General features: G+C 39.1%; 2 protein-coding genes across 2 annotated transcripts; one reads left to right on the top strand and one right to left on the bottom strand.

Moving 5' to 3' along the window:
- Window positions 1–7,676: 7,676 nt before the first annotated feature.
- Window positions 7,677–25,781, top strand: Tdo2 (tryptophan 2,3-dioxygenase). Its single transcript, XM_021157492.2, has 12 exons — window positions 7,677–8,225; window positions 8,457–8,562; window positions 9,422–9,512; window positions 12,134–12,204; window positions 13,624–13,751; window positions 14,960–15,146; window positions 16,140–16,247; window positions 18,780–18,891; window positions 20,049–20,106; window positions 21,356–21,435; window positions 22,298–22,388; window positions 23,935–25,781. Exons 1-12 carry the CDS (start codon window positions 8,191–8,193, stop codon window positions 24,086–24,088), a joined length of 1,221 nt encoding a protein of 406 aa, XP_021013151.1. The 5' UTR covers window positions 7,677–8,190; the 3' UTR covers window positions 24,089–25,781.
- Window positions 25,782–27,497: 1,716 nt separating this feature from the next.
- On the bottom strand, window positions 27,498–52,197 carry Ctso (cathepsin O). Its single transcript, XM_021158022.1, has 8 exons — window positions 52,032–52,197; window positions 43,051–43,156; window positions 42,357–42,496; window positions 39,816–39,983; window positions 38,459–38,580; window positions 31,566–31,729; window positions 30,777–30,869; window positions 27,498–28,852 (listed from the first exon to the last, which is right to left on the bottom strand). Exons 1-8 carry the CDS (start codon window positions 52,137–52,139, stop codon window positions 28,818–28,820), a joined length of 936 nt encoding a protein of 311 aa, XP_021013681.1. The 5' UTR covers window positions 52,140–52,197; the 3' UTR covers window positions 27,498–28,817.
- Window positions 52,198–67,497: the final 15,300 nt, after the last annotated feature.

Below are 67,497 nucleotides of genomic sequence, written 5' to 3'. Positions count from 1 at the left end.
AGTGTCTGTCTTTTTCCCTGAGATGGGTTTCCTGTAAGCAGGAGAATGTTGGGTCCTGTTTGTGTAGCCAGTCTGTTAGTCTCTGTCTTTTTATTAGGGAATTGAGTCCATTGATATTAAGGAAAAGTCATTGTTGCTTCCTATTATTTTTGTTGTTAGAGTTGGCATTCTGTTCTTGTGGTTGTTCTCTTTTTTGTTTGCTGAAGGATTACTTTCTTGCTTTTTCTAGGGCGTGGTTTCCATCCTTGTATTGTTTTTTTTTTCCTGTTATTATCCTTTGAAGGGCGGGATTCGTGGAAAGATAATGTGTGAATTTGGTTTTGTCATGGAATACTTTGGTTTCTCCATCTATGGTAATTGAGGGTTTGGCTGGGTATAGTAGCCTGGGCTGGCATTTGTGTTCTCTTAGTGTCTGTATAACATCTGTCCAGGATCTTCTGGCTTTCATAGTTTCTGGTGAAAAGTCTGGTATAATTCTTATAGGCTTGCCTTTATATGTGACTTGACCTTTCTCACTTACTGCTTTTAATATTCACTCTTTATTTAGTGCATTTGTTGTTGTGATTATTATGTGTTGGGAGGAATTTCTTTTCTGGTCCAGTCTATTTGGAGTTCTGTAGGCTTCTTGTATGTTCATGGGCATCTCTTTCTTTAGATTTGGGAAGTTTTCTTCTATACTTTTGTTGAAGATATTTGCTGGCCCTTTAAGTTGAAAAATCTTCATTCTCATCTACTCCTATTATCTGTAGGTTTGGTTTTCTCATTGTGTCCTAGATTTCCTGGATGTTTTGAGTTAGGATCTTTTTGAATTTTGTATTTGTTGTGCTGATGTTCTTTATGGAATCTTCTGCACCTGAGATTCTCTCTTTCATCTCTTGTATCTGTTGCTGATGCTCGCATCTATGGTTCCAGATTTCTTTCCTAGGGTTTCTATCTCCAGCGTTGCCTCACTTTGGGTTTTCTTTATTGTGTCTCTTTCCGTTTTTAGTTCTTGGATGGTTTTATTCAATTCCATCACCTGTTTGGTCGTGTTTACCTGATTTAAGGGCTTTTTGTGCTTACTCTTTAAGGTCTTCTACTTGTTTAGCAGTGTTCTCCTGTATTTGTTTAAGTGAGTTATTAAAGTCCTTCTTGATGTCCTCTATCATCATCATGAGATATGCTTTTAAATCCGGGTTTAGCTTTTCGGGTGTGTTGGGGTGCCCAGGACTGGGTGGGGTGGGAGTGCTGTGTTCTGATGATGATGAGTGATCTTGGTTTCTGTTAGTAAGATTCTTATGTTTGCCTTTCGCCATGTGGTAATCTCTGGAGTAAGTTGTTATAGTTGTCTCTGGTTAGAGTTTGTTCCTCCAGGTGATTATGTTAGCCTCTATCAGCAGACATGGGAGACTAGCTCTCTCCTTAGTTTCAGTGGTCAGAGTACTCTCTGCAGGCAAACTCTCCTCTTGCAGGGAAGGTGCCCAGATATCTGGTGTTTGAACCTGCCTCCTGGCAGAAGTTGTGTTCCACTCACCAGAGGTCTTAATATCCTGTGGTGAGTCCTGTGGGGACTTGTGGATGTCCGCAAACTCCGCGCCCAAGGTACCCCGGTGCTGGCGTGGACTGGAAGGGACTTGTGCCCCTGATCAGGCCGGGTTTTCTGCTTCCCTAATTAATGCAGTCTCAGGTCCCATGGGATTGGATTGGACCAGAGGTCTTAATATCCCGTGGAGAGTCCTGTGGGGACCTTGCGGATGTCCGCAGACTCTGTACCCAAGGTACCTCCGTGGTGGCATGGACCGGAAGGGACTTGTGAAGTGTGTGAACTCTTAAGTTCCGTGTGGGTGCAGCACAGTTCATAAAGGCAGAGTCCAAACATCTTCTGTCTGAAGTTTGCACTTTCCACTGGAGTGCTTCACAAGTTTGCCTGACTCACAACTTCTTATTGTATGTCTAATGTTTAAGGTTTCATCATATTTCAATAGCAAAACCAAAAACCTTTGATATTACTGGCATTCAGTCAGTAAGTCCCACTGAACAACTGGGCTTGAAACTCAGTGTTTCAAACTGTGTATCACAGCAACAGCCACAGAGGTTTCCATCGTTCTGTTGTTTGTAATACAGCAAGTGATCATTGTGCTTCTTAGAGTATTCCAAGATTGTACACTGTGAATGAAATAAAATCTTTAAGGAAGTTTTTTTTATACAATGAATATTTTATCAATTTTAATATTTTCTCAATTCCATGTAATACATTATTTTTAAAATTCCACTGAACTGTATACCAAGGAATTAATTTTGACCAGTTTTATTATTTCAGTAATTATTTTCTTCATTCATTCATTCATTAATTCATTCACTCATTAAGTATGGAGACAAAGCCCAGAATCTGATATATAGTCTAGGCAAGCAATCTACCAATGAACAAAAATCTTAATGACTAATGTATCATCTCAATCTTAGGAAAACTTATTGTCAAATGTTAACTAGAATTTGGCCACAAATTACATCAGAAACAAAAAAAAGCAGGTTTCATAATAAGTTTGTGTCAAAATAACTGAACTTTTATTTCAAATCTTAAATGTAATTGTGCTTGTAAAAACACGTTTTAATAAACAGAGAAATACAGTAATAGTGGATTTCTAAGTATTTCTGCAGAAGCACCCTGTTCTCTGAAGAAGAGTCCCAGGGTCCTGGTTGCTTGGTCGCTGGTGTAGACCTTTGTTTTCTTATTTACAGGACTGGTAGAGAACATACAGCTGACCTCACCTTCCCAGCAGGCTTTGCTTTCTCCTTTGAAAAATAATAAAGAAAAAGTCCTTCAGTTACTCCTTGATAGTTCCTTTCCTGCTTTTTCTCCAAACTGACACAATTACCATTTAGCAAGCCTATTCTTTGGCTTAACAAAAGAGCTGTTGGAAAGCTGGGATTTGTCTGGTTAAGTTACAACCTAGTTAAAGCACACTTACTTTCTAGACTCCCATCATTTAAAAAAAAAACAAACACTATCGAGAGAAAGCTACTTCAATACAGTGATTCAACCTGTCAACTACATTGAATGACTGACACTTCTTTGCCTGGAAAATGATTAAAACTTAATAGCAAGCAATTATTTCATCTCTAAATGTATTAGACCTTGTGGTATAAGTATACAGGAGTTTGCCTTCTTCAAAATCATAGCCTCAGTAGACCTGGGGAGCTCTTTGACTGGTGCTTTTAGGTAAACATAGTGAAAGGGTATGGAGGTGCAGTCACTAAGCAAAGAGGGGAAATCAGAATAAGTACTTGGTGGGGGAGGGGGACGCTGGAGAAATGGCTTACTGTTCTTCAAAAAGGCCTGAGTTAAGTTCCCAGCACTAACATAGCTGTTCAAAAGAGCCTGTTCCATGGATTCTGGTGCCCTCTTCTTCCTTTGTTGTGTGCTGGGAATTGGTGTGGTACACATACATACATGCATGCAAAAATCTATACATATAACAAAAGGAATAAGCAGTTAGGCAGACATTTCTGTAATCCCAGCACTCTGGAGGCTGGTGTATTTGTTTCTCCATTCTTAGACATCTTAGATTATATAATCAGACCCTTCCTCAGACAGTCAGTGAGTCAGACTGATAAAATAAATCAACCAATCAATGACTCAATCAGTCAAAAGACCATACCAAAGATCTAGGCAGCAATGGAGCATTGACTCATGGTAGTACCCCTACGAGATCAGTGGGTTCATGCCTCCTGCAGTATGGAGATGTTACATTTTAAAAAGTGAACAATTGGCTTGGAAGGTGGGAGCAGTCAATGGAAGACAAGGACTCATGTACATTAGAGCAGATGGGCTGTTTGTTGAAGGAACACTATCATGTCTGGAAACGTTGCATTTAGCAGTATTTAGTGTCTCATTGTGGCCCAACAGAATTCCCTGCATATCCTTTTCCTGGCTCTACTCTCACAGGATGGTGTCTGCTCGCTAGAAATCTAGAAAATATAGAGATAAACAAGCTGACAGAGACTGAAGCAGCAAGCCCTGGGCTGGCACAGGTCTGGACCAGGTCACTGTGTATACATTAAGGATTCCAGTTGGATGTTTTTGTGGGATTCCTGAGTGTGGGCTTCTGTTTCCATGCCTCTTTTCTTGAGCTCTTTTCGTTCTGTTTGTCTCATGTAAATCCGAAGTGTTAGTTTTTGTTTTATTACATTGTCTTTTATTATATTGTATTTTATTATTATCCTTTAGAAAACTTTTTGTTTGTTTATTTGTTTGTTTTCCAATATGAGGCAGAAGGGAATGGATCCAATTGGGAGGGGAGGTAGAAAGGTACTAGGGTACACCATAATGAAGGTATGTGAGAAAAAATATCTATTTTCAACAACAACAACAACAACTTATCCCTTCTTCACATTTCAAACCAGGATAAAATAATGTTTTGCCTCGAAGATTTCCAGTAGATGGTTTTGGGGGACCATTTTTGCCTGATAATTAGTTATAATTTGAATCTTTCAATTGGGGGCCTCGGTAAGTTTTCCCTCCAGGACAGTTCCTTGGATATCCATGTATATATAATTACATGCATTTGAAATATGAGTTCAGAATATTACTAGAGGACATTGCCTGTGCCCATGTATTCTTTGGATCTTCCATAATGCCTAAATTAGATCTGCTACTTTGAATTAGAGTGTATTTTCTCAAGAGCTGTGGGAAATTCCCAGTATAAGAGTGGAGGCATAGCTTGGGGCAGAGAACTTGCATAGCAGGCATGAGCCCCTTGCTTCCATCCCTGGTGCTGAAAAGTGAACGGAGGAGAGATGAGAAAGGAAGGGATGGAGAAATACAGAGGGCGATGGGGAGACCATAAGATTTATTGGGTACCACGTATGGATAGTTGTAAAACTTTGCAATACAGTACTGAGGAGGGCTGGGCATGTAGCTCAGTAACAGAGAGTTTGCCTAACATGCTCGAGGTACTGCATTCTTACCCCCATATGGAAACGAACACACAGAAACCAAAAAATAAAAATAAAAAACAAAGGAGAAATAATTTACCAGTCTGAAACAAACTTCAAATCAAAAATTTTTCCATGAAGAAAAATAATTGCATATTGGCCAGACTCTAACTACTTACAAATTTTATTTGGTTGTTATAGCAAATACTATCAAGAGTGAATGTATTTAGGCTCTGCAACAGCAGTTGCTCACCCTGAGTGGAGGAGGCAAATTACTTTCCATAAGTTTAACCCATCCTCTGATGCGTCAGCTTTAAATATTTGGATGATTTGTCTGGAATTGGGAAAAGAAGCCACTAAGTAGAGACTTCTTAGGAGATTCACGCAGAATGCAATGTTACAAAAGGGAAATTATTTTGTTCTTAAAATATCTACTTCTCTATCAAAAGATGGCCTAGTCGGCCATCACTGGAAAGAGAGGCCCATTGGACTTGCAAACTTTTTATGCCCCAGTACAGGGGAATGCCAGGGCCAAAAAATGGGAGTGGGTGGGTAGGGGAGTGTGGGGGTGGAGAATGTAGGGGACTTTTGGGATAGCATTGGAAATGTAAATGAGGAAAGTATCTAATAAAAAATATTTTAAAAAATCTACTTCTCTAATTGATAGAGAAAAAGTCCCTTTCTTTCCCTTTGTATTAGTATAATAATCCATAAATAAAGAGCACTTTGCAGCACAAAAGCCTTAAAGAAAGTCAAATAAGTCATTTCCCTCTCTCCTGTAAGTACCTACCTAGCTGAAAATACAAGTCAATAAATGGAGTCAATCAAGTGTTCTCTGACCCAGACCCTCTGGGCCAGGTCATCAGGAAATGGAGCAGTGAGCATAGCCCTTCCCTAGTTAATGCTCGGTCTCATAAATAAGTAACGACCAGGCCATTGCCAGAACACAGATTGTGAGGCTGATATGCCAGAGGAGTTTGGTGATTTCCAAGTTCTCCAGGAACACAGCATTTCATTATCTTATACTATTTATCGATTAAACATTTAAATTTATTAAGCTGTAATAGCATAAAGAATTAAATGTGCATTGGATTCTACCAAATTACAAAAATTAAAGGCTTAGTTTCTTTGGGAAGTTACTATAATTTTTTTGTTTTTGTTTTTGTTTTTGTTTTTGGAGACAGGGTTTCTCTGTATAGCCCTAGCTGTCCTGAAACTCACTTTGTAAACCAGGCTGGCCTTGAACTCAGAAATCCACCTGCCTCTGCCTCCCAAGTGCTGGGATTAAAGGCATGCGCCACCACCGTCCGGCTACTATAAAATTTAAATCAGTTTTTTTTTTCATATTACCCAATTACAGTTAGAGCAAAGCCTAGAAGCAGATTCTGGCTTCTGATTACTCTGAGAAACTTGAGGCTGAAGTATCTCTTTTAGAGTGGAATAAGTGGGCAACACTGTCTGTGTCAATTTCCTAATAGCAGTGCAAATTGTCTATGGGCAGGGTGATGGAACTTCTGTCTTGGCTCAACAGAACTCAAAGCCATTATTTATGAGAGCAGGAAGTTTATAGAAAGGCCATTGTATTGCTACTATCTTTCAGAACTGTAGACAAGTGATAATTGCTTGTTTTTTTGCACCAGGCACGGGCGTGGATGGGTCACTCCTTGTCACTGGCATTCCTCAGCTGAGTATAATTCTTAAGGTTGGTACAGTGTGCTACTGTTGATTATGAGAAAAGAGCTAAGCCAGATGAGCTAATATGGACTGGATGTGGCTTTAAGCAGCAACAGCTTGTTCTAGAGAATCTCATTTGCCAAGGACTTTCCAATTCTTTTTACATTCCAAATGTTAACCCTCTTCCCAGTTTCCCACACACACAAGTCCCCTATCCCCTCCTCCCTTCCCCTGCCTCTATGAGGGTGCTCCCCCACCTGCCCACCCACTCCTGCATCAATGCCCTAGTGTTCCCCTATCCTGGATCATCAAGCCTCCTCAAGACCAAGGGGCTCCCCTCCCAGTGATGCCAGATAAGGCAATCCTCTGCTACATATCTAGCTGGAGCCATGGTACCTCCATGTGTACTCTTTAGTTGGTGGTTTAGTCCCTGGGAGCTTTAGGGGGTCTGGTTGGTTGATATTGGTGGTCTTCCTATGAAGTTGCAAACCCCTTCAGCTCCTACAGTCCTTACCCTAACTTCTCCATTGGGGTCCCGACACTCAGTCCAATGTTTGAATCTGTACATCTGCATCTGTATTGGTCTGGCTCTGGCAGAGCCTCTCAGGGGACAGCTATACTAGGCTCCTGTCAGCAAGCACTTCTTGGCATCAGCAGTAGTGTCTGGGTTTGATGTCAGCAGGTGAGTTGGATTCCTAGGTGGGGCAGTCTTTTGATGACCTTTCTTTCAGTTTCTGCTCCACTTTTTCTCTCTGCATTTCTTTTTGAGAGGAGGAATTCTGGATTAATATTTTTGAGGTGGGTGGGTGGCCCTATCCCTTAACTAGGGGCCATGCCTATCCATTGGATATGGGCTCTACAGGTTCTATCTCCCCTTTGTTGGGCATTTGAGTTAATGTTCTCCCTCTTGGGTCCTGGGAACCTCTTGGGTCCCTGACATCTGGGACTTCCTAGTGGCTACTCCCAATTCCCCTTCCCCCACTGCTACATAGCTACTTTCAAACTCCTGACCCTCTGTACTTCTCCCCCATCTCCTCCCATATCTGAACTGCCCTCCCTTTTCCCTACCCCTCCTCTCTCCCTCCTAGATCTCTCTCTCCCTCTACTTCCCAGAGATTATTCTTTTCCCACTACAGAGTAGGGCTGACATTTCAATGCTTGTTTCTCAGAAGTTGGGAGACTACCCTACTGGGAGAAGTTAAACTTTTGCCTATAATGCCATTCTCTTTAAGGATTCTTATGCTAATAGAAAAGCTTTATTGGAATTAAGTAGTTAAGTGTAAATGTCTATGGACTTGGCCTCTATTGATTTATTTGATGTCTTCTATGTTGGATATAAAAGCTCAACTTGGCAAGTTAGAGGGTTCGATTTGGCACGCCCTGCTAGCAAACAAGCTGTGCCCCAACAAAAATCCACCCTCAAGTTACAGAGGCTCAGTTCTGAACCAGTAAGAATGAGATCCTGGCTAAGAGTGTAAGCTGGATGCTGATTGGCTGTGTCTGGTAATCAGGATACATAAAAGGCAAGCACTAAAGTATCTGGGAAGGTTGATACTATTCCTGACCTAGCAAACCTGTGTGGTCCTGAGACACTTCAGTACTATGAGTGGGTGCCCGTTTGCAGGAAACAGTGTAGGGTGAGTGTTTATCTCTGTTTAAATGGAAGGGAACTTTCCAGCCTTAGCCTATAAACAGTCAAATTCCTGGACTTCAAAGTTAATTCCTTGCTTCTTATTAGTTTCTTCATTTATTAATAAACCAGACAGAATTAGTAACAGAATTGTACTTTCTTATTTTATGGTCACTCTGCTTTTGGTTTTTTGTTTGTTTGTTTTAATTTTTTTGTGTGTCATTCACTCAAAATGCAGATACACTTTGAAAAACTTATCCTTGGAAGACAATGAAGAAGACAGAGCTCAAACTGGTGTAAACAGAGCCAGCAAAGGAGGACTTATCTATGGCAATTACTTGCAGGTAGGTGCTGGCAACCCCTTGCTGGCGTTCGCTGCTGTCATCAGCCACTAAATTGTCTCTAAGTGGCCTTTCACTTGACTGTATTTTTTTCAATCCCTAGTAGTTTTCTGTGCCTATTCAATTCTGCTATAGCAAGTTGAGCAGTGAAATGTACCTTCCTAGAAGAGGTTCCGCAAGAGCAGAAAGTTTTGTATCTGGACAGGAGATTGTGAAAGATAAAGCATAGGGCAGATAGCAGACGGGCTCTGCTCAGCACATGTAAAAACATGGGGGCAGAACCCCAAGTCCCCATAGGAAATCTGCAAATTCCACATTACAATGTAGAAACGTTAAAGGTACACAGAACCTTCTCAAAACCATTAGGAAACAAAAGACAGCTTGCCATCGGGAATTGGGAGGTGATTTTGGTTAGCTTTCAGATTAAAAATTTAAGGTGGGAAATAGTTAAAGTTCTCTTACTTCTTTGGTAGTTTTGTAAGGATGAAGTGATAATGAATGTAAAACCTGCCAGAAGCCTTTGAGTAGGAGGAAAGAAAAGTATTGCAGACTTGAAGCAAATGGTTGGCTTCCCACCATACTGTCCTGGGAACACTGGCATTTGAGAGGACAGTGCTCTCACTGAGTATTTTGGAGAAGAATGGCAACTACAATTATTCTTAAAATCGCAAATTTAACCTACTTTTTTGTTGTTGATGAGGGAACTCATTTACTATTTGTTTTTAAAAGACAGATCACAGTTTGAGAGTACTGGACTTAGGGGTACTTTTCCCAGAATTGTAGTCTGCTTCTTGTAAATGTCTGTGTGCACAACCCAAGAGCTGAAATCTTAAGATCCATCTTCTCGTTTTCTTATTTAAAGTTGGAAAAGATTTTGAATGCACAAGAACTTCAGAGTGAAGTAAAAGGGAATAAAATCCATGACGAGCACCTATTCATCATAACTCATCAAGGTGAGCTTTAAGGCTGAGCAACGAGCAGTGAGTGTTGCAATTATCCGTCACCAAGAGTGCAAATGTGTCTTTATCTGTAAGGTCATAAAAGACTGAGAAATTGTCCATAGATACTCATGAGGATATTTTGTGTCACATAAAATCTCCCAGAAGCCTCTCTGAACTTTGGTCCTTATCTTTGTGGTCCTTTCAGTGGACAAAAGATTATACTTGTCTCCTAGCTTTGTCCTTAATTCAAGAGAGACCTTTCAGCTCTCAAAATTTCACAAAGGATTTGCAAGGTAAAATGCCACTTTTTTTCACGGAGTACTGAAAACCCTGCATTATAGAATTATTTTTTTAATTTTTTTTTACAAATTCATATAATTTTATAAAAATGGGATATTAAGCAAAAAATGTATAGTTTTTATATTTGGTAATATTTTTCAGATTCCTTGTTTTTGGATAATGGTATTCAGGCAAGCAGTCTGTGTTTTCAGAAGGGCCTTGTTCTCCAAGATATCATGAACAGTTTCACACACGTTAAGAGTGCTTGCTGTGTGGTTGTCAAGTTCCATGTGGCTCTGTGTATTTGTCCAGGAGCTCTCCTCTATTCTACACACTCAGATTCTTTTTCCTTTTGATGAGTTCTTGTCCTTTGTCCAAATGAGTTCGTACTTCCCTCAGTTACATCAGAAACCCTTTTAGTGAAGAAAGGAATGATTGGAAAGAGTAAGCACATTGTATTATGTCTGTCTTTCATTTGTTTCTTTGTGTTTTCATTTTTGTTGGGTTGTACTAAAGCAAAATCAGTAAGAGAGGAATCCTGGACAATCAGCATAAATGGAGCTCAAAGCAAAATTTGAATCGCATCTCTACTGTGGCAAATTACACAATCTTCGTCAGATTACTTAGACTTACAACCTCTACACCAAATGACCAGTTACTCTTTATTCATACTTGTTTCCATACCAAGGAGATGAAATAATTCCCAGTAAACACTGAGAGTTTAACACACAGTAAGCTTCTAACAGACTGTAGTCACCATGATTTAATTGTCTTCTGCACTTTAGTTACAGTATGCTGAGAGTGGCTCATAGAACTACCCACACGAAGTTAGCCCTGGAAAGAGACATGCAAAATAATTAGCAAGCATTTGATTTGTTCATTACCTAAATATAAAAAATTAAATCTCCTCCAAATATTAACCATAATTGAAAAATTATAGTTGAGCTTACTTTCCTGATTATCACAGATACAGGCTTTATCTATTGAATGGAACCACATGTAGTACACCAGGGATAGCCCTTATGCTCATCTACTTATTACACTGATGACTTTATTTGCTAATTCATTATGTGTACAGTCAGTGCCAAGCATTGTGCTGGTTACTGAAGGAAAACATAGGCAACTAAGATGAAATTTCTTCTTTTGTTGGGTTTATACACTTCAGTGAAGGACAAACTAGTGGAAAAGAATCATTTCACTTTCCATGAGCAGTCTGGAAACACAGTGAATCAAACTGTCTTCCCATGGCTGTCATGTTCTTACTATAAATCTTAATAGTGTGAAACAAGCTCCCACTTACAGAAAGATAACCCTTTGGTCACTGTACAGAGGGATTAGATAACTGACACTGAAGTACATTCAGTTCTTTATCCCAAAAGATATTTTCATTAATCTGATATTATGGCCTTCACTATGCACTTTCTCCTTTGCTGAGTTGTAGGAATTTTCAGTACCAGTTGTATTGTTTTGTGGCCCCGTGGAAGTCAAAAGTAAACTCTCAGGAACAAATCCCCCTTATGTTCTTCAGAGAAAATGCTCTCACAGAATTCAGGCTTAAGGGGGGCCTTGGGCTGAAGCAGGAATTCTCAGACTGGTTGACTCACTTAGAAGACAGGGAGGGGCCTTTGAACTCATAATGTGACTAGCATGAGACTTCAGAGAGCTGTCTGCTCTCTCTTCTGGTTTGAGACTACAGGCCCCTAGAATTGTTTAAATAAAGCTGGAGAGATAGCTCAGCAGTTAAGAGCACTGACTGCTCTTCCAGAGGTCCTGAGTTCAATTCCCAGCAGCCACATGGTGGCTCACAACCAACTGTTACAGTATCTGATGCCCTCCCTCTTCTGATGTGTCTGAAAACAGCTACAGTGTACACACACATACACACACATACACACACTATATATATATATATATATATATATATATATATATATATATATATATATGCCAAACTCAACAAATCCCAAGCAAGCAAGCAAGCAAACAACAGCAGCAACAAAACACTACTTTAGACCTTACAATTTTCATCTAGGTGGGAAATTGTTCATCTCTGTGGAGGGGTAACACTAAGGAGTATGTATCTGTGCAAGAAGTGAGAATGGGCTATCCTAAAAGATCCAAAGAAATATGTTCCTAAGGAGGGAACACTGTAATAGTAATGTATATACCAGTTAAAGTTAAATATACAGTATATTAGAAATTTAAAAATTAGAGATGATTAAAATACTAATTTCTAACATAAATGAGTTCATGCTCACATTTATTATTTTTAAAGTTAATTTTTTTATTTGTTATATGTATCTGTCCTTTACAGTCAAAGGGGTACTTTCTAACTGGCTTTTTAAATTTTACAGCTTATGAACTTTGGTTTAAACAAATCCTCTGGGAACTAGATTCTGTTCGTGAAATATTCCAAAATGGCCATGTAAGTTTCAATGTCATTGAACTGATTGATTTTGTATAACTTCTAAAAGCATTTAGAAAGTATGAAGTCAGCATTTCAATTTCTATTTAGCTAAATACCAAAACAACTCAAGAGTTTTGGAGATTTTTTTCTCAGAACTTTCAACATATTTCACATCTACAAATCGCTTTAAAAGACACATTGGTGGTCTCTTTAAGTTGCTATAAATGGGGTAGATTGCAAGCCCAAATAGTGAAGATCCTATAACAGGTAAGAGAACACTATCTCTACTTAGTATTACCTATGGCAAGATAGGTGGAGGAAGGCAAGATAGACTAGATGAGGGAAATGAAAGAGTAAGGAAAGAGGGGAAAAGGGCAGGAAGACAAAAGAGGAGAGAAGACAGAAGAGCACCCAGGGACTAGAAGCAGCTGCTTCCTTCTCCTTCCTTCCCTGAGCTCAAAATACCATCATAAGTCCCATCTGTGAGTCTCTGCTCCAAGAGCAGCAGTTCAAATTCTCCCCCCCTCTCTCTCTGTCTCTGTCTCTCCCTCTCCCTCTTTTCTACTCTCTCCTCCCCTCTCATGTGAATACAAGATCTTGACTTCTCAGTGGCAACCTAGGCTTTCAGTGAGGAATAGATGAAGAGATTTATCTACGTATCTCATCCTTTCCTAGAATGGTTTTCCTTCAGCTTTCTTCTCTGAAACAAAAATAAAACAGAAACATGCTTTGAAATCAGTGAAAGCTGTTCTCTTGGATAGCTCCTTGTTGCATGTAGTGTGGCCACTCTGTACGAGATCTCACATAGTTGGTAACCTTTCCATCAAAAGTATGGTGAACTCTTCTCTCCTCTCCTTGCATCTGTCTGTTTGCCTCCAGGGACCTGGAAGTTCCACCTATACTTTCTACCTAGCAATAGGCCCATGGCTTCCTTACTAACAGATTAAGAACCAATTGAGGAACTGGACCATAGCATCTGCACCACCCCTACACCTTCTACCTTGTATCTATGTAATTTTTAACTTTTTAAATTTTTATTATTTTTTTTTGTTTTTGTTTTTTGTTTGTTTGTTAGTTTGTTTTTCCAGACAGGGTTTCTGTGTAGCCCTGGCTGTCCTGGAACTCACTTTGTAGACCAGGCTGGCCTCAAACTCAGAAATCCGCCTGACTCTGCCTCCCAAGTGCTAGGACTAAAGGCATATGCCACCACCACCAGGCCTATTTTTATTTTTTAAAAATCCAGTTTGTATTAATCTCTTTCATGCAACTCAAAATTGTTCTTATCTTAAAATATTTATGGCAAAATTCTGTTCCAAATTTCTCTGTTAATGTTAACACAAGACTGATAGCAGTACATTGTCACTCCCAATCTATTCTGCATCTTCTCTAAATCCAATTGGCCACTCAGCATTTTATCCCCCAACATTCCAACATCAGGTCAGGGATGAGAGGAACATGCTCAAGGTGATAGCTCGGATGCATCGTGTGGTGGTCATCTTCAAGCTCCTGGTACAGCAATTCTCGGTTCTGGAAACAATGACTGCTTTGGACTTCAATGACTTCAGGTGAGTACTTCCCAATTTAGAGTGCAATGAGGCTCACAATCTCATCCTGGTTCTCTAAAAGAAGAACAGGTGTGGGATGAAAGGAGAAGCCTGTCCCATTAGGGCTTAGAGGATACTGGGCCCATTGATTACAAGTACTTCAGAAGTGGTTAAAAACATCCCATGACACACTTTTAGATTCAGAACTAAGAGGATCAACTAATTTCAGTCTCTGTGTCCTGTTTTTCACAACAAAGGTTATTATATGTGAATCAGCTTAAGTAAACTTATGATATAAATATATGAGAAATAGCATGAGTATATAAATAAATATGACAACTAAAATGTCAGTGTTCACTATATACTGTCAATTTTGGCTCCAACCTCCTAAACACACAAAGCCATCTGTATATGTCTGTATGTTTATATCTGCATCTGAATATAGACTTACATCTTTAAAAAGTATACATGCAAGCATTTTTTTTCTAAAACTAGATAAAATTTCTCAAGAAATTGAAAAGGAACCCATCATATTGTATAATAGGCAAAATTTCAAATAAATTTCAAAGTAAAAGAAAATGGAGTTGAATTATTTTTGGTTGTGGCTAAGAAATTAAAGTCTCAGCATCACTTGGGGATTTAGAAGATATAAGAGTTTTGATGGTTTAGTAGCATTGCTGGTCATCTTTGAATGAACCAGGCAGCATTTCATTGTTTAGTGCTATTTTACCTCACTGATAGCTGTCTAGGTAGGAGGATGAATAATAATATCCATGATTAGAATTGGTAGGTAGGATTAAATAATATTTGTATACAATCTTTGCCACTGTAGAAAAACAAAATTTCCTAATATTCACCTGTCTTTTTCTTAGGAAGGAAAAGTGTTACACAAATGCACAGTTAGTGATGTGTATATTTAATCAACTTTTCCTAGTTGGAAATTTATATATTATTTCTATATATTACTATATACTAAAGTATATATTATATATATTAAAATATCTGACATTTCATAACTATCAAAAGTTCTAACTAACTTCAAATTGGTCCACAGTGACAATGATGTTTAAGTACCTCATATTTCTTATTTATATAAGGAACTTCTTATGTAGAATCCAGGTGCCTTTCTGCCCCTGATAGCTATTCTGACAAAATATCTTTTTAGAAGAAAACATTACAAGGATAAAAAAAATCTCATCTTTTCCTTGTTTTTTTCCTTCCCTTCTCAGAGAATACCTATCTCCAGCATCAGGCTTCCAGAGTCTACAGTTCCGGCTGCTAGAAAATAAGATTGGTGTTCTTCAGAGCTTGAGAGTCCCTTACAACAGGAAACACTATCGTGATAACTTTGGAGGAGACTACAATGAGCTGTTGCTGAAATCAGAGCAGGAGCAGACACTGTTGCAGCTCGTGGAGGTAAGAGCACCTGAGCAGCCCCTCAAGTAGTGCTCCAACCTACTTGTATCATAGTGTCTGTTGTATCAGAATTCTAACACTCTTATCAAAATGGTGTTACTTTAACGATAAACAAAGACAGGAACAAAGCAACTAAACTTGTAAATGAGCTTGCTGCAATATTTAAAATATTAAGATCTGACTGATAAATTCAACAAGATTTATATAATTGTATGTCAATGTCTAAGAACATGATCATCTCATTAAATTATTCTATCAAATATTCCTACTGAGAAATATGCAATTAACTGATTTCTTGCCTTGATTGTGCTTGATTATTCAATCAACTTTGGTTCTCTGAAAAAAATTGCATAATTGAAAAATTGTACTGAGAATTTTTACTAATTAAATAACTATAAATGTTCTCTTCATAAAAAAATCCCTTATTCAAATTTTCTTGGAATTTATAAACACTGTTTATGGATGGTTAATTTGATTTTTATGATAGCATAATACAAGACTTGTCTTGATTTTTATCACTAAGCTTTGCTCTTAGAAATTAAAATTTTTCTCTAATGAATTGGTTCTTTACTCTCCTGGGTATTGTAAGTGTGGTTTGGATTATTATTGCCTACATACTATTAAAGAACTTATTAAGATGGAGAAAAATGAATAAAAAGGTGATTCCAAAACTAAATGCATGTTAAGTAAGAAATAATAGGTTTTTATAAAGTCAGTTTGATTTCCAGGTTTCCAGGTCATTTGTAATCTTAGAACGATTACAGGAGGAGGTACAAAGATAGCTCAGAGGTAAAAGGACTTAACGTCTTCCCAGGGTTAGTAATTTAGTAAAACAGTAAAATAGTAGACAAAATATACTGGTATTAATTCCTAAATTAACAGAATGAAGGAAAAGGCAAAGTTTTACAAGTCAGCTAACATGTTTCTCAAAATGATGAAGATGTTAAAAGTTTAAGTTTACCAGGTATTAACCTAAATAATTCTTTCCCTAAGGCATGGCTGGAAAGAACACCTGGTTTAGAGCCACATGGATTTAATTTCTGGGGAAAGTTTGAAAAAAATATCTTGAAAGGCCTGGAAGAAGAATTTCTAAGGATTCAGGTAATTATGAATTGATGCCATAAACTTACTGAGAAAGAATTAGAAATTTAACCCAAAAAATTGTCTGTTATTCTCATAATTTTCTTTTAAATTTTCCTTTTATAAATGTATCTTCTTGGACTATATATTACATGACTGAATTACCTTTCTCCATAGGTATAAAAATTATGCCAAAATAAGACCTTCATTATAAAGAAAGATTTTTACTTGTTGTAATCACATATTGTTTACACGGGATTGATAAATTTTTGTTCTAATTGAAAATTGTATATGTTGATCAATTCAAGACCCAAGTGGCACAGAAGAAAGAAACTAGGAAAATATATTTAACCACATATGTTTTCCTTTGCTATTATTTTTGCTAGGTCCTCTCCATTGGCTACAGACAATACCCATTTGATCCTTACTTTTTAAATGAAATTGTCTCCAAATATTCTTCGGAATACAGGTCTTGCACCTTGTCTTCATGGTTTAACTTCTTTAGCCATTCAACCTTGCCACATTGAGAATGGGTTCTTAAACCATGTACTAAAAAATCATGTGATATAGGTTCCACTTTCATTTAAATGGTAGACCTCTGTCACAATAAATATTACTTCCTGCATAATTTTTCTTTAAGGGCAAATGTAAAGTAAGGATGTCTATTCCAAAGGATTATGATTGTGTATTCATGTTTTAAAGCATTTTGATAGTTACGTTACTTGTAGCTTTGTCTCCCACGAAACTCTCATCACCCTGCCTTCGTACTTTCTCATTTTCAATTGACATTCATATGCATTAATCCAACAACCTGTCTCAATGTTATTAACCACTCAGGAACAGGCATTATTCCCACAACAAATTCTCTAACTGTTCTCTCCCCAGCTCTTTACTGCTTACTTCAACTTCTGCTTCAACTCTAGGTATTCACCAGTGATTCTCAAACATTTATACCCAGCTTGGATGTCCCCTTAGATTGCAGATCATGTATTTTTACATTCTACTTGTATCCTCTCCTGATTCTCTTAAAATAAGAAAAGAAAATTGAGTAGAAGAATTTCCTCCCAGGAGTCCTCACCTTGACCCAGTCTTGTCAGAGTTAAGTATGTTTTCCTCCCAAGAGCCTTCAACTGTCAAATAAGTCACCTAGGAATGGTCCTTGTTCCTACTCCTTTTCAACCATGATTTTTTAAAAAAGATTTATTTACTTTAATTTTATACCTATGAGTATTTTGTCTGCATATATGTGTGTGCCCCAGATGGTGTCCACAAAGGTCAAATGAGAGTGTTGGATCTCTGGGCCTTAAGTTACAGAGAACTGTGAGTGAACATGTGGGTGTTAAAACTGAATCATGGGTAGCAACAAGTATTCCTAACCACTGAGCAATCTCTCATCTCTCCAGTCCCTCAACAATATTTCTTAGAGATGGCTATATCAGCTTTGTATCTTACAATAGTTCTTACACGTCTTTTTTTTTACACCTACCACCAAAACTAAAACTAAAGTCTCTTGACTGTCCTATCCCTTCCCTACCGTAGGCTTTCCAGTTTATTCTCTGTGCTGCAGTAATAGTTGTCTTTCCAAAATGAAAACCTGATAGTCTCTGCCTTTTGCTTAAAACCTCTCGTGTTCCATTGCTGTTTTTAATAAATAGATAGATATCTCTAACACAAACCCTAAAGCTTTCCCATATCACATGGGCCAACCTCACTGTGCTGTTCCCACTAGCTGAGTTAGCTCAGTGTTCTGAATTCTCTCAGTTTAAAATGTTTGTCAGCAGGCAGAACATTCATTCTATCTTTGCCAACCTTCTGGCTGCTGTCACCCCCTATGGTGATTTTTCTATTTTTGTATAGTGCTGTTCATGGTTTTAATGCTGTGCATGGGTGACTAAATGTATCCCATCTTATTCCTATAAGAGAACGTTTTTGAGGTGAGGTGATTTAGTTTTTGCTCACATTTTTTATGTCTGTTACTTTCCTGTGAGCATTTCCTTAATAAATGAGTAATCCTTAGCAATAATATTGCACCCAGGCTCTCCCTGCTGCTGTACTTGCTCTGACACATTGAGGCTAACTGGGCTGGCTGCTTTGCCACCATCCAGATAACCAATTGAAAGTGGAGCTGGAGTGTAGGCAGATAAAACAAGTTTCTTTAACCAATCAAAGAATTTTAATGAATTTAAATAGCATTAGTACTGGTTCTGATTAAGAAGTAACATTCGTTAAGACCGACATCTCTATGTTAAATGATTATTATTTAAGATCAGTACCTATCACTTATTATTCATTTTGGTCCATCTCTAAGGAGTTCCCTCAAGAGTATTCGGCATTATTAAATTTTTTAAACATAAAGAAAATGAGAGACCAGCAAGTGTATGAACTTTTCCTACTTGGAAGACGTATCTTCCGTATTGTAGTATTGGGTACTAAGATCAATACTTGAAATACACACTTGTTATACGCTGAGAATCTATTTCTTCTGAAAAAAGTAAATGTTAAGCAGCAGTCTGCTCTCTGCTGGGGAAGATTAAAGCAATATTTTCCCATAAGGCTAAAAACGACTCTGAAGAAAAAGAGGAACAGATGGCAGAGTTCCGGAAGCAGAAGGAGGTGCTGCTCTGCTTGTTTGATGAGAAGCGTCATGACTACCTTCTGAGTAAAGGTACATGTGCTGTCCGGGGGTCTTAGACCTCAAGGGTATATGCATGAAGATAGAGATATGCCATAAGCTGGTCTATCAGGACAAACTTGGGGGCAGTCAGGCTAAACTGTTTGCCTACTCAGCGAAGTAAGAAATGGGTTACTACTGTGTCTGACAGCCCTACATTGACCATTTTGATTGTTCAGTGTAGTTACAAGACACTAGCAAACATCTCCATACTATGTGCTACACACAAGGGTACCAAGGTAAACTGTGATTGTAAAGTACTTCGGTATAAGCTTTTAGGAATATGCAAAACAGACTTATTTTTTTTCATCATACAATACAGAGTGTAGCAGTGGAATGAGGTGAGCATCAGTTGCTAGCCTCCATTATCTATAATTATCAGTGAACCATAGCTAATCTTTACTTCTCACCATGATGGGCAGAACATTTTCTTAACTTATATGCCACACTCTAGAAAACGAATTTTACATAAATTAGAACAAACAAACAAACAAATACAAAACCAAAACTACAATTTTCAGATAGGATCTTAGTATGTACCCCAGGTTGGCTTTAAATCCGTAGTCCTCCTGCTTCAGTTTTTGAGTATTGGGATTACAGATGTTCACCACCACATCCAAAACAAACAAATCAAACATAGACAAACTGCAAATCACTTTCAAATAGGGAATGAAGTGAATCTTGCTTAGTTTTTGAAGTAACTGAAAAATACATGTATCACAGGAGTTACTTATTCTTTATATCAGACTTTTCTAATATAGCACTTAACATTTGAGAATATAAGATAATATATATGCACTAAAATTATACTAAAAACACAGATAATACTAAAAATATAGATTAGTATATTGATATTAAAAATATAGATAATATATTAATTTGACCTTTAAAACTATAGATTACTAAGTACAAGCTTAGGAATAAAAATCTAAACTAAATGTTGGCTCTTTTCTCTGAAAACACATAGTACATTTAACTCAGATGATAATTCAAATTAATATGATTGTCTTAAATTTCCTATTGAGTTGAGACTTGCTGTGAACTCCAGATCAGTGCTAAAACTCCTTGGCTCAGGCATGCTAGGGCCTTGGATTCCATCACTAGCACCAAGAAGAAATATTAATGTTGAAAATTTCCTGCATATCCTACAGGTGAACGACGACTGTCATACCGTGCACTCCAGGGAGCACTGATGATATATTTTTACAGGTAAAAAGAAAATTATAACAAAATCTGGAAGTAAAATTGAAGAGTGGATATGGAGATGACAAGGATATGGTCTATAAGTTGCAATCAAAATTTAATTTAGTTTTTGGGAAAAACACTGAAAATTATTACTTTAAATAACAAGTCTGTCTTTACTCATGCCGTGGGCTGTTTATACACATGTACAGACAAACAAACACACATTGTATTTTACTTATTGAAAGCACTGTGTGTCAGTCATTAAGTGACCCAAAAGATCAAAGCAAATCTTTGCTTAGAAACCCAATTGTGAAATTATTATTTTATTAGAAAATAGTTTCAGAGATTTCTCTATTTTAAAAAATGGAAATTAGAAGTCAGTTAGATCGGTGGGTGGGGAAGGGCACTTGCTACCAATCTGGACAACCTGAGTTTGATTCCCAGAAACTACAGGGTAGGACAGAGCTCATTTCCTCCAGTTGTCTCCTGTCCAAAGGTTCTCGAGTCATTGCATGTACATGGCCTGCATAAAGAAAATATAATGAAAACTAAAATTAAAAAGTATGTCAAGGAAAATATCTTATAAACAGTTGTCTCCTTGGTCAGTGGTTTTATATAAAATCACCTTTAGTTTTTAAAATGTTTGCAGATCCTGCTGAGTGTTTACGCTTTCCTTGGGTCCCATGAATGTGTGTTCAGGCAGTGAGGATTCCCGTGGCAAACAAGCTTCAAGGGGGAGTTTGTAGAATATTTTATATGTATAGTCTAATTTTGCAAATTCTATTGGACCTATTTCTTCAGCAACAAAAGAAACAAAATCTTTTAGCATTTTCTTTCTCCTCTCAAAATAAATAGATACCCTAAGTACAATATGTATCAAGAATGTTTATGGCTTCAATGGAAAAAGAAATCCCAGCACACCAGGGGACATAGAAATTGTCTTTGTTTGCACAGTTTAGAATCTGCTTCGAACAATTTGATAGCTGTTAGAATTTTATATAAGATACTCTAGCATATCTCCCTCTCAATAAGTCCATATTAGGCATGACTCTTTGGATGGTTACCTCATATATATTACGTATAAATTACATGGAACTGTCTACACATCACACAAATACTGGGCTCTGACTAGTGACTGAGAAGACAATCTTGAGGTAGTATAGCTCTTAAGTACCAAGTTGATCAGGGCCAACACACACACAGACACTCTGGCCTGTCTCGATGCACTGGATTTTCTTAATCAGAGAGGACTTCCTCCTATTGTTTCCTGTAGGGAGGAGCCTCGATTCCAGGTCCCTTTCCAGCTGCTGACCTCACTTATGGACATTGACACGCTCATGACCAAATGGAGATGTAAGTCCTCCTCCATCAAGCTCCCTCACCCGCATCCTGTGCCTTTACCACAAAGACATTTCAGGGGGAAACAAAGTATTCTAGAATGAAAAGAAAATGAATGTTCTGTCAGTTTTAATACATAATATCTCAATCCCCATCCCAATTCCTTTTAAAGTGACATTATTTGCTTTATTTTGTCTCATGACATTAGCCTTTAGTTAGTTCTTGGCTGGTAGTTAAAATAATGGGTTTCATTGTGTCATTTACATACCCAGCCATCATTGTACCTTATGTTCTCCTGCCAACACCCTCTCTTTCATTCCATCTCTATCTGATGCCTTCTTCGTTGCTCATGGCCCCCATTGTATGTTCACATGTATGTTATTAAAACATGGCCCAAATGAGAAAAAACCTGCAGTATTTTCTATCTTACTCCTCAGGACTCCCTCATTCCCTAGTTTCTCCATCTGTCCTGGGTCATGGCTTGTATAAGTTAACATGATGAACTTCCAATGCATAACTTTTACTGTTTTTTTTTTTTTGGTTTTGCTTTAATTTTTATTTTTCCTGGAAGAGGGATCCCGCAGAGTAGCTAATGGGAAGGGTTCATGAAAGCCACATTGTGGCCCTTCCTCTCAGTTACTGGGCTCACAGGCCAAAAGCAATGAAGAATGAATTAAGATGTGTATAGCCTAAGCCACAGGGATGCTAGGCAACCTGATGGTCTCATCTGGTGCTCATATTTGACCTTTCCATCTGGCTAAGAGATAAGGTGTCAGCCTTTGCTGAAGCAATTATCATTACCAACCCTTTGGTTTCAGAACTCTGTAAAGCTAATGGCAGAGAAATATTCATGCAGTAAATTTGTATGTTTGCCTAGATAATCATGTGTGCATGGTGCACAGGATGCTGGGCACCAAGGCTGGCACTGGGGGATCCTCAGGCTATCATTACCTGCGTTCTACTGTGAGGTAAGTTGGGCTTCTCACCAAGGTCTGTAAATCTTGGCATCTCTAAGCCTATGCATATCATTTCTTGCTTCTGTCTGAGTTGTTAACAGCACATTCTAGTTAGATGCCAATAATCCTGTGGAAACTGAAGGTAATAATATAAAATCCTCAGTCAAAGAACTTCATCATTTTCAGCCTGTGTGGAAGAGTGGTCTGGGATGAATGGCTTCTGAGTCAGCAATGGAATAGAGCGGTGATTCTCATCCTGTGGGTCACCACCCAATGACCCTTTCACAGGGGTCACCTAAGGCCATACAGGAAAAGTTAGGTATTTACATCTGCAAATTCATAACAGTAGCAAAATTACAGATATGAAGTAGCAACAAAAAAACATGGTTGGAGGTCACCAAAACATGAGGAACTGTACTAAAAGATAACAGCCTTAGGAAGGTTGAGAACAGTGGCATAGAGGAATCAGCAGGCATGCCATCCAGGAAGAAAAGTCTTCAATTAAATCCAGCTCAAGTTTTTGCTTGTTCTGTTTGTTTTTTAAACAAATTTATTATTTGCATTTTCATACATGTATTCTGATGATTCTCATCTTATTGCATCTTTATCTCATTAATCCTCACACCATGCTGGCCAGAGGAAGGATATAGGCTTACTTTAGAGTTCCACTCTTTAGCTTCATATTCATGGCCCCATCTGATGTGTACAAGTGACCGGAGCAGGATTCCAAGCCAGATTTAGTTGACTTCAAATGCAAAGGGTCTTCCTCGATAAAAGTTTACCAGGGTGCGCTACTTTAAAACTATTCATTCAAATAGCTGCCTAACAAACAGAAAAGCATTTTTCATATGAAAAGCAGTCTATAAATATTTGCAATGAAGCCAAGATGATCTTTAAATTTATAAATACTTCGTAGAAGTTATCTGATAGCTATTTTGCAGTTAGAAAATATTTTCCAGTGAGTAACTAAGAACTCTGTACTTTAAATGTATAACTTTAAATACCACCCTTTTACAATGAAAAAAAAAAAAAAAAAGAAGGACCTAGTGCCATATCTTGGCAGTTAGAAATATTTACTGTTCCTCTAGAGTTTGATTCCTAACCCTCATGTAAGTCAGTTTACAACTGCATGTAATTTCAGGTTCAGGGTAACCTGACACCTGACACCTCTGTCCTCACCAATACCTATAAACACATGCACATACTTGCATCCAGACATACACATAAATATATTTTTAATTATAAAATTAAATCTTTAAACAAATAGGAAATAAGGACACAACCTCACCTATATGAGTATAATAACATAATAATTAATCTATATCACTCTGGTCTGAATCAAACACATTACTGTCTATAAACATTAATCTGGGAAGTGATTAACATTTACATAATATTAATACTGATGCTATGTAGAAACTAACCTATACACAATATATATGACATGTAAAATATAATGTTCAATATTAGCTATTTGTGTGAAATATTTTTGAAGAAATATGAAGTAAAACAGCTTTCATATCCACCATCTAACATGTCTGCATGTATATCTTTCCAGCGACAGGTACAAGGTTTTTGTGGATTTATTTAACCTCTCAACATACCTGGTTCCCAGACACTGGGTGCCAAAGATGAATCCGATCATTCACAAATTCCTTTACACAGCTGAGTACAGTGACAGCTCTTACTTCAGCAGCGATGAATCGGATTGAGTTCTTCTGAACATCAGTGAAAACTACAGGATTCTCAGTCAGCTTTTTATAAATTTTTATGAATACATGATTGGTGTAGTCTATTTATATGTGTAGTTCAGTGTTATGATGTTTTGGTCCAATCCTGGAAAAAAGTTTATGATCTTGCATATCATGATGATGAGCGATTAAGAGGATTAAGCATTATGATACATGATTTAGTAAAATGTTAGCATCATCATACATATGATAAATTCTTGTTACAACTCAATTTACCCTGACATTTACCTCTGTAGAACCATTTCATATAATTACTACCTTATTGCTTTATACCTTATAAAGCTTGTTGAGCAGTTACTTTGTATTATAGATACAATAAATACTACCCTTCTGTACAAAATTTATTCAAACAAATCTTTGTGTAATAAATTTAGTTGTTGGATGTTCATTGCTTGTAAAAACTCTGGAATCTTATTTTTTATGGGCATCTTGATGAGCAGTGGCAGAAATATATCTGAGGCTTAGCCTGAGGGATACTATAATATTATTTCACCTGCTCCCAGAATTCAAAGGCACTTAAGAAATATATCACAGGAACCCAGTTCAGCTCCCAGAATATTTTAACCCTGATACATTTTGAAGATGCTCTTCTTTCTTCTGTGTCAGTGGTGGCTGTCGTAAAGCATTTTGTTCCTTACACTGTGGACTCTGACACTTTTTCCTGCTCAAATGCTGAAGACGTGGTCAGTGCTAACACAGAAATGCTTCAGAAATAAGTACCGCTTCTATTGGAAAGAAAAAGATCTTCCCAACCCACTAAACAGGTCAACTGATTAAACAGAAATCATGTCCATTTGTAACAAGAACATGATGCCTACAGTTTATATCAGATTTGAGACTTAGTCTTTGTTGTCTAGCTTGTTTTGGCTATTGACAGCATTTAGCTGAGTTGCTGATATGGGAAAGCCTACAAAATACTGGTAAATTTTCTAAAGATTCAAAATTAGAATTAAGAAGTTATTTTGAAGAAACAGGAAGTTCTTGAAAGAAGCACACTATAAATCAGTCTCAACTAAACACCATAAGTATCATTCTTCGATGCTCTGTAATATGCATGTAAAGTGGGACCATCTGTTCACTAGGTTCCACATTGTGGATCTATTGGCTTTCCAATTTTTAATATGTAAAGGAAGAAATACAGTATTTTTGCAGACTTTTTGTCAGTATTCTCTACATAATAATAGCATGCACTGTGTTATTTTATCACAGCTAACCTAGAAATGACTTAAGAGTATAAAGATGCCTAGATTATATCAAAATAAATGACACTTCACATGTAAGAATTGAGCATCCATGGACTTTTGGACCTTTGGTGCTCCTGGAACTGGTATTACAGGGTTATAGAAGGAAAATGACTATGGATTTCAACTACACCACTTGTGTGTATGTAAGGTGTGCATATGTGCACACTCACATATGTACTTACATAACACACAGTGAGGGTTAAACAGATATAAATACAGAGGAAAATACCATGGGCTAACAGCAAAATCTCAGAAATCAGTAGGCTAAAGAGTAAATGCTGAAATGGTCCTTTGTAACTATCTGTGTGGTACACTTCTAAGGAAACACCAGTTCCTGTTTAAATGGGGAATACTTATTTTGTAAGCTTCATTTTCTCTCATCATATAATTAAAAAAGTCTTGTAAATAGATGTTTTATGACTTGAATGCCTTAGAATCCTGGAGTAAGTGCTACCTGTCAATGTTTGGCTTTCTCCAATAGACTCAGTATTGGAGTTCTTTGTATCTATATTTCTTGATGACTAAACTATATAAACCATTACAGCAATTCCCCCTCCCAAAGGATCCTACAATTTTTTAGTGTAAATATCACAGCGCTGACTGCACTTTATATTTACAGTACATAATGCAATGTCATATTTGTACTGATGACTCTTCCACTGGACCGTGTTCCCCTTTGCTCTGGGGACTGAGAAAAGGGGGTACTTTAAATGATAATTCTTCTTTTTTGTGTGTGGTTTTTCGAGACAGAGTTTCTCTGTAGCCCTGGCTGTCCTGGGACTCACTCTGTAGACCAGGCTGGCCTTGAACTCAGAAATTCACCTGCCTCTGCCTCCCAAGTGATGGGATATTTCAAAGTCACTGCAAAGTTGACCCATTTAACAGTTGCAATGGGGACCTTGTCATATCACTTTCAGGACCTGTTGGTGATCTTCAGTATGAAGGCTGTGTAGTAAGGAATACATTTGGCTGCTCTGTCTCTGGTTTTCTGGGGCAGGAGCATCCATGAGCTGGTGTATATGTATCATCACTTATTTACAGGGGATACAAAGGTAGAGAGAGACCTCTCCATAATGCTTATTTGAAAAAAATTGCATGTTATCTTACAGATTCCCAGTGGTGTAAAACTTGTGAGTAAAATGATAACATCATTTTAGAAATATAAATCTGGGAAATATAATAGACACATTATAATAGCATCTTTCAAAGCCATCTGTTCTGCTCTGGAGATTACTGTTCAGGACCTACTGTGTTAAAGGTCATATAGTTTAGTTACTAATAAAGGTTGTCAAAATCATAGGGAGTTACTTATACCAGGCACTAATAAGAAAACAAAAGGAAAAAAGCTAACAAGTCACTGAAAGGGGGTATTTCATATAATTGATACATAACAAAAACTATCACAAAAAGTGTTTGAAGTGCATCACATCAAAACTCATCATAACTCTATACAAAAATAAAAGACAAAACCAAACAAACAAACAAAAAAACCCTAAGCTTTCATGAAGATATCTCCCGGGTGACTACCTAGTTAAGCTTGAGTGTAGATCTCTGAGGCTCTGGGTAGTCATTTTGTAACAGAACACCTCAATGATCTTTGTTTTACCAGTAAAATCCCGTCTCCCTTTACCTCTTAGACACACTCATATACATCTCTAGCTGGGTTCACTGTGGAACAATAAACTCATTATCACCACATAATCTGCCTTAGCCTTTTATTTTAGGTTGGCTGGAAACAACTGAAGAGTGTAGATAGGAGATAATAAAAAGTGTACCTCCCAGAAAGGATGCGTGAAAGAGAGGATGGAGACAGATGTAGGAATGGGTTCTAAGGAGGAGTCAACTTGATTGAGTGTCTAGAATTCCTTTTGACTCTCTGGCCTGCTTATACAATAGCAATGCTGCTGACAGAAAGAAAAGGTAAGGAGAAGAGGACCACTGGGCATTGACAACAGATATGGGAGGATGATGAGAGGAATCTTGGACATGGTGGAATTAAAATCATCTATGGAGAAAACCACATTGGATCTAAGGGTTCAAATCCAAGAAAATGTAAATATAAAGCTTATCAATACTAATAAATATCTATTAGTGCTCATAAATAATAATAAATCACAGACTACATATTTAAGAATAAGTTATTTTTAATTCAAAGTCAAATGTAGGTTGTATTATTATAAATGTTATCAATCCAGAATACTTAAAGAGTAACAGTGATTTTGAAAATTTCAAGTTTATCTGCATTTGAAAGTGGGTATTAGAAATATTGCTGATAACATAATGAAAGTCATTAAGAAACACTATAGCTGAACTAAATTCCTTCCTGGATTCCTTCGATAATTAGACTACTTTATTCAAAACATTAAGAAATGTCTTCTGCTGTAAACCTTTACACTCCATGATCTGCACATTCGAGATTGCTTCTCACTGGTGCAGACAAAAGAGTAAGGAGCTTTGTTCTTGATGCTGGTATTCTAATGAAGGACATAAACAAGGAGCAATGTGAGCCTGTGTCAGAGATTTTTTTTTTTTAAGTAAGAGATTGGGTAACAGAAATGGAATACAGCCAACGGTACTGAGTTACTTTGGACTGGAAGGTAAACCACGAGGAAACCATAGGACTTGTACCATAGAGGACAAGAGAGGGAATAAATGTGGACAATACTTCATTCTCTACCTCAGAGGGAAGAAGGCGAGAAGCTAAACATTTTGGATGTTTAACAGTGAAGCTTTACAGACATTATGACTCCCTGGAAGTGGCAGAGTGTACTCCTTATCACACTGTTGTCACGTGTTTATCTAACTCCAGTTGGAATATCTCTCTGAAGATGGGATTCTCTTTGTGCCTCGTTGTTTCATCTTGGTGCACATTTGTTCTACTGTCTAGAGTAAGTGCCATTTGCTGAAATAAAACAACTGATATTCCAAATCTGTCCACATGGAACAGAAGGCCATTCTAATTGTGAGGTACCCATTGCATCAGGTTGAGAGTTCGTGTAGATGAGGTAATCTAAGACTGGTGATTATAAGTCACAAAGGAAAACAAAGGCTCATCATATCTTCAATTCACCCTGATCAAAATACTTCATTAAAGTAGACAGCCAGAAAGACAACAAGCAAGCAAAAGTCCCAACTGCTTCCAGATGGAGAATACTATGTGACTTCTGATCCCACCAAACTCTCAGAGGTGCACACTATCCCACAGAGTCCGTTGATCAGTCAACATCCTGGGGATTTCCTATGAAGTTTGGCTGTCCATCTCTTTGCAAAAACTAGAATGTTCTAGGTTGCTTTACAAAATGCCAGTTTGCTCTTAGAACCTCTCTGTAGACAAATTGTTGGAACTTGGAGGTGCATAATGCTTAGAGTTGAGTATTATGTTGGATCACACTATGAAGTGCATCATTTTAGTAGTTGTCTCATGGTGACTCCAAGACATTTCATGATCACACAAAGACAGCAGCGACAGAGTCTGCAATGCCTAGTACAAAAGATAAAAAAGGATAAAATTTTAAGAGAAATGTCCTCTGCACAATTTGCTTGACAATTTGAATTTTCACTTATGTTGAAATATGTTAGTATCCACTACCAAATTAGTAGTTATGCTTAGCTGCCAGTATAAGAAAGGCAACACTAAATGCAAACACTAGAAGAACACTTAAGATTTTTGTTCTAAAAATCAAGCCATAATACACGAACATATATTAGATCTACGCTTCCATGATATGTATTTCCTAAGGGATATTTATACTTAAAATATCTTATGGAATTTATTTTAAAATGTTTAAAAATGTAAGCTCTTAGATTTGAAGTTCACTACAATTTAATACCACATAAGTGTTTATAAGCTTTCTTAGTGCATCAGCATATAGAACTAGCCATCACAGTAAGAGCGTTAAGAGCCCATTTGAAACTGAATTTCATTTTAATGACCAATATTTTTTTAATTTGCTTGGATTATGGAATAGTCTCTGCCTTTTGTTCCTGTTCATTGTAATACTGTGGGCAGCACTGGGTATACAATGTTCAGGAAATAAGCTTGGGAGGCATTTGGATCCCAGGGCAATCAGTAACCAGGAGGCCTCTGGAGACACAGACCGTGGAAGCAGGTAGAGGGAAGAAGACATCTGGGAGGTGAGAAAAAGCAGAGCCGTGAAGGCAGTTGTGAACCACATATTCACTGTGTGCACTGGACTCACCAGACTCACAGTCCTGGCAGAGCTTTGAACACAGTCAACTTTTAGAGCAAACTAGACACAGCTCCCTGCTGCGTTAAGAAGCTATGTGAATCAGCAGCAGAGGCTCCTGGGCAGCTGACTCTCAGCTGTGAGTTCCAAGGGCACAAAAGAAGCCATGAGGATGATGGAGCAGCAGGGGCCTCTGCTCTGAGAAGTTGGCTATTTCCAATATGGAATCCATTTGGCTGTCTAATAGGACAGGTTAATTACTAATTTTCATCGCTTCTATGCCCTGGGGTAAGTGAACATTGATCACTAGATTGCAGCAAAAACACCTACTCTCAAATTTTGCTGTAACTTTTACCTGTCTCAGAGGGATAAAGGGCCTGCAAGTTGTGAAGATTTGTGTGCCCCATTGTTAGAACTCATTAAAATGAGAAACGAGTGTTTCTCCATGCAATTCAGTTTAACTCAAGGATTTAGAAAATATGCTGATTTTCCAGACCCAATCTTACACTACAGTTCTGAATACAGGTTTCAGCATCAGTGGTAGAACCCTGAACCACCTCTTTCCATTTGCCTTTTTGTTAGGTTTGTTATACACTATAAAGGCATCTGCCTATTTGGTAAGTCTTACGGTTTCTATGGGCATTTTGTAAGCCTTTTCCAGGTGACAAGGTCCAAATTAAGTAAAAATAAGTGTGCTGTACAGATTTTCGACTTTAACACAAAGAAAACTTGATTCCTGATTTTTTTTTTCTTTTCATGCTTCCCTTGCTTTTGCAACATCAAAGATCAACTCCAGGGCCTTGAGCATGCTACTCAAATGGCCTCACACCGACCCATAGCCTCAGCTACTCTTAACCATCTTGAACAATTAGGGCAAGTCATACATTGTAAAAAGTCAATCCGGAGCAGGGGCATGTTCTGGGGACGTTTAATAACCTAGATGGAGTAGATAATCTGTTTTTTTAAGTAGTTGTTTTGTTAAATTATTGTTTTATTTTGTGTTTTAACACATACGCACATATAATATATTTTTCATTTTGTATGTGTGTTTAATAGTGTATTATGAAAAACTTCATTTCTCATTAACAGGATAAGCAATGAGCTTAACACCACAAAAGGGCACTGAGCCCATAGGAAGCACTCATGTCTGTCATGATAATATATTCAAAAAGCCCTTCATATTTAACCTGGAGTTTTCAACACAAATGTACGACTTACCACAAACATTACCTCCCATTTTCACGTGGGCATAGCCTTCTACTCCCCAGGAGGATCCCCAGGAGTTTCGTACCATCCAATATGGAGTATTTCCTACAAAGATTAAGATGCTAAGATGCACTGATAAACCCATATTGATTAGGAGCAAATACTTTCCATATTTAAATTGAGTATGCCATCAATGTAATTGCTGCAAGAGAAGCATACTATAAATATACAGTGATAAAGTGCATTGACTTTCTGCAAATTATTTTCTGCAGGCAGCTCCATAAACTTGAACTGTTTATTCTGTCATCCTATACGGCAGACTCTGTTATTACAGAAGCAAATAGGCCAAGGCAAATGCGTTCCCATGGAATTAGCAGGTGGAGTGTTAAATACATTTGAGAAACTATCAGGTTTCTCACTCCTGCCAACACTTACCCTAAATATCACAGATAAAACATTCACTTTATGTGAATAAAATTATCATTCACAGACTAGGCTGTGGCTCAGCGCTGGTCCTGTATATGAAAACCACAGGATTGAATGCCTAGCACCACGTGTACACACACACACACACACACACACACACACACACACACACACACACACACACTCAGGAAGGGGGAGAAGGGGATGGGGAGAGAGGGAGCTGTCAAAACGTGATTGATCTGTCGAGACAACTCCATGAGGGCAATCAGAGACAAGCAACTTGTGAGGCACAGCAGAACACCTCAGCGGCGTCCAGTTCAGGTAGCCTTAGTTATGAGCCCCATCTGGAGAGAAATTCGGGGAGCTAGTACTTACCTGTTCTATCAAAGCCTGTGATGAGAACGGCATGGTTGGCCTCCCCACTGGAGCAGTGATGCTGGATTATGCCCCCCAGATAATCCTGCCAGCTTATCGCATCAACTATCACAACCAAAGGGCCGAAGGACAGAAGTGCTCTGGCCATTTCATCCTCTTGGCCACTATTGAAAGAAGATATAGACACAGGTCAAGAATTTAGCTTTTTAAGGCAAAAGTAAAACACGACATTTTAAATCTGTGTTGTATCAGTATATGTTTAAAAGCAATCACAAAAGACTACACACAGATATTAAATGCAAGAGAGTTTGACAGTTCAGGACTGTACCGGACTCAAGGACGTTAGGAGCTCACCCTCTTTCCATATCTTTTGCTATGAAATATATCTATTTTACAGTCTTGTCAGGGACCAAGGTTTTTGGCCTTCCAGATATTTAGCACATATTCCAATCAGCATGAAACACAAAAAGAGAAATTCTGTATCCCTGTTGAGAAGATTTCCAGGAAATAACACTTTTGGGTGTATGAATCTCATTGGCCAGAACTCAGTTATAGAACCAGCTCAGGCTTATAAGGAGATATGGACAAAAGTTTGTATTTGGTAAACAAAGCATTCCTTTAAACTGCAGGGTTCAGTTTAATAAAAGAAAGAAAGTGTAAAGTTTTGATATTTGTACATACTTCGACACCTCGAGAGATGAATATCTGAAAACAACAGTACCCACTTTTGTCAGCGAACATTAATGCCCGTATTACAAAGGAGCTTCCCGCAGAGGAACACAACCAAAGAGGAGTCCAAAAATAAGAAAACTTCAAGATGCTCGGAGAACTGGGTGCTAGGTTACCAAGATTGCAAAGCAAACAGTTGTTACTTTTACAATTACTGGTTTATAGCAAAATCTAAGCTTACCCAACATTTGGCTTTCGTCCATCCTAAATGTGTATGATCAAAGCACTATTTACATCTTTCAAAGGCCAGCCTGTGGGTGAAGGATACTGAAACCATGGCACTGGTAGTTAAGGCCGTAAAGATAGCATGTGGTGGTTTATTGCTACCACAAGCTATGAAGGATTAGGGGTTTTCGGAGTAAATGCTTCCTTACTGTGCCTGCTGCGGCCCGTTTCCAGCAAGGGGACAGTCTGCAAATGAAGGTCTTCCGACAGCCTGTCAGTGCAACTGACTACAACAGAAATGGTGACCTCGCTGTACACAAGGGGTCTTCCCAACTATTACCTGATAGTCAGCTTTTACACTTGGGATTTTTGCTCTATTAACATCCTACACAGAAGCATCACAAAAAATATGGGGAGGGAAAGGAATATAAAATTTTAAAAGGTTCCATACCCAAAGGCTGGCTTCAGATTTCTCAAATGCTGGGTTCACATCCCACCTGTATACTATAGTTATACCATCTTAACATCCATACACTACACAAGTATAAAATTATAGAATTGAATAGACGGTATGTTGTGTGGCATGTCTAGCACGAGTTATCATCTTATATAATAAATCTATAATAAATCTTATATGGTTTACTCAAATCTTATAATCTTTCTCTGCTTTCTCAGTTACCCAAGAACAAATTCAGTTCAGCATAAGTTGTAATATACAGCACAACCATTTTGTTTTAAAATTCTTTGAATATTTTGCAATTCATATATATATTCTCTATATTTACCCGAATACAATAGTGCCCATCTGTGTTAGAGAACAAAAGACATATAATAAGTTCCTCTCATCAACAATCCACTTTCAAGGACACAAGGCAGAGAAGCTTCAGAATGTACCCATTCTTCAGTGCCAAGTACGAGTCATTGCAATAATTTAGTACCAATCTCCACCTAGAGCCAACCGAGGGAACATGGAGAAGGTGCTAGCTAGATATTAGGTAGCCCATGGTCATGACCCTCAGATAGCTGCTCCATTTGATCTTTGATATCTGAACAAGTGACAGTGCCATCATTTCTTCTGCAGAGAGCATGGCTTCCTCCAAGTTAAACCCTATGGCCTGCGCTATCTGTGTCCCCTCAGTCAGTCCCAGATGAACTACATTGCTGATTTCCATGTGGTTACATTTTATTCCACAAATCAACAACTTATAAAATCTATAGTCCTCAAAGAACATCCTGATTTTTTTTGTCACAGGGTTCATTGTTTAAGGTCAATACTTTCTGTTACTGACATCTGGATATTATGTCCTCTTCCCGAGAGCTTGGTGTGATAATATGCCCTGTCCTGTGTCTGGATCCCTGCAGGGCACAGTCACTTCCTTCCCTTTGGTTATCAGTTTGAGTAGTTTAAGCCCCACATCTGAGGAACAAAACTTCGTGGAAGACAGCTAGCTTGATAGTGTTTTGCCTTAAGTCTAGGTGATGTTTGTATTTCAACTCTACCCTCTTTGTTGATCTTTTCTGTTTCTGCACAGTGTTTTGTGGAGGATCGGCTGACTCACTCTGCCTTGAATGATAGGATTTGAAAATTAGACCATGAAAACTAGAGTCCATGATCTCAGAACTAGAGAGTGCTATGAACAGGCTCAGAAGTGAAGAGGCACGTTTTTCATCCCAGCCTTATAGTCCGTAACCCAGTGATCCCAAGTCGTAGGCTAAAATCTGGTGCAAGGAATGATACAGACATGCTGGAGATCTGGACTCTAATCAGTGAAGCAGATAGCAAGGAAGACCCTCCAGCCCCAGCTCCCAGCACAGTAGTCCACACCACTACTTCCCAGAATAGGGGTGACCTTCTAATAAACCCAGGAATCATGAGAGCATGGCCACCTCTACCTCAGACGCACCCTCATCTCTTACAAGGGTCTTACAATGTGATTGATAGTATTTTTAATGAGGCTTAGAAGTGTGCATCTCTGAGGAACCGCCAAACTGATTTCCAGAGTGGTTGCACCAGCTTGCAATCCCACCAACAATGAAGGAGTGTTCCTCTTTCTCCACATCCTCGCCAGCATCTGCTGTCACCTGAATTTTTGATCTTAGCCATTCTGACTGGTGTGAGGTGGAATCTCAGGGTTGTTTTGAGTTGCATTTCCCTGATGATTAAGGATGTTGAACATTTTTTCAGGTGCTTCTCTGCCATTCAGTATTCCTCAGGTGAGAATTCTTTGTTCAGTTCTGAGCCCCATTTTTTAACGGGGTTATTTGATTTTCTGGAGTCCACCTTCTTGAGTTCCTTATATATATTGGATATTAGTCCCCTATCTGATTTAGGATAGGTAAAGATCCTTTCCCAATCTGTTGGTGGTCTTTTTGTCTTATTGACGGTGTCTTTTGCCTTGCAGAAGCTTTGCAACTTTATGAGGTCCCATTTATCGATTCTCGATCTTTACAGCACAAGCCTTTGCTGTTCTATTCAGGAATTTTTCCCCTGTACCCATATCTTCGAGGCTTTTTCCTACTTTCTCCTCTATAAGTTTCAGTGTCTCTGGTTTTATGTGGAGTTCCTTAATCCACTTAGATTTGACTTTGGTACAAGGAGATAGGAATGGATCAATTCGCATTCTTCTACATGATAACCGCCAGTTGTGCCAGCACCATTTGTTGAAAATGCTGTCTTTTTTCCACTGGATGGTTTTTGCTCCCTTGTCAAAGATCAAGTGACCATAGGTATGTGGGCTGATCTCAGGGTCTTCAATTCTGTTCCATTGGTCTACTTGTCTGTCGTTATACCAGTACCATGCAGTTTTTATCACAATTGCTCTGTAGTACAGCTTTAGGTCAGGCATGGTGATTCCACCAGAGGTTCTTTTATCCTTGAGAAGAGTTTTTGCTATCCTAGGTTTTTTGTTGTTCCAGATGAATTTGCAGATTGCCCTTTCTAATTCGTTGAAGAATTGAGTTGGAATTTTGATGGGGATTGCATTGAATCTGTAGATTGCTTTTGGTAAGATAGTCATTTTTACAATGTTGATCCTGCCAATCCATCAGCATGGGAGGTTTTTCCATCTTCTGAGATCTTCTTTAATTTCTTTCTTCAGGGACTTGAAGTTCTTGTCATACAGATCTTTCACTTCCTTAGTTAGAGTCATGCCAAGGTATTTTATATTGTTTGTGACTATTGAGAAGGGTGTTGTTTCCCGAATTTCCTTCTCTGCCTGTTTATCCTTTGTGTACAGAAAGGCCATTGACTTGCTTGAGTTAATTTTATATCCAGCTACTTCACCGAAGCTATTTATCAGGCTTAGGAGTTCTCTGGTGGAATTTTTAGGGTCACTTATGTATACTATCATATCATCTGCAAAAAGCGATATTTTGACTTCTTCTTTTCTGATTTGTATCCCCTTGATCTCCTTTTGTTGTCTAATTGCTCTGGCTAGGACTTCAAGTACAATGTTGAATAGGTAGGGAGAGAGTGGGCAGCCTTGTCTAGTCCCTGATTTTAGTGGGATTGCTTCCAGCTTCTCACCATTTACTTTGATGTTGGCTACTGGTTTGCTGTATATTGCTTTTATCATGGTTAGGTATGGGCCTTGAATTCCTGATCTTTCCAAGACTTTTATCATGAATGGGTGTTGGATTTTGTCAAATGCTTTTTCAGCATCTAACGAGATGATCATGTGGTTTTTGTCTTTGAGTTTGTTTATATAATTGATTACATTGATGGGGGGGTGTATTGGGGACTTTTTGGATAGCATTGGAAATGTAATTGAGGAGAATACCTAATTAAAAAAAAAAAAAGAAGTGTGCATCTCACCTCTGAGTCCAGAGTTCCTCAGTCATTGGCCTCAAGTCATAAGTAAGATTCTGGCTGAAGAACAGAACACTTTGCTCTGTTGTGTCCTTCCTCTCCCTTGCTGGGGTGTCTCGTGGTCACTGCCCACATCTCTCAACTGTGCTGATAGTTCCTTGCCACTCTCCTCTTGCCTGAGACCCCTTTGCCCCATTCTGCTAATTCAAGTGTTTCAATTTTTCAGTCTGAAAAGCCTAGACTTTCCCATCAAGAAGTGTGCAGTACCAGGCCCTCATGAGAAGCATGAACTCTGATTCTCACCTCCGTATTCTTCTAGTCCCCTGGCAGGTCCTCATATGCTGGCCTTGATCTTTTGTTCTACCGGAGACACATTGGTCTCCTTCTCGCTCTGCAAGCTTTCTAGGCAGGCCTCTGTCTCGGGACCTCTGCACTCCTTTCCTCTGGTTGGAGCAAGGATTCTTCCTTCATGAGCTCATTAGCTCCAACTCCTTTCTCAGGAAGGCTCCTCTAGGCAGCCCTTTCTTGGAGGCATACTCTCCTTTCCCTGAGAGGATGCTTCTTTCAAATCTTTTACTTTGTTCTTTTTAGAAGCTCATTCACCAAACACACCGTGTTTCTCTTTGTGTTATTTGTCTGTCTCCATCACCACAGCATGAGCCTCCTCAAGGACAGGACTTTGTCTATGCTCCTTGTTGTCCAATCCCCAACAATAAACACTGGCCAGTAGTCATCAGAATAAAGGAATGAATACATAAATTCATGGTCTTTCTGAAGCTTCATTCTTACAGTTTGAGGTTACTAGGACATGGTTTTTTTTTTTTAAATACAGAAAATGGCTGCAGGGATTATATAGTACTGGAGTGTTCTCTTTCTCTATCCTCATTCATCACAAGCCTCCCCACCCCCACTCATCCAGGTGAAACTATTCTTCTGTCTCTTCCCTATTATCCACTAACGATCATGTTCCCTGGTAACAGTTATCCCTTGATTCCAATTACTTACATGTGGAAGGCTGGGTTCTTCTGTGAATAGCTTTACTTTACCCTCCAGGAAGGGGATTACTTTCACTCCCTAAGGAGACAGTGGCCAAGGTCCTTATAGCCAGAACCCTGTGCAGCCAGCCATGGAGGAAAGTTCTACTGCTGTTCTTAGGGCCCTTTTCATGTCCTTTGCAGCAGGAGCTGTGTTGACAATCATTAGTGCTCTGGGCACTTATATGTCTATTTAAAGGGCCATATTTTGTTCAAAGATCTAATTTCACCCCTGATTGCAATTATGTCCCATGTAGATGGCACTGGGTCCAAGCAACAGTAGCCATAAGATAGTCTATGCCCTTGTCTGAATTAAATGATTTTATTCCTGATGATGTTTTAACAATGGCACAATAACCCAAAAAGCATTTAACAATAGATTCCAGAGTTGCTCCCTTCTGTTGTCTGACTTCTTATTCTAACGGTGCATTTTACTCATTTGTGGGACTAAATGGCCCAAAGAATTCTCTGGCCAGCTTTGACTTTTTTCATGTGACTTTAAAGGTATTTAAATGATTGTTTACACTTGAACTCACCCGGAGTCGCCCTGCTTTTCAATGTCCAGCATTCTTTCTTCCCTTTTGACACCTTTACTCATCCTGCATCGCCCTCACACTCACACTACAAGCATGCTATCTATTTTATCTTCAGTACTACAGTCTTAGCTCTAAGTTTTAATACATTTGTCTTGAGTTTTTGCAATAGTTGCTTACTTGAAAACTACAAGAAATATTATGGGTTTCTTGGGTACGTAATCTGGGAGTGATTATCCAAATCATTTGTATTCCACATTCAATCCAAATCCATTATATTCTATACAATGTGAATTTGGACAGACTCAAATATTAAGACTGCAAAAAGGGCTCATGGTTTTAGCATCTGAATTTTGTGAGTGGTGGTAGATATAAGTTGCAGCTTTAAACTCAGTTAAAAGCTATTCATTTTAAATTTATTTATAGTGTGACTGTATATAGAAGAACACGTAGATTAACTTTAATAGGCTTCTTTGACACACCACTGTGACCATCAGTTGAACTCTTTAGTAGGAAGTTGGTTCTAAACCGAGAGTATGGAAGGGTACCTTTATCAAAGTCATTAATTCTGAAAACAGATCGTGCAGAAATACACACACACACACACACACACACGTCAGTTACCTGAAGTCATATGCAGAAAAATCCTTGACTGAAACTCCAGCTTGTGATTGAGGAAAGTAGTGACACAGGCCATTTTCTGCCTTGAATGGGTACTGTGAATCTGCCACCAACTTCAACTGTGTCTAGAGGGAACATTGACAAAGTGTTCACTGCCAGTTGTTGGAAAGGTGAAGTAGAGCTTGCTTCTTCAATGCAGCTGAAGAAGTCAGGCCTCACCAAAGCTGCTCATAGGCAGTTTGATCTTAAAATTCTAACTGATAGCACAAGGAGGTACTTGTACTAAACATCCAAGAAAATTGGAATCCTTAACTTTTCATTTTTTTATGCCTTCCCTCTCTACAATCTATCTGTCTGTCTATCTGTCTATCTATCTATCTATCTATCTATCTATCTATCTATCTATCTATCTATCTATGTATCTATCTATCTATCTTAATAAGGTCTTGTCATCCTTTTTCCTGAGTGCATGCTAGGGGAACACACTTTTCTTCCAGGGCTCCTAAGATCAAGGCAGCAATGCTCTGTGGCCCGACAGTGGCCAAATATTCTTCCTTGATATTATCAAAATATCTCTTGTTGTGCTGCATTTCTTGTGGTTGTCTGTACAGGTCCACGGGCTGAGCTTCTTAAAAGGGAGGAGGCTCAATTACTGTTATCTATAATGTGTCTACAGCAGTCACTGGCCTATAAAGTGAATTTGGAATGGGAGGACACTTGGGTTTGGACAACACTGATTTGATGACTTTTACAATGGCCTCTTGTTTTCTCATTTCATGCCACAGGTGCTGGATGTGGAAGAGTCAGAGAGAAAAATGACAAAACTAGACTGTGACAAAGGGCTGAAGTGGGAGGCTGGGGGCTTGGTGACAAGATTCCAACTTCCAGTGCACATTTCTTCATCTATAGTTATGAAACTAGCTGACCTGTGGTGTCCCACCTAATGTAATTCAGGACAGCCATGGAAACTAGTAACTGCATATCCTCATCTCCCTGAGAAATGATCTGAGTGGTTTCCATGTGAAAATTACCTACTAAGAAAAGTGAGGAAATCTTTCCAATACCTTTCTGCAAATGTGTTTAAGATGTCTTCAACCCTTGATAGATTGATAGTTAATTTACCTGGAAGCCATTACTTCTAGTATCTTCAGGGCATGTGATGTAACACACTTGAACTCTGGCCTAACACACGCCTGGCTTTGGCTTGATTCCCTACAGTATATCTTCTTCCTGATTAAGTCATTCAAGCTTTGTCTACTTCCCTTTCTGAACATTGAACTTTGCTTAATATAGGAGTGATTGGATTCTGTGAACACAGTACGTAAGAGGAAATCTGGGAATAGAAAGCAGAGATGATTACCTCATTTAGCCAGTGCAAGGCACAGAGAGGAGAGCCACCGTGGCAGCCATCATTACTAAAGGAGCAGTCGATGACCTGCTGCACGCTCAGGTAATCCAGAGATTTCCCTTGGATTGCACAAGCTGACTCTATTGCACTCACCACGCTGAAGGCCCAGCATCCTCCACACTGCTCAGAAGACAGGATTACTGAATGCTAGCACACAGTATCTAAGTCAAATTTATCAGTATCTATAGATACAGCCATATAAAGAAAATAATAATAATAAACAGAAAGTTTCCAGAAAGCAGAAACCTATAAAATAACTCTTCATTCAAAATGAAATTAAAATTCTCTCTCGAGCATGGGCACCTTGTTAATTTTTTTAATTTTTAATTTTATTATATTTTACTTAAGTATTTTCTTCATTTACATTTCCAATGCTATCCCAAAAGTCCCCCATACCCCCCCACTCCCCTACCCACCCACTCCCCTACCCACCCACTCCCACTTCTTGGCACTGGTGTTCCCCTGTACTGGGGCATATAAAGTTTGCAAGACCAATGGGCCTCTCTTTCCACTGATGGCCGACTAGGCCATCTTCTGATACATTTGCAGCTAGTGACACGAGCTCGGGGGAGGGGGATACTGGTTAGTTCATATTGTTGTTCCACCTATAGGGTTACAGATTGGGGGCCCTGTGATCCATCCAATAGCTGACTGTGAGCATCCACTTCTGTGTTTGCTAGGCCCCAGCATAGCCTCACAAGAGACAGCTCTATCTGGGTCCTTTCAGCAAAATCTTGCTTGTGTGTGCAGTGGTGTCAGGGTTTGGAGGCTGATTATGGGATGGATCCCCGGGTATAGCAGTCTCTAGATGGTCCATCCTTTCATCTCAGCTCCAAACTTTGTCTCTGTAACTCCTTCCATGGGTGCGCCTTGTTGTTTTTTAAGACTAAGTCAGTAATGTCACTACTACAAACTAAGCAGGCCAGGCTAATGAATTAGGGGAGGTCAAGAGAACACTTAGAGGGATGAGTGTTTTATGATTAGCTCATAACTTCTGCTTGTGAACCACTGCTTCTCGGAAAACAGAGAAGGGGTTCTAAGGAAAAGAGCTGCCCCAGGAGTGGAACAGGAGCCACATGAAAGTCTGTCCAATCCATAGAAATTGCAAGAGGGAGAGGAAAGGAGGGAGATGGGGCAAGAATCCAAAAACTTGGCATAATTTCAAGACCACACCATATCCTGCAGAACTAGCACAGGGAGTCTTGGGTGTACTTGTGGGGTGATGCTCTGAACAACACTGTGGTTTTCAAAGGTCTTACTTAGGTTTCTAACCTCAGTCCCCACAGCAAAGGAAAACAGTCAGCAACTGAAGATGGATTGATCCCCAAATCTACGTGTGAGTGTGACTGGGAACACCACATCCACAGCTAACATTAGTTAAGCCACTGAGGCAGATCCTACAGAATCCCACTACCCTCTGGGAAGGACTGGATTCATGCACACACACACACACACACACACACACACACACACATACATACACACACACGCAATGGTTTGGTGGCAAATTATAATGACCAACTATAAACATTGAATCTGAGAGTGAGGAAAGAACATTTTAACCAGATGGGAACCAGGGAGAGGGGGAAGGACATAGCTGCTGATGCCACCTGGGAGTACCGTCTGTGACTGTACACCTGATCTTCTCTGATTGGCTACATAACCAGTTCTGATGGTGGAATACACTGCACTAGGAAATGTGATTTAAAAAGAAAACAGGCATACTCTTTAAACTTGCTCAAACTAGACGGGTCCCTGTGAGTCCTTTTCATGCTATAGTCCATTGTCACTTTTATATCTATTGTTTTTCTTATATATTTGTAGATCCTTCAGCAAGCAAAACCAAAATGTATTGCTTTGTTTATTAGGGTTTTTTTTTTTACTTGTTTTAAAATGTTTCACAAAGCTTTTAAACACTATGACATAATCTGGTTGTTCTATTATCCACTCTCCCTTTACCATCAAATCTTGGACATAGCTGATCTTTAACAAGCGTATGCAGGCTTGAACTACACTGAAGGCATTTCTAGGGACACAGGTTGGATGATACAGGATGTTATAGGGAGTGAGCAAGCAGACCTTGTCTTCTAAAGCTCATAGGCTGAAGTGAAGGTTAAAAATCCAGACACTGTGTGACTAGACTCATTTCACTCTCTGGTTCACTTTCCTTTTGAATCACACAGCCAGAAATGGTGTTGACCTTTCAGATGTTCGTCCCCAGAATTCCTGGTTTGCATCGTGGTATGGCTACTGGGATATATCCTTGAGGTGTACATGCAGCGAGTGCAATGGTCATAGATAAGTAAGCACACCCAGGCAGGTTTAAAAGTCAGAATTACATCACTACCTCTCCTCTATCACGGAGCCTTCTCTTCTGTTTTGTATAACTGAGGTGTGATTCTATGTAGAAAAAAAAATCACGGTTTCCTTGAATTGACCATTAGGTACCTTCTAATGCTTAGACAACAAAGAGTAAAATGCTGTCATGCTTACCATCTTCTGGTTCCTTACAGGATTCACAACATGCTTGTCCCTCCAGTCAAATCTCAATGGCAAAGACACATTGGGGATAGGTCTCTGTCCTTCTGCTGGGTATCTGGGAGCCCAGGCAGATTTGCTGCCTAAATACAAAGCTGGACAGAAGGAGGAAGACATCATGGAGAAAGTATTAGATGAAGGGCTACTTTGGGGACTTGTTTTTGGAATATCTTATGAAGCAAAACAGTCCCTACCTAGCCAATCTGTCACATGAGATTTTTCCTCGGTGCTTTTCTGTAATAGGAAATGCATTTTACTGAAAGCTAGGAATGCAAATTTCAGCAATGGGACAGGAGGTGATGTAACATGACTTGCTTGGTAGAATTGGGCCACTCATGAAAAATGTGTATAATTGACATTGTTTCCTTTATTATTACTCACACAGACATGAATATTCTAAACAGAAATGGTGCTAGACAACTTCCAGTATAATGAGACAATTGATGATTACAGCTACGTGGATGTGCATAGAAATATAGGTAGTTCTTAAATTCACTTCCATTATGTTCAGCACATGGCACATACCGCAAAGTTGGCATTTTAAAAATACCAATCATCACACAGTTTACAACACTTTCAATTAAACCACTCCTTAATTATCCAAACAGTTAAAATTGGGAAATTAATCAATAGTACTGCCAGATCTTACCTTTAAACTCTTCAGGAAACAAATAAGAAAACTGATTTACTCCGTAGAAGGCAGTGGAGTTTTCATGAGGAAAAGAGTTCAAGTATCGGTGTCTATTTAGGCTTTCCTAAAATAATGAAAACAAACTTTATATATCTACTATTGCAGTTCCCAAAGTCATAAAGGTATAACTAACTTGGAGATTATTTTGGGGGGGGGTGGTGCAAATGTCAAACTTGATTTTCAGGCAGGGCAAAATTTGCCGTATGCATCTGTAATTCTTCCATGACTCTCCACACAAGCTGAGAATATCACATTCATAGTTTTTAAAGTGTTGACAAGCACTAGACACTGGTGACACACTGTAATTAAATAATTACATATAGGAATTGTGTCCCCATGCATTTACTTTTCTCTGTGCAGAGTAGCAAAGCCTGAAAAAGGACAAAGTTGATAAACGAATTAAGAACCCCATTCTCTTAAGCATTTTTTCTACAAGATTTTTATTTGGGACAAAAAGATTTTTACAAAAGATTCAGTCTTAGGGATCTCCCAAGAAGAAGTTCTGGTTTTCCTACCAAGCTGGAAGAAAAAAATAACCATAGCTCTGTACTTCATCATAATTTATCTCAGGTTTGCTTTTTCTATAAATATTCTTACATTTCCTAACACTGGCTCATCCTGTGTGCTGCATGGAAATTCAGGGACCATTTTTCTCCATGCTAGCTTGCGTACATATTGACTTTTGCACTTAGGTGTTTTTGTTTATGACTTAGAAACCAGTAAGCAAAACTGGGACAAGTTTATCAGTCTGAATTATCACTATGTGACCAGCACTGAAGACATGGCTGTAAAAACAACAGCTCCACAAAAGCCATCTACTTTTTAATAATGATATATGTGAAATTTTCATAGGGTCTCCTCTTAATATCCTTCATCAGTTGGTTTTCAGCAAGATCACAGCTGAGACTCAGCAGGGTCTTGCTTAATTCTCTCTAACTGAATGTACCTAGAAGGACTGCTAACCAGTGAATTTTAGAAGTCCTTTTGAGTTTCAGGAACTTGCTCCTGGAGAAGCAATGCTTTGAATGTAACCAACAGATATACAACCAAAAATAAAACTAAATTTAGAAGTTAATTTTGCATAACAAGAGTGGTAACACAGGCCGCCGAGGGGTAGCTGCAAAGGAATGTACAGGAAACATTCATAAGATGGTTGATTTACTTTTCTAAGCAAGGGAAGACAGGGCAGGAATAGAGAATGCAGGATGTTTGGAACACTTCACACTTCGTAGCCATGACCACATGCAGCCATGAGAACCTGTGTGGCAGACCTCCAGCTGTGGGTCTTGAGCTGCTGGTGGCTGAATTGTCAGAAACCCACTGCAGGAAGCTGCAGTTGCCATGGTGGCAAACAGCTGATGCCTGAGTACTAAGGTTGGCTATATAGGGCAGACCAGAGAGTCTTCCGATAGATTGCTATTAAATTACAGCCACTTGGTGACCTACAGAGAAAAGAAAAACAGCAACTCTCCCAACAAACAAACAAACAAAAAACCCAGGACTTATGTCACAACTCTCTCTGTTTCTCTCTCTCATTCAAGGTCAGTGTTAGGCTGCAGTAGACAGCTGATCCTGGTTCTCCCTGTTCTCTCATAGGTATGTACCTAGGATGAGGTTAAATGTGAAAACAACACATAAATGACCATATTGGGCAGGAAAAGCCCAATGATTACCATGCTTCTGGCATTTGGAAACTAATTATTTTGGCCAATAAATTTTACAACTTGTATGAAATGGGAAAACCACTTAAGAAGCAGATTACTAAACATGAATGGAATAGAAAACACGAACCTTTATCAGCTCACAGCATTACCATTATGATAGAAAACTGACCCAGAAAGAAAACACTAGTTCCAGATGGCTTCAGTGATGAATTCCATACAAATAAGAAAGAAATGACAAGAGTATGATAGAAAACAAAGAGAAAGGATACTTCAGAGCTTAAACTGGACCAATGTGACCTTGAGTCGAAACCAGAAAGGGAGCCCAAGAAAACAGGATGACACATGAATAACTCTCTTGAGTACAAATGCAAAATCCTTACTGAAATACTAACAAATCAAGCCCAACAGTGTTTTAGACAGAAAATACATCATGGTCAAGTGGAGCAGATACAAAAATGGTACACAGACTAGCACAGGAAAACATGAACATAAGGAATCACTTTAACAGAATAGGGAATCAAATGACATGGAGTTCTTCTATAAGATGGTGTATGTTGTCTGGGATCTTCAGTGTGCTTGGGGTTTGTAAAGATCAATCTATCTGTTTGCCAAGTAGTTAGAGCAAGAGTATTTTAAATACTCGTAGACCTAATTGTAAATGATTAGAAGATGATTGCCAGACCTTCTCTAAGATATGGATCTCACAGTGCCCCCCCCCCACCCCCCGCAGCAGCCGCCCATGTAGGGCTCCTGTGAAAGATGGTCTCTTTCACTTGCTAAACCAGACACTGGTTGCAGGCTTCCAAGTGTCAGTGTTATCACCCCTGCAATCACTCCTGCCTTTCACAGCCCTCTAGCACTCTGCCAGGAACAGTTTACTTATCACTGGCTGATGTCTTGCAAAAAAACAAAATGTTCTGTCATTCCCTAATTTCACCTCCCTCTTTTAACTCTAGCAACACTCAAAACTCCCCACTACCAGATTCTGAGGAATCATAATTCTCTTAAATCCCTGTGCAAATAAATGTGTACAAGCCTGATTTTAAAAATAAACTGAATATCTTACTATTGAAATGTAATATAAAGATAAATATTCAATCTCTCTGTACCCCACTGTCTTAATTGACAAATTTGGTTACTAGACTATAGGGACTATCTGTAATTCTGTTGGGAATATATATATATATATACATATATATACATATACATATATATATATATATGTATATATAATAGCAGGATGAATGTCCAGTTAAATCTCCCCAAGCTCTGCCTTCATTCTTAAAAGCAGAATATTATAGGAAACCTCATTCGAAGACCATGCTTTCACCTTGCATAGGTTAGAACGCAGCAAGTATTTCTTGCTGTACTACAAATGAAGACTAGCTAGCTATAGTAAACAACCTGCTATTGTACTCATAATGCAGCAATGCCAACAGAACAGGCTACCTCAGAGCATGCATTCCTTTACTAGAACTCAATGTTAGTTTTCACCTAACATGAGGCTCACATTGTTTGAAACTGTTGTTCATTTCTGGGATTTTTCTGTTCTTTCCAGTCACTGTATTTGTGGCCTTCAATTCTGACTATTGAAGCTAATGTCTTGAAGCCTTGGTGGCTGCGAGTCTGCATATGTCTCCTCTCCCTGCATCAAAACCCTGTGTATTAGGATAGATAGTAGGGGAATGATGATTAGGGAGTTCCACTGTAAAGCAGAAGAGGCTATGATGATGTGCAGTCACATGGTAACCATCTCTAAAGCTACATGCAATGCTCAAATGAAAGACCTAAGCCTTTAGTTCTTGGCATTGGGGTAAAACATGGGGTGTTACATATGTGAAGTACATATTCTACCACTGAACTGCACCTCAGCTCTTAGGTTTGAATCACAACTGCATTTAAGAGGGAAAGCCATGAAGAGGAAGTCAGACAGTCCTTATGTAGGAAAACTTACAGCTGACAAACAAGAGCCTTTTAACAGACAAAAATGGGAAGATAACTACAGTAACCTACTTTCTATATTGTTTAATTGACTGATGTACAATTAGATATCTGCTGCCTCAGTGGAAAAGAATTTAAGGACAAAGAATTTGAGGAAAATTTCCAGTTTTTATTAAAAAAATATAGGAGAAAACTTGCGTCTTTGATTTTGATAGGTACTATACATCTACAAACCTCTCTAATCAACACTGCATCTTAAGATCCCAACTCTAGAAAACCCTGTCTTGTTACCCTTCCCTTCCAATGACTTCTGACAGCCAAGCTTCTTCTACCCCTGCCAATTACTTAACCTTGCTTCTGTATACTTGTATGCATTCATGCATACATTTATAAACATGTATATATGCATAGGCATGCATGCACCTGTATATATGTGACAGCATGCATGTGTATATGTGTGCAGTTATGCATATATATGTGTGTGTGTATATACATATATATATATATATATATACATACATACATGCATACATGCTTATATAGCTCACACGACAAAACAAAACTTTAATTGTATGATAATCCTATGTACTCTTGTAATCTCTTTCTTATTCTAATTTGCTTTACTGGCCTAGCAAAGTTGTTTTAGTATTGCTTGGAAATGCTTCCAACCCCATAGTCAGAAAAAACAAAAACAATGTTTACTGGAAGTCAGAAGCAGAAAGGGCTGTTTGCATCTGGTAGACATAAAAGATAGCTCTGCAGATAAGAGGCCTGGACTGCTCTCATGTGGAAATTAGGCTGGAGTTGTAACATTCCTCAGAAACCAATATTTTTCTGAGAAATCAGAAAGCCTCTCACTCCACCTCTGGCATCCTGACTCTGCAGACCTTTCCAAGCAGGAGAAACAAAGTGGCACAAGATAGATTTGTTTATGACAGTTGATGGTCACGGATATCTTCAACTAGAAACCTATGGGTGTTGGCAAGGTCTTCAATCTACCCCCTTAGAGGAGAGCAGTTGGGGAATTTTTTTTCTTGCTAGTTGTTAATATAAAGAACAAATTAGATATATACATTTTTTCTTTTCATGTGTTCAATAATATCTGGAGAAAGAAGCAAATCTGAGGATTAATTTCTTGGGCTTTGTGTTCTCTAAGAGGAATGTTCATAGCTACCAAGCACAGTTGAGGGATGGGAAGGTTAGCTAAACTGTAGTGCTGTTTTAAGTATGTTCTCTGAACTACTACTTCTGCATGAGGTACTTGCTCACCTCATCTTCTCACCTCAGATTAATGAATTGATGAATTAATGAATTGAGGCATAGATGGGTATGTTTTTCTTAAAGTCATCCAACCAGCATGGGTTCAGCCATCCAACCTGTAAGGCACAGGCGGGGGGGGGGGGTGGCAGGGGACATCTACATTGTGGGTCTTTATGTTGATTTTATTAGGGGAGACGACCATGGAAATTAGACATCTTTTCTCCATTGCTAGCTAGGCTTTCTTGTATTCACTCTGGTTTATTGCTTTCTACCAATGTAAGCGAAGATAGTCCTTTCTGATGATGATTGTGTTTGCAGCTCATGCCCTTCATCTATTCATGCTTCAAAGTCAGAGATAAGTGTTTCATCATGTATCAAGGCTGGTCTTGAACACCATGTCTCCAGTGACCCTCCTGCCTTAGCTTGTCAAGTAACTAGGGCTGGATGAAGTCAACCCATTGCCCATCTTGTAAGGTCACTTTCTTTTACCGTTCTGAGCTCATTATTTGTTAAGTTTTGATCTTATCAGCCCTCATTGGCAAATGCTAGAGTGCAGTGGGTAATAAGTCAGTTCCATGTATGCATGGGAAATGTTCTCTCTGGAAGGTCTGGTAAATCTAAGCAGGGACAAATATGCACAGATTATACTCAGCATGGAATCATTGCTGAGAATCTCTCTCAAGACGTGGGAATTGTAAATCTCACATGCAGAATTCCCAGGTGAGAAATATGTTATCCCTTATTAGAAGGGGGACTTTTTACATGTGCATTTATGAAATGAGAGAATCTATTTTCTAATGTACAAGATTTCATACTGTTTTTTAGCAATGAATGCTAGTCCCCCACCTATATAATATGCTGTTTGTTTTCAGACAGGGTACATTGGAGGAACTTGTTTCCACCTTCTCAACTACTGTAACTACTGGGGTGACATGTGTCAGTCTAACGTAACTTCTTGGAGGCCTCCAGAGACACTATTCTTCACATGTCACCAAGGACATCTACATCAGTTTCTAACACAGGATAACTGATAAATCGTAGGACAAGCAGATAGTCAGAAGGAAAAACGAACGAACGTGATCTGATCTAAGGTTTTTACAAGTTTTACTTTATTTCCATATAGACAATGTGTGCTTTAAACTAAAAATCATCCTAAAATCTCTGTGGAACTGGACTGACTACTCTCAAAGTCACCTCCTCATGGAAGTTCCCAAGCAGCCACAGATGAGGTAGACTATGGAGGAGATAACCCGGATATCTGTGGCTCATCATAAGCACTCATTTAAATAATCTACTTATAATAATCTGCTTATATAGAAATGAGCTCGGACACATACACAACATAGTGAAGACATAGCATGAGCCATCACAGTATTAAGGCAAAGCTCCTCATTGCATGTGAAGCCACCAACTAGGTGACTTCTCAAGAGTATTCTGAAGGGAGTCTGAAGATCAGCTTTTATTGAATCCATTGATGCATCTCTAGCCTCTCACGTCCTCCTAGGCTAAGAACGCAGACTGCTTTGGGTGACTGGTGGAGGGCAATTAGGGCCCTGGCATGTCCCTTTTGATTCCCAGTGTCAGAGAGACAAACAGGTCTCCTCTATTGTGTGCTCCCCAGAGCACTATGTCCCCACAGATTCAAATCTACCACCAAGCATGGTCAGAAACATTAAGTAAACACAAAGCTCTCCTCTATTTAAGTAAGCCACCTAAGGTTTTTTTTTTTTTTTTGTCACAGTATTAAAAAGTCTCATCTGCCTTCCACAGGAAAAACAAAGAGAAAGTGAAGAGCATCAGCCAACAACCAAGAACCAAGAGACCAAGAACAAAGAGCCCAGTCCACCATTCAGGAGTGTGACTCCCATTCCTTTCCGTTTCCTTCAGGTAGCACATAAGATAATCCATAATAAGCCATTGAGGAGTCTTGTCTCATTGAATAATAATATAATGACAGCTAGCAGGGCTGCTGCTTACCTTATTGGTTAAGGAATATTCAGTGGGATTTAGAGTGTTCCGTGGCTCAATTTTACTTTATAACCTACTTTAAAATGTTTCAGTTCATTGCGAAACAAATGGAATTTTGTAGATTCTGTACACAATGTGCCATGTAAGAAAACAGCATAATCTCCAACCAACTAATTCTACAATGGAAACATTCCTTTTTCAAATGACGCTTTTTAGACTTATAAGCTGAGTTTTACTTACCATATATTTTAACCCATACTGTAAAGCCAGACGAATCCTTAATACTTTTAGTCACCAAAGAAACAAAGCCCACTGCTTCCAACTCTCCAGCTGACACTCTCCAGGAGGACTCACAGTTTGTAGCTATCATTTAATGACTACGTGCTCAGAAAACGGGTCACCGGACTTAACAGCAAATTCCTGCCAACAGGAACTGCTTGCAAAGCAGTTTCGGTGTTTTTAACCCTAAGTTTTAAGAAAAGGTACTAAGATTTGAAATGTTTTCTTCAGCCTCCAACCTTTTACCTCCCTATATGGAACCTTGGTTGCATCTCTCCTCCAAAGAGAATCTAGACATGTGTCTGGGGATTGCAACCTCCTCAAGAGTAAAATACAAGTAGGCATGGAAATTATAGTTCACACACACAAATTCTATTTTGTAATAACTTTTCAGTGACTTTGACTATAATCTTGATTGTACCTTTACTAGGATTGGGAATGCCCATGGAAATAAACCTTTGAGTATATTTCGGAGGATGTTTCTAAGTGGGTGTAACTGAGGGAGGAAGGCCTTGGTAAGCTTAGGAGGCACTGTGTCTCCTGCTGGGGTTCTGGACCAAATAAAGATGAGAAAGTAAGCTGGGATACAGTATCCATGTCTTCCTCTTCCTGGCTGTTGATGTAGTGTGGCTGTCTGCTCCACACACATGTCATTATGACATCCCTATCATGATAGACTGTCCCCTGAAAGTGTGAGCCAAAATAGACCCTTTTTTACTTTCTTTAAGTTGCTTTTCTTGGCAACTTTGCTTTATTTCAGCAAGGAGAAAAGAAATTATACACTTACATTGTTAGCTTTCAATATTCAAGATTAGAAAAAAAAAAAAACCTAGTTAGCCAATAAACATCTTATCAACAATCTGTGACACTGACTACCCCACCCTATCGGGAGTCAAGGACAGGTCTCAGTAACACACAGGCCAAGGACTCCGGTGAGAAATAGACACTGAGAAATAGACTGGTAACAAGAAATGAGCTCAAAAGTAACAAAAAGGAGAACAAAAGCACAGCATTTTGATTTGAGTACAACACAAGGGTAGCTGAAGCTAAAGAAGGCCGGACTGAATGAATACTGGAGCTTCTCAGGCCAAAGTGGACAAGGAGAAAGGGGCAGAGCTATGGGGTTCTATGGAAATTTCAGAAAACATCAGGAAACACTAGTTAAATGGCCCAAGAGCAGCATTCCTTAATTCAGATAGACACTGGGTCGAACAGGTGAGTCCTCCTCTAATAAAATCGTGATGGCATTTTCTTTTTTTCAGATTTAAAAACCTTTCAGAGAGCATTAAGTATAGCAACTGAGGCCAACTGTGAATCTGCATTTCGGTCAGTTTCCCTGGTTACTGGGAAAATATATCCGTGGTCAGCTAACCCGTCCACTTCAGAATTTTAAGGTTGGAGAGCAATTGAAGGATTATTATGAAAACTTTTAAAAAGAAATCCGAATTTAAGGCAATGAAATGTCTCCTTCTGTTCTACATCAGTCGTCTCCACCAAATCAGAGAGAACTTTCTGGTGGTAGACAGTTCCAGGACTGAGAAATCAATCATTAACTTCCAGTTATAGGAGGAGAGAGCCAGTGCCCCCTGCAGGCGGCTTTCTACGCGACAGGTTTGGTGTGGGAAAGGCTTTAGGATTCAGGATACTTCTTTCCCCTTAGCTTTGCTTTGGACATCTTTTGGTGCTTTGGGATATAGCACAGAAATCCTTGCCCTGGGGAATCAAACTTTTAGGAGGCAGCTCTACTGGGGAAATGAGCGCTTGGAGCTTGGGTCCCTCCCTAGGAGCCCCGGGACAGCGAACAAGTAGAGGGAGAGAGCTTGGTACCCGCAAGGCGGCGGCCTCCCGCTGGTGGCTCCAAGGCCAGGTCCTGGCGACCCTGCGGCCGAGACAGCAGCAACACAGTAGCAAGAGGTTCACCAACTGAGGCTTCATCCCGGTGCCCGAGGTCCTCTGCACCCAGCCTGCTTTCTCTTTCGGTTTCTCGGCTCCGCCCACTGCCTGTGTCCTGTGCACGCCCAGAAGCAGAAAGCTGCTGGGGTCCCAGCTGTTTTGTTTGTTTGGTGCTTCTTAGGATTATTATTGAGCTTTTGTGCTGTTATTGGGTATCTGGGATTTCCCTCTTACTTAATAAGAAAGAGAGTAAAACCTGACTTACACAACAGCATGAAGATACAAACTATTGTGTTTCCTGCTGTCTGAGATTCAGCACTTCATTTTTCTTCCTGCTGTTTAAATTGAATATGTGTTCATTGAGTGTGTGTACATTGAATCCAGCAGGTTGTATGAGGATGTATAGTGTGTGCGAATTTACACACTTCCCTCTATGGATGCTTATAAATACTTGATAAAATTGTTGCTGCACAGAACTGCACAATATCTTGTGGCCATTTCTCCACTTGTAGAAAGCTGCACCCGCTTCCGAAGTTTGTAATGAAATTTAGCTAAGTAATTCTAAACACTTCATTATATGCTGAGCACGTCCTGTGCTTTTCTTTGTTTCACTGTTAAGGTTGCTTTAATTTTTCTTATTATTTTATTATGTTTTTTTCTTCTTGCTTAGCTTACTTCATAATCCATCCACCTCACTTTCTATCCCCGGCTATAATTGACTGACGTAATTTTTAAAAATCTGGTTTCCTTTTACCACGGTGCCGGTATACAGAGTGTAAAAGGAAAGGGGGAACATGTTCAAACCAGTCAATATGTCTGCTCACTCACATCTTAGCTAAAGAGGTTTCTGGTACAGTGCTGCAGAGCTCTCCTTTAAGGAGACTGGGTGATTTAAGATCTGAGATCAAATATCACAAATCGCTGGTTACCCTTGGGAGAAGACAGCCCGCTGCTTCTTAGAAGGGCCTATGCACACAAAATGCAAATTATTGTTTTAGAACGAGTCTTTACTCTGTGTTTCTTTTTTACCCCTTCTCTATTGTCCAAAAGCAGATCCTTTGTGGACAAACTGTAACCAGGTTCCCAGAAATCGGAATGTCCTGAATCGTTTCTTAGCTTCCAACCTGGCATGTATCTGAATAATCATAGTGTTTATTTCTTTGTTCCCTCACTCCCAGGCCTACCTACTCCGACTGCCCTACTTAAAACCCTAACCCTCTCCCCCTCTCTACCCTATTCTTCTAATACTGCCCCCATTGCCTCTGGTGTTTAGTCTGTAGCCTTTTGATCCATAGCACTTTTCTGTAATGCCAGCTTCGTGGGAGCGACAATTTCATTTCTTTAGTCTCTTATGCACCAACAACGTATAGTGGGTATTCAATCAGTAAATGTTTGTTGATATAAACTTATTAAATTTATTCCAAATAAACTTTCTTTTGATCACAGCAGTTATCTTGCATAAATGTTCTAACTCAAAGGATTGTCAAAAGACATAAATTGTCATCAGAAAAATAACTTCAGTTTAGTGATAGCAGGAGAGAATGCATAGAGATGAGTAGGCTACAAGGAAGGGCCACTTGCAGAAGGAGTGCTGAGATTAAGCAGGAATCTGTGGGCTCCTTGCTATCTCAGTTACGCCTGCATTGCTAAACTTTCCAATAGGAACAGCATCTTATCACTGAGGGACTAAAGGACCTCCCTGGTCTCTTCACACCAGGTCATATTTTTTATCATCAGGTTTGCATCAGAGAACAGTTATCCCTTGTACCTAATAAAAACTAAAGCTATAAATCAGATAGATGTTGGTTCTGCAGATGTAAGAGGGCAACGATATCTATAGTGAAGGCATCTGGAAACATTATTTAAAATAGATTATAATGGGCCCCGGAGAACCAGGTTCATGCATCGTGGCAGTGATAAAGTGGGCGATAGAAGTCACTATCACTGGAGGTAAAATTCATAATACTTCATGAGCAAAGAGGCCTCTATTTTCACTTTACAATGATGACCTCTGTAACCATGTCTGTAGCCCTAAGAAGGGAACATTCTTCTCAGGCCATTGCTCACCCAACAGAGATAAACAGAGATGAAATGTGCAGAAAAGCAGACAGAATTTTCTCTGAGATGGATAACCTAGCCATATCAGCCAGCTTCCTATTACTATAACAAAATAGCTGACACCACCAATATACAAAGAAAAACGACTTGTTTAGGCTCTTGCTTATGAAGGTTTCAGTCTAAGATCGGGCAGACTCGTTACATTCCTTTGGCAATTTGTCACAGATGAAAGAACAAGGCAGAAGTGGCAATGACAGAATTCATGAGCCTGAAGTCAGAGAGCCACTTCAAGGGTGTGACCTGAAGAACTTTCACTGGGGTGTTCATTGTCTTTCAGTAGCACTGCCCAGAGACCAAGCGTTTAACAAGCGGGCCCCAGGGCAACTCAGCATCCAGACTACAGGATCAACTCTGGGTTCCCCTTGTTTAGAGGGATCTGAAAAGAGACACTGAAGACCTCTTCGTGCTACTCACAGTTTGGTGCGTGTGACCATTAGTGAAACATCACATTCAAAAGCCTGCGGGTAGAAATGCAGGCAGTATGCTCCACAGACCTAAAGGCAGTAAATGCAGACATATGGAGTTTAAAAATAACAAGGATGGGTGTTTGAGATAAATACCAAGCAGAGATCATGTAGCTCTTCAGAGGCCATGTAAGACTGTAATTAGAATTATATGTTATAGAGTAATTACACAATTATTTTAGGGACCTTGAGAAGGCTTTTATCTGGGAGTGAGTTTACACATAGAGGAGAGTGGCAGGAACTACTAATATTTGTTGGTGTGTGGATGGAGGTGGTGGTATAAGGTTTCCTTAAGGATACAGCCACTGAAAGATGGATTCAATAGATAGTCTAATAACCATGAGTTTATGGCATGCACAAATTGAACTCCTTGGATTTTGAAATTTAAAATCAACCATAAAAGAGGGGACAGTCAAGTAGAGATGGGATGAGAGTAGGTCTTCAACGAGTGGGAGATGAATATGATAAAATACATGATATATATGACAATATCAAATAACCAATGCAAATATTAAATGTATAAAATACAGAGAATGACATTGCATAGGAGAAGGTAATTTCATCAAATGTATAAAATAATGTTGGGAAGTTATTTCAACCTTGATTTAGTTATCTATACTATATATAAAAATAATCTCCAAATATGGGAATTTACAATATTAAATCCTGTGTACTCATTTGTGCCAGACACAAACAGGGCTTTGATGGCTCAGGGTCATGGCTGAGGTCTCAGACACTGATGAAATGTGAAGTTACCAGAAGTTCATAGGACTTCCTTCTGATCTGTAAGCATGACTTCTCAGCTGTGCTAACAGCTGATTTCCTATGGAGTGGGTCAGTGCGGATGCAGAGCACAGGCAAGGGAAGGAGAAAGGGACCAGAGCAGAGATGTTAAATCCATCCTGGGCACATCAGCTCTTCTGTCTATCAGGGAATAAGTCTAGAACAACACTGTAGCTGGGAGACCACAGACTTAGGTGAAGTGTTAAGTGAGCCACCATCAGCTGCCATCTTAGAGGCCGATTACACTCCCTCTGTTTTTGTTTTATGTTTGCCATGAGTGTGTGTGTGTGTGTGTTTACATAATGGCATTAGTCATTATATACTCATAATTGTCATCTCCTTGATGCTTCCTCAACCTTTATGGTATTCAAATCCTCATTTCCTGTGTTTTCATTTTTTTTTTTGGAATCTTCTAAGTTTTTTTTCAGTCATTAATCATTCTGCCTTAATCATAAATGACTTCTTTGGGAAGTTGTGTTGTTTGTTTTTGCTGTTACTTAAAAAGTATAGGTATTTATGATTTGTGAACCACTGAGCATTATAAACATTTCAGAAATTCTAACTTTTCTTATAAGAAAAGAATAAGACTTTTTCACATTAGATATCTCATAGCAAGGTCCTACTGTAGTTAGCATCACCATTTCCACTTGAAGATGAGAAAATAGAAGCACTGAGACCATCAGCTACATGCTCAAGGTTGTGTGTTTAGTCACACATGTCTAAGACTGGAATCTGTGAACTTGACACTAACCCTTCTCATATCACCAATCAGCTCTTCATTGTCACTTGGGACATAACTTATCATAAAGTTCACGTCTTCTCAAGGCATACAGCATACTTGGTTATTAATAGCAATAATGAATTGCATGACATACTCTGGACATCATGATAAAATAAGACAAAACTAACTCAACAAAACTAAAGATGGTGGAATAGTTTGAGTCTCAGACTGAGACAGGGTAGAGCTGGGGCTATTCACACCTCTACAGAGTGACGTGAGATTTGCATGTTTTCACATCACTTAGAGACACAGCTGACATTTGAGAATGCATGTGAATAAATAAATTCTCCACACATTGAATTGTTTTCATAATGTTTAATTTGTCAACCTACATTATGAGGAGAGCATCATTCCTTAATGGAATTAATTACTGAGAGCCTTATGAAAGATTTCATTTTTATCTTTTTTTTTTCCTGCTAACATTGTTTTTTTCAGACCCAGTTTCATGTTGTAGCCTAATGCTGCCTCAGAATTCACTATATAGTCTAAACTGGATACAAACTCATGATCTTCTATACTCATCACTTAGAGTGTTGAGACTGCATGCTAACCCAACACATAGGTAAATTTTGCATCTGTATTTTGGTTTGTGTCAGGTATCTTGGTTTCTTTTCTAACAGCTTTGAGAAAGGGACCTAAAAAAGGAAAAAGCAGCTTAAAAGAGAAGGGGTTCAGATTGGCTCACAGCTCAAGGGTTCAGTCAATAATGATGGGTTGGGGAGGTGTCAGGAAAGAAGAAGCTTGAGTGAGCTGGTGACATCACATGGTGACATCACATCTAACTAGGAACAGAGAGCGATGATGGATGCTGCTCTCCAGTTCCTCTTCTCCATGTTTACAGTCCAGTATCTCAGTCAAGACATTCTAGAGAGCAGGTCTTCCCAGATCCATAGCATCACACCATGACAGACTCCCCCCAGCCCCCCACCCCCACACACTGTTTAAATCTTTGCTGTTATTGGTGTTAATTGGGTTTTCACAGTCATTGCCGTTGTTTTTAATATCTTACACTGATAGCGTTCCAGATGGATGGTAAAAAAGTCTGAACAAGAAAGCATGTCATGTGAGTTCCTATGGAAGTAACATTCGCATTTCCTTGCTGATCAGAAGGGAGGAAAATGCAGTCAGAAATGGGTAGAAGTCGCCAACCTTCTAAAGTGGCTTTGTGCCACTTGGGCACAGCAAATGGCAATGAGAAAAGTTGCTGGGAACACAGGCCAGACCAGGAAAACATGGGATTCCTGCAGCCAACCTCTAACAAAGAGGGAGAATGGAGTTAATGAGAAGCCACGATGCATACTTCCCTCTCCACCCAGTTAGTGGAACAAAATGCCCCCGAAAAACACCTGAAATCATGAGCAGTTTCTATGGCAACCTCAGTCTGTTTTTATTCCGAAGGCATTTGAGCAAATGTGCAGAGATGAATGCTTTTGACCTGCTGTGTGTGTATGTGGGGTGGGGTTGGTGTTGTAAAGGCTCTTAGTGTTGTTATCCACTACAGAAATGTCAACAACTCTCCTTCTCTCTCAATTTAAAATAGCAAGCAAGCCTAATTTTTGTTGTCTACAGAAATACTTCTGTTTTTTTTTTTTTTTTTTTAATCTCATGGTTGCCACTTACATTAATGCTGTATGGTGATTTAGTAAGTATGTGTTTCCCACACGTTAAACAGACCCTGCAAGTATCATGCTTTTGATCTTCTGTGCAAATATCATATTACTCAGAAGGAGAGATGTGAATAAATATAGGCTTCCTCAGGGAAGAAATATATGGATAGGGAGAGACAGTCTAAGGTGGAACTTTTCACAATCCTATAATGTAAAAGCTGTCTGTCTTTAACACAAGGGAATATGATTCCTGACTTTATCTTATTTTTACTATTATTACTATTAGGTATTTATTTCATTTACATTTCCAATGATATCCCAAAAGTCCCCCACACCCTCCCACACCCACTCCCCCACTCTCCCACCCACCCACCTCTTGGCCCTGGCGTTCCCCTGTACTGAGGCATATAAGGTCTGCACGACCAATGGGCCTCTCTTTCCACTGATGGCCTACCAGGCCATCTTCTGATTCATATGCAGCTAGAGACACGAGCTCTGGTGTGGGGGTGTGTGGTTACTGGTTAGTTCATATTGTTGTTCCACCTATAGGGTTGCAGATCCCCCCCAGCTCCTTGGGTACTTTCTCTAGCTCCTCCATTGGGGGCCCTGTGATCCATCCAATAGCTGACTGTGAGCATCCACTTCTGTGTTTGCTAGGCTCAGGCATAGTCTCACAAGTGACAGCTATATCAGGGTCCTTTCAGCAAAATCTTGCTAGTGTGTGCAGTGGTGTCAGTGTTTGGAGGCTGATTATGGGATGGAGACCCAGGTATGGCAGTCTCTAGATGGCCCATCCTTTCGTCTCAGCTCCAAACTCTGTCTCTGTAGCTCCTTCCATGGGTGCCGTGCTCCCAATTCCAAGAAGGGGCAAAGTATCCACACCTTGGTCTTCGTTCTTTCTGAGCTTCATGTGTTTCACAAATTATATCTTATATCTTGGGTATTCTAAGTTTCTGGGCTAATATCCACTTATTAATGAGTACATATCATGTGAGTTCTTTTGTGATTGAGTTACCTCACTCAGGATGATGCCCTCCAGGTCCATCCATTTGCCTTATCTATTTTAAGTATAGCAGTTCCTCCCTAATCTGTTCCTTCTTGAATATTTGCATTGACCCAGAGAATATTGAAAGGTTTTGATCATTATTCACTTTTATAGTCACAAATAAATGGACAGAGGATTTGGGCATTTAGAATAGAAAAAGTAAGCAAGGAAGCTAGCAAGCAAGCAAGCAAGCAAGGAAGGAAGCAAGCAAGCAAGGATGCAAGCAAGGAAGGAAGAATAGGAATGAAGGAACTGTTATTTGGTCCTGGAGTATGGGAAGGGAGAATACTATATGAAGGTGCCTATATGCCTTGCTGAGAACGTCTGATGGCAGGTACCAAGACATGGAGTTACAGTGGGGAGGAGAAAGTTGTTATTCTGGGTCTGAAAGAGGAATTGAAATGATCAATTTAGGTTCAAGAGCTTCATGAAGCACACAGCCTCTGACTAGGGGGTTTCCAAATCCTTCCTGCAGCTGTGGTATTTGGTTGCCAGATGATGCACGTCCTTCAGATGACCTCAGATGACCTCAGATGCATCTCAGGCAGCCTGCAGGGCTCCGAGCCGCAGAGCCTCCCCTGATTCTTAGTTCATCTGACTCTTGGTTTCACCCAGTTCTTAGTTTCTCTAAGACATTGTGCTTTTAAAACCATCACTGATATTTTTTACAATCACAGCCACTGCTCGCCTGTTTCATGAAGTGATCACAGAGTAACTTCCGGTTGATAGCTTTACCCTTCAGTGAATTGATAAGAAGAGTGTCATTTATTGGAGGCCTAAGACCATTGATCTCTATCAAGTTCTCATTACCTTAAATCATCAATATTGGTCACAATTTGATAAATGGATTAAAAAAAATCAACTCCCTTTGCATTTTAATTTCAGGGTGGCTGTTGTGTTAGTAGAGTTTCCACATAATATCCAGCCAGAGTTTTAAACATTTTATGCCTATTTCCTCAGAAATGTCTCCTAGACACAAAGGAATATGAAAAAAATAGAATGTTTCAAAATTAAGGTATTGGAAGATAATACAGTGTTGAAATATTTTAAGTTATGGAATCAGACAATATGTATCACAGCCTCTCAGAACATTGTGAAACTGTTAATTTTACCATCTGAATATTACAGATTTGAAAAAAAAATGTGGCATGTATATTTATATTACCTAATGGGTTGGTTTTAAATACCATTAGTGTATTCATATTATTTTTGATATGTGATAATTCCTACCTTTACTGTTTGTCAAAGTATTAGAATTTGGGGGATATATGTTCCTAATTAATTTTGTTATTAAGGATTCATGAACTTGAAGACAAAACTGGCCAAAAAAGATTTACTGATTTGTGTGCATCCTCATATCTGACCACATGAGGGCAGCATAGTACCTCTTAAGACAGTACATTGGCGCCAAGGATAGAATCTGGTATAAATGGCGTGTAAAAAAATCATGAATATAAGGTTAAAGCTAGAGGACTCTATAATGGTCTTTTTATTCAAATTTTCACTTTCCAGCTGAAGGAATTGAGGTCCAAGGAGACAAATTTACAAGTCCCCTCACACAATTGATGTCTTTGAAGGTAGACAGGAGAACGAATTGACATTAAAACAGGTAATAATAATTACATTAAGCAAGCACCTAGATATTTTAAGAGACTTCTTATTATGCTGTAATATTATGTGTGGAAACATTTCGGATGAAATTGAACATTTCTAATAAGGATTTAGCCTCAGAAATGTTCCTTTCTGCAGAGCTAGACAAATAAAATGATAGAATTAACATTTCCAAAAAGACTTTTAGGATAAACTTGAAGGAAGAAACGTGAAGCGTGTAATTCTTAGGGTATTCATTAGTACTTTCTTCACAATCATGCACTCGTGAGTTCTTCTCACACTCCATCATTGTCTCCGAGAAAGAACGGCAACCTCGGGAACAGGGCACGGCGGTGCTGCCTTGACATTTCTCATTTTTATGTCTTCACACCCACACCTTGTTATATAACATACAAATACATGTTCATTTCGTGAGAATTATTATGTAACACACAAATACACACAAACCTAGTGAGAATCGTGAAAGGCCTGCTCTCCACCAGTGGCATCATGGCCAACAGACACGCGGAGGGGTGGGGATGCTTCGTTCTGCCTCAGAAACTCCCCCTCTCCAAACTTCTCAGGTAAGTTAAAAATTGACTGGAAAATGTAGGTAAATAGAAAAGTCTTCCTATACAGCTGAATTCTCCCCGCCCCTCTGCCTCCTGCAGGTCTTTACCTGTCTTCCCAGGTTCTTTTTCTTCCCTACTGCTATTATGGTTGCTCACCACAGCTTCGTTCCAACAACCTTGTAAAATGGACCCTGTGATAGGTGATGTATGCGTCAACCTGCCAAGTCAGGGAGGGTGACGCTGTTTGATTAAACATGATGCTAAATGGTTTTGTAAGGATGTTCTTGGACAAAGTGTTTTCAGGGACAGAGCTGGTAAAGACACTTGCTGTCCATAATTGTAGGGGGACGGGAGCTGGCATCAGTCAGTGGTCAGTCTGAAGAACAGACTCTCTGGGCATCAGATTTCTCTGCACGTGGTTGCCTTTAACATTAGACACTGGCTGTTTCCTGCTCCCAGACACGAATGGACACATTTGCTTTGCCAAGATGCATGCTTTCAGGTTTCTGGACCCGAATTTCCCATCAGCTTTCCTGGTTCACAGAACTTTGGAACTGGGGCTAGTCTTGATCTTCAAAGCTTCCTGCTTCCTGACTTACCCTGCAGATCCTGGGACATGCCACCCTCCCTAACGAAGTGGAACAATCTCTTTAACCAGTGTCTCTCTTTGTATATATGTTGTTGGTTGTTTTTGTCTGAAGTGTTCTGGTAATGGAAATTCATATTGTCTTTAATGCATTTTCAGTTAAAATCAGAGAGCAATTTGACAGTGATTGCTAGCTGATACTATATGTGAGTTCAGTGCATAACGTGTTAAATAAGAATCTTGATCTCATGTTGACAATGACCTGTGAGTCCCAAGGAATCTTACTGTATTGGGCTCTTAGCAGGCATTTAACAGGTATGTGCTGGATGGATGGACACACAGGTTCTATCATTTCTATTGTGAAGGAATTTTCACTTCTATCAGAGCACCAGACCTTTTCCTTCCCTTCGTATATGAGAATATTAAATTATTAGTTGACTGCAAAGAAAGTACTTAGCATTTTGTTGCTAGGATACTACTTGGCTCAGCTACAAAGCTGTGCATCTTATAATTTCCTCTGAAAGGACCATGTGAGCCTAGGAAGCTTTGAGTGGATGTGTAAAGAGCCAATGAAGTCCTGCCTGGGTGAATGTGTTTTGTCTGACATGGGCTTGGCAATGACTCATGAGAAACTGATAAAGCCTTCCCCCTAAGGGTCAAGCTCAGGAATGGCAACGCCTTACTCTGCTCTGTGTGCAAGTATTAGCAAAATGTGCAGAAACAAGCAACCACAGCTTCCTCCTGGTTGTCTACAGCCTGACACTGCTCAGACAGACACCTCATACTTAGCCTACTAACTCCGCCCCACTGTGCTGTGTGTATTAAAGGAGCTGAGGTGCTGCTGGGTTTCTGAAGAGTTGGTGCCACTTCCTGCAATGTGCACACTCCACTTGACCTCAGATTTTCTGCATCCATATCTGTCATTTCCTTCCCATCTCACCTGTCTTCTTTCCTTCACTCAGCTCCTTATGATGTCAAGGCACCAAACCACACAGGATGTGGAGGGGAACAGCAGATTCCAAATGTGTTCAGCCTACTGTGAGGATTCTTAATATACATCCTAGTTTTTAGTTGCTGTGTTAACTCATGGTTTGTTTGTTTGTTTGTTTGTTTGTTTGTTTAATTGACTCTGCTAACATATATAAGTACTTTGAAAACCTAGCTTTCAATATGGTGCTACCCATACAAAGGAAGAATGGCTTAGTTTCCAAGTTTGTGTGATGAGCAGAGAGGTAGTATTTTTTATTCTTCTAAGGGAAACTGGCTACTGTGGGTAGTCTGCACAGATTGTTCCTGGACACCATGATTATCTTTGTCAGAACTTTTCATTGGCCCGACCCCTGCCCACTGCAATGAGTCTCCTGGGTACCATGTTCTCCTTTGCTTACTTGGCATCCACATCTGGCCTTTCCCTTCCTGTGACAGCTGAAGGACATATACTCATTCGCAAAGGAGATTTGCTCTTTCACAACACAATATTGCTGGCTCATTTTACTCTTTTGATTGTCTTTCTTACTCTCTCAAGCAACACACATACTAGGAGCTATTTTCTTCATAAAATTTTTACAGCAAAACTACAATTCTCTTTTGAATTTGCTTGGCTCACTTATCTGTGTCCCTACCATATAACATCAGGGAATTTACTATGGCAAAACCTTGTTGGTATTGTTGGCTGGTGTATTTTGTTGCATGTTCCATGCTTTATCCAAAACAAAGTATCAATAAATGCCTTTAGAAATAAATTACAATAAAAATTAAAATTAAGATTATGAGAATTAAAGTCAGATTCGAACCTAAGTCTCTAGTTTAGGTCAAAATGTTTAAGTAAAACTTTGGATATTGGTTTTCTATTAGAAACACAGATGTATAGAATTTCTAAATTTTAATGTGTATTACATTGTGATCAATTTGAATAAAAGGGCTTGTATGTTTTAAGTTAAAATAAAAAATTCTGGGATATTGTTGGTATTGCTTAGGATCAACCAACCAGGATTCCACAAAACTTCAAAGCCCAAAGCTTATGCTTGAATGAGGTTACCAGGAGATCAAAAGCAGGGCATGTATTATGTGTTCAGAACCTATAAATCTTAATGACAGAGGTCAGGATGAAAGCATGAACTGTCTGTCCTGCCTTACTGTATTTCATGAGCTTGCTGATACTTAAGTGGGTTTTTTTTGTTTGTTTGTTTAAAATAAAAATGCAATATATAAAACCTAATGAGGTTTTAAGTCTGTTAAATAGTCTAAATTCATTATAGAGTTACATTGATTTATAATTTCTATATCTGAGGAATAATTACTGCTCTTCTAAAGAAACGGAATTATTTAATGGTAGGAAACAGAGATTGACAGTTGAAGTCTGCCAAACTCTAATGATGAACCTTGGATCTAATCTATGATGGGTGATTGAATATTTGAAGCAGTTCCCTTTGGTTGAATACATAACAATAAAGACTTGATGAGATTGATTATGCAGAGACCAGAGCTGAATAAAAAAAATAAGAAAATGCTGTTTGGCAAAGCATTATCAAGACAATAAGGCAAATGGGGCAAATGAAAGTCAAGGCAGTTTGTGCAGTGTAGCCAACCCAGGGAAGCATCTGCAACAAAATGGGAGGAAATGACAGGACAGAGATACAGCTGCTCCTGCTTATAGTACCTGTGATGTTCCAACCTTGTGTTTGTACCACAGCACCAGACACTGGACTGTAGCAGCCATCTTTTACTTGCATGACTGGCTCAGTGGTGCCATTTGGCTTTGATCTTTACATTTCTGCTGTACCTCCATAAATTCTCTATAGATAACATTTTTTCCCTCACTTATTTTGGACACCAGCTCTCTTGTTAGACAGTCAAATGATGCATTCTTCTGCCGATCAAACAGTACCTAGGAATGATGGAGTATGAGTTACAAGCTGAAGCCTCGATTTGCATATTGAATTTCATCAGCTTATGTTCTTGGAGCCTGTGCTGTTTGCCCTGAGAAAGACACACCTTCAGGAGCATCCTTCAGCCTGGATACTGAGATAGAGACCTGAAATAGCTCATTCTAGTGCAGGAGAGCCTAGGCAAGTGCTGATGCCATCAGATAATCCACAGACTGTTCATCACCCGAAACATGGAAGGAAAAATGATTGTTTCTCTGGTCCGTTAAAATTTAGCAGGGGTGTCTGTTACATAGCATTACCATAACACTGATAAAGGACCACGAAAAACATAGCAAATGTATTAATGAGGAAAAAAAATAACAGAAAAAATACTTGTTTTATATCCATGATGAACAAGTAAAGATTTGCCTGTGTCAATATGTAAAAGCAAGTCGTTGGAAAGAAGCCATTCTGGCCTGTGAGGTGCTGGTATCATCTCTTCATACCAGAAAGTATTCCTGAGGTGAAACTGTGAAAAGAGACACGAGTACCTGCCCAGAGAATCTTCCCAGTGAACTTGCGGAAGAGTTTAAGGAAACTGTATGTCATCTTTACAGTTGCATATGTCATTGTTGATTCTTCTAATGTGGGAAGCCTGTCATAACTCCCCATCATTATAAGAGAAAATTTTTCTATTATTTAGCATTCAGTTCTTCTTTATTAGACAGTTTCCATTCCAAACAAGGGGGGTGGGTGGGGATGGTGGGAACACCCTTTTCACTACAAGATGTGTGTTGAAGATTAAAACACTGACTGCTCATTTGTATGTTTTAAAAATGCTATCAGGGCATTTAAGTGTAATGAAGGTTTTTGCATTTTCCTCCTCAGTTTTCAGCACTTTGAAGAGAATGTTGTTCCCTTTAATGGTACGGTACTGGCAGGCACAGACTCTCAGTGTTTGTGAAGAGTTGAGTATTCAGTAATTGTTGCTAATTGCCTCTGCTCTACACTTCACATTGCTACTATAGAGCTGACAAAAGACTCTTTGTTGCAATGAATTCCATCTTTGTTTTCAGATACTAACCAATCTTTTGGAAGGAATGAACATTGATGTTAATGGCAAGCAGCAAATCCATATCACACTTTGAAGCAAAGTTCTAGCTGATACGTGCATCACCACGCACAACCCTGCGATCTGAATTAAAGGCCAAATTATTTTTCTCCTCCAAATATTCAGAAAATTCAACTATGAGAAAATTTCATGTGATTAAGTGTATATATATATTTTTTTCACTCATGATCACATTAATAACTCTTATTTCTATTATATTGTATAACCATCAGAAACAAGTGTTAGTACAGTTACAAATAAATCAGCTAAGTAAACATAAGCATATTTTCAAAGATAATTGAGATAGAAATACTTTTACATTATATACTTAGAAGTATTGGTTTTGAAACTATGAAGTTACAGCATGTTCTATTCAGTATCTCCAGCCTTAGAGGTCAATAGCAGTAGATGTTTAATGAATAACTTCTATGATGAATGAGATATAATTGTTGACTAGGATCATCTTTTCCTCTGAAGTGATATTTCCTAATGTTAAAGATAACTGTATACTCAAGTGTCAGGTTAGAGACCCCACACTTACAGGATCTAAATGAAATTAATGTATGATTTCCCACAAGGAACAAGCAGCATAAGCTGTGGAGATATTAATTAGCCATAATGAGTGGAGTTACTGCTTGTTACCATTTATAATCTTTGTTCAGCAAGACTCCATAGCATACACTAAGAAATACTTTTCTGTCTTCAGTGGGTTCAATCATAATGCAACAAGATTTTGTTTGTATTAAATTGAAGCAATAAGTAATGCTAATCTATCAAAGTAACTAACAAAAAATGGCTCTTTTCTTCTGACAGCGACTTTGGAGGTATTGAACTCTGGGATAGCTCATGGAAAGAGATGGTGGCTCAGATTTTTAATTCACTGGTGATTAAACTTTTCCAAAGGAGACTGACAGATACAAAGAAAGCACATTTAAACCATTTATGGAGAACAGAGAGGCCTTATCATTTAGAGCGCCAAAAGAGAGACCGTGTAACACAGCTCTTCATGGTATTTCATGTCTACAAAAAAATTCACGTGCTTTCTAGATTCTGTGTGGAGGGCCTGCATGTCTGCTGTGGCTCTTCACGGTAGAGGTGGGGTCAACTTGTCTCAGAGGCGATTGAGGTTAGAGGATATGATGGAGAATATGAAGTCGCTAGCTGCCTACATGCCAGGGAAGGGCTTAGTCATCAGGGAGAGGCAGCTGATCCCAGGCAACAGAAGCACTCTTACATGTCTCACAGCCAGCTGCAATTCAGCCAAGAGACAGAGCTTGGGGATTAATAGGACCCAAGAGCTATCAGCTAAGATGGACTGGACCTCAGGCAGCCTGAATGAACTTGACACACTTTATATGACTCTTCCCCAGCTTCCCGTGGGTGACCTTGAACTCACGACAAGCACTGTTCATCAAGCATCAGAAAGAAGAGATGACAGCAGGAAGAGTAGAACACACTTCCTTAATCCTTTAAAAGTGAGTTTTTGAAGTAAGCGAGCTCCATGATTGACATTCCTTCTGATATGACATGTGCTGTGGAAGGTAAATAAAACCACATACAGACAAATATCTGTACTTTTGACACTTATTCAACTCTAAAGTTTAATGGGATTTTTGTTCTCATTCTACGTACTACAATGGTATAATCAAACACGGGTGAGGATTTTTCCCTTACTGTGTGTATTGTAGGTGTCTGTATCTGAGAGCTAACAATAGCTTCCAGCCACATATTAAAAAACACCATGAATCATTGTGGCCAGACATCCTCAGAACCAGACCAGGAAAATAACAGCCCTGTGCCTGAGGCCTGTCTGAGGAGGGATTTGAGGAAAGGAGGAAGGAGTTCTTAGTCTTCAGGGAGGGCAGCCCTGAGTCAT

The sequence above is a fragment of the Mus caroli genome, chromosome 3 (assembly GCF_900094665.2).
Source record: "Mus caroli chromosome 3, CAROLI_EIJ_v1.1, whole genome shotgun sequence".
NCBI classification, from domain to species: domain Eukaryota; kingdom Metazoa; phylum Chordata; class Mammalia; order Rodentia; family Muridae; genus Mus; species Mus caroli.
Note: the sequence above shows the minus strand (reverse complement) of the source record. Positions and strands in the feature narration are given on the sequence as shown.

Bases quoted from the DNA above. Each gene is read 5' to 3' on its own strand.
- Tdo2 (XM_021157492.2), top strand. From the start codon at position 8,191: ATGAGTGGGTGCCCGTTTGCAGGAAACAGTGTAGG. The intron at 8,226-8,456 runs GTGAGTGTTTAT...CTCAAAATGCAG, and splicing joins TTTGCAGGAAACAGTGTAGG to ATACACTTTGAAAAACTTAT. The intron at 22,389-23,934 runs GTAAGTTGGGCT...ATATCTTTCCAG, and splicing joins TACCTGCGTTCTACTGTGAG to CGACAGGTACAAGGTTTTTG.
- Ctso (XM_021158022.1), bottom strand. From the start codon at position 52,139: ATGAAGCCTCAGTTGGTGAACCTCTTGCTACTGTGTTGCTGCTGTCTC. The intron at 38,581-39,815 runs GTAATCATCTCT...TGTTCCCTCTAG, and splicing joins CCTTGCACTGGCTAAATGAG to ACACAGTTGAAGTTGGTGGC. The intron at 31,730-38,458 runs GTAACTGACGTG...TTCTTTCAATAG, and splicing joins TTTTCTGCATATGACTTCAG to TGGCCAAGAGGATGAAATGG.